Raw genomic sequence first — 51,482 nt, 5'->3', positions numbered from 1 at the left:
TCAAGGGTAAAAAATTTCTACCTACAATCGAAAAGTACTGTCGCTAGGCCACCAGTCAAAGATTGGAATCACAAGTCAATTTCTGCCGGTCAATACTTTGATCGCGGTTGCAGATTTTCCTACAGCTCGTACCTACGTGGCACCTGTCTACTTCGCTATAGAACTCATTGATCAGAGAAATTGTGTTAGCTAACCATCAAGGAACCCTAGAGTAGCGAACGATGCGTCATCCTGACGTTTGCTGGGTTAGCAAAATGATTTCCGGGACATCACGTGCCTCCAGCGTGACAAGAGGATGTGAAGTGATATTATACAACAGTCAAGTCAGTATCATCATGATAGGCGAAACATTTAACCGGGACCACTTCTTCTCTTTGAGTAAAAGGAAACCACAATGCCACGCGAGAATCTGGTGAGCTCTAATTAAAATATAAAGGGTTTGTTACTGTAGGAATTCAATTGTAGTCTTTGTAGACGGTCCCTATGACTTTAAAAATGTAGATACCTCTATCTAGTATGTGTCTTCTGGGTTGGTTCACTAATGCACAGACACTGGATAAAATCTGGTTAAATTGCTTGTGCAATTATCAATGTCATGCCTCACCTACCCCAGGCTAGTCTCGCGGCGCCCGACCCTAAAAAGAGGGTCTGGTGAAACTGTGTACAAAAAGTTTGAGCTCTGGAATGTTTATTGGATGACGTTTACCTGTTACGTAGGTGCACTGTTTACGTCACAACATCCATTCAACCAGATCCGCTTACAGCATCACCAAACTAATAGCGTTATTTTATTTATTCAACATTAAAACGAACCCAACAGAATTGTATGGCTGTTTTCTCAATTAGTTTAAGCGGCAGAGTCACCGGATGTAATTAACCGTAAGCCACGAATCTTTTGAAATGTACGCATTACATAATCAATTTGAAATGGATCGATCTGATTGGAGCTTCCAACATTCCGGTAGCGCCAAACTTTTTGTACACAGTTTCACCAGACCCTCTTTTTAGGGTCGGGCGCCGCGAGACTAACCCCAGGCCGGACAGCGGGTGGGGGTTTGTAGGGGATTCGTCACCCAAACTCGTCCCCAGGCTAGGGGCATTTGCAAAATGAATAGCCATGCTTGGCAGTGATTCCTGGGATAAATAATACAAAATAGCAGGGGATTTGTAACTTGGAAGTTGTCCCCAGGGGTGGGAAATTTGTCATCTAGCATTTGCAAATCCCCACCTCTGGGATAGGTGGGGCTTGACATTGACGTAGGTGCATTAGGTGTTTGACCGAAATGTAATCAAAGCAGTGACACAGTGTCCCATCAAAGCACGAAGATGAAGCCTAAGTGCTGGGCTGGTATGATTATTAACTCTAATAATAATAACAACAGTCACTTGGTTGCTAGGAAATAATATACATTCTTACAACCCAAAGGAGTGACCACAAATATGTAATTGCAACAAACTCTCTGGTGTACTAAACCACGCAACAGATATACCAGGGCTTGTGACATTACGTTCTGCTGCGATGTTTGCTATAGTGGACATCATAGCATCTATCTTGCACATGTCTAGTTAATACAACCAGTTGATATTTAAGCTATATGTGACTGTCTCAGCAAAAAGCCATCTAGTTTGTACAAGCATGTGTTTTAAGAAAAACCAAATTAAAAAAAGATGAAATTACATGTTTTGCAAAAAAAATTTACGCCAGTTTTAATTGAGCCATTACTCAGGTACGGAAGTTTTATCGATTAAACCTATACAGCATCTTATATGCCTACTCATGGGGAGTTCGAAAATCTTTTGTTTCATTTCTGTAGCCTTCATTTGTTTATGATGCAGTAGACGTAAACAAAATTGTTACCATTTTTTCTGCCTTCATACACCTGTGCACAAGTGACTGTGGGGCTAAAACTATACCTTGGTCGATTTGTCAATCCATGATGAGCATTAAAAGCCAAATCTCAACTCTGTGCACTAATCCAAACGGAAGTTATGGCTGCGAATGTAAGTGCCTGTAGCCTATTTTAGTGTAGTCATGCACTTGTACAAATCAATTTCCTTACTCTCCCTGCTTTCTAGCACTGTAATTCCAAAACTAATCACCATAATTTACTGAAACTTTGGCGAACAATTCCTTGGATGGTGCAGATAATGCTAGTAAAATAAAAAGAAACTAGGAAGTTGTGCAAACTAGACGGGTTTTCGCTGAGATGGTCACATATAGAATGGACAAGATATCAGAGCATGTAGTTGTTAATTATTGTCACATTAGGGATAGAGCCACTGTATTATTCTAAATTATTGCAGTGTAAGCAAAGTTTGACCATATAGGTATATCATACCAATTAGACACGGGAAAGGCTTCTTTATGAATCTAGCTTTCTTCTACAGTATTGTATCCTTGTAACAGAATTCTTTCCATAAAAACCCTTTCATATAACCAGTAGCTACCCTTCATAATGCTGTACTATGAGCAGTTAAGTAGTAAGTAATCAGCTCTACAGTACTTCAAGGGCCCTAAGTTTGAAATGCACATTGGCAAAAACACAGGAAAGGAGAAACAAAATTTATAATGTGTTACATGCATTGTACGCAATCTCACTTAGCAATGTGGTTATAAGTACGAGTGGGTGCTACTAGTGCACTCCAGTTCTTTTCAACTTCAGCCGATATGGATGTAAATGAGATGAACACACATGAGCTTTGCTCTTTCCTGCAAGAAGCAGGAATACATGAAGACGTCGTCAAGAGCTTTTCAGAGAACAGGATTAATGGTCTAGGCTTTTTCAGTCTTACAGAAGATGAATTTAAGGAGTTGATTCCGATGATTGGGGATAGGGTAACCGTAAGAAGGTTAACACAGAAGCTCGAGACGGCAGCGGTACAACAATCCAATCAAACTATGGTATCAGTATATGTTTGTAACAGTTTGCTAACTACATACCTACACAGTACAGCGGTTTAAGTACTTCTTGCAATTTTTGTACAAAAGGCGTATAATACTATAGTGCATAGCTAGTGCATGTGATTGCGCATGCGTGTGTACTATTATCGGCTGCATGCTCTTGGAGTGAAAAAAACTTTTTCTATCATCCCTGCCAATGAAACTTGTCGTGTATGCAACCGTCTGAGGCTTGATCAGTACTGAATACCGTTGTGTTGCCAAGAAATCGTTTATAATGTGACGCATGCGTAACTATATACACAACCACTTGTATGAATTGCATGCAAGAAGTGCTTAAACCGCTGTATAGCTCCTTTCACTAGTTATATTATTTCAATTTTATGTAGAGCTCTTCTATGAACGATTCTGGGGTATCAGTTGGTGCAGACCTCGATGTAAACAATGATCATGATCACCAGCTGGCTAAATTAAGTCAACAACCTCAGGGTGGGGGAAACTGGCATCTTTCTTTCAAAATTCCAGGAAAAGAATTCTTCTCTAGAACGGTTAACCAAGCTATCTCCACCAGAGTAGTACCATCAAAAGCAAGACGTGAAATAGTTCAGGTTTTACGTACGTTGATGATGATCCACACTGTTTATCCAACTTCGGAACAGTATATCACCATATGTAAAGGACTGATAGAGAAATATCCAAATCTGGCTGATAAAGTGGGGACTAATGGCTTTGTAAGTGTGTGTATATATATATCATGATATTAGTACAGTGTTTTATGTACAGGGCTCCTGGAGATTGCAGTTGAGGTCGTCCTTTAAGAATTTTAGAAGAGATTATCCTCGCAATGATGCAACTGATAAGCAGTCTTCCAAGAAACGAAGAGTTGGTCATACCCCAGATGACGCAGTTGACGTTGAGGCAGCAGCAGATGAGAATGCAGATGAAGAATATGAAGAGGCCATCAAAGATATGCAAGCAGAGTATGCAAAGGGCAAGAAGGGTGGGAGGAACCATTCTCTGATAAAGGAGCTTATGGAGAAGAAAACACATGCTACTAGACAAAAATGGATTCAGCTAAATAATCCTGCAATTGCTGATGTGATTGATTTATTTCCTGCATTGTCAACCACCAAAGGAGTAAGTCATGCAGTATACGTATTATAGCTATAGCTATATTTGCTACATGTATAATCATGCATCATTGCCATGCAGTATAAACCCTTTAGAAGCTATAGCTATTATAGCCATGTACAATCAGTGGCAATAACTTTAATATGCAGGTGCATCGTGAGTTCTACTTTTTTCTTGGTGCTGACCAAGTAGTCAACTCATTAATGGACCGTTGGCCAGAATGGAAAGAAAAACTGATTTCGTTGTCAAAACTGGAATCAAAATCTCGCCCTACAATAAAGAAAGCCCTTGATAAGCTAGAAAATGAAAATTATGAGGAATCTGAAGTCAAGTTGATCTGCAAAATACGTATTGTTATGATTATACCCGATATAAATTTTACAGACTACTACTGTGTGGATCTGCTCCTTAAGTTACTTTTTCCACGTTCTTGTAAAAACAAAGAAGTTTTTTTGAAGCATTACAAGGTAAGCATATACAGTATGTTTAGTTTATTAGACATATACAAGCATTATTGATTCTATATATGCAGTGATTATTATGCCCTTTAAAGTTAATATATGTTCATCTACCTATAGAGTAGTGATGTTGATCTGGATGATGAGATATCAGAAATGCAGTCAGCTCCATTTATAGCAGTGACAGGGCTGCACGATGATAGTGATGATAGGCATCACCTGTATCATTTGTAGGAACAGCATCACTGATAATATAGGTATCACTTATATCATTTGTAACACTATTATCACACATATTATAGGTATCACCTGTATCATTGGTAGTGATGCTTTTTTTTTTGCACTTACAATGACTAAATGTGTTAACTTTCACTTACATTGACTGACTGTGTTTTATTCAACAGACTTGACCAAAGAAAATAGATTTCGTGCTGTAACTTATGTTAATTCTCCTAAAGGTACACAGATTATGATCATGATTTTTAAATGGAGTGAATTAAAGAAAGATACAAGTGATAGGCAAGCTTTACAAAGATACAGCCACTACCAAGGAAAAATGCTACAATGTGACATTGTATGCTAGAGTGTGTAGGATGAGACAGGGACAGCTGATGGTAACAATAGTGCAAGTAATGATAACGGAAGTAACAGGGGAACACCATCTCTGGGGATTTCTATAGATCTTTCCAGTCTTTTAAGACCACCCACCAGGCCAGCTAATCCACCTTTGCCATTTGGCTGGGGATCCATTTACACAGTCTGTGGGTCCAAAAAACCCTTACCTCCTGAAGCTAGGACTATAGGTTTCATTGAACAAATTTTTTGACGATTCTCTTCATCTCATTGTGTATGAGACCAACCTGTATACACTGCAAAAAGGTAAGTATGCTAAAACTAGGTATGATCGGATGGTCCCAGAACTTAAGGCCTTTTTAGGGGCATGTATTTTAATAGGAACAATGAGAATGCCTCGAGCTACCCAATACTGACTCAAGAGTGACATATGTTTCCTGTCATAACTGATGCTTTTGCTTGCGATTGTTTCATGGATATCTTGTGGACCTTACATTTCAATAATAATGAAAAGGCTGCACCTAGAGGGTCCTATGTATACGATGAGTTAATCCTTTAGTAGACAAGCTTTCTAAAAACTTCTTGGCATTGTATAATTCGCACAGGGAAAATTCCATTGATAAGGCTATGGTGATATATAAGGGTCAATCCTCACTTAAACAATACATACTCAAGAAGCCTATTAAAAGAGGTTTTAGAAATTCTAAACCTAGGTGGTACATGCGCTTGTTCTGGTTCTTTTATGATGTAGCTATTCAAAATTCCTACATTTTGTTTTGTGAGACTCCAAACCATGATTTGCCTCGAACTATCTCTGGACAATCAAACATATCCACTTAGACTATAAGAGAGACCTAGCAAAACAGCCCATTACAACTTTCACATCTACGAAGCACCTAGGTAGGCCAAGAAAACGTCCATCTAGATATTCTGTGCATTACCCCCAAAAAGTTTGATTATGCAAGAGATTGTGTGCACTGTGGTAGAACTGAGCAGCGTGTGCATCCTTCAACTGGTAAGACCTGTAACCTCCATATGTGTATAGATGGTTTCAAACCCTACAATATTAAGCATAAGCTAACATACTATGTATATACGTAGCAATACAGTTTATCCACATAATTAATTTTAGCCTTGCAGATGAGATATGTTCCGCTATTCGTCAACGTCAACTATATGAACACATATTATATATATGTATGTGTGTGATAACAGCTAGAGATTGAGCTGAAACTCATGGGTTTTTCCTCATGAAATGCATAAGGTTTTTTCCATGGAGATGTGGCCCTAGCCATCTCCTAAATGAGGAGAAACTATTTTATTGCTGTCCCCAGCTCGTACTGTATTGTTTTGTAATTTTATTGAATTTTACAAAATATTATTTTTATAATACATTTTTTTAAATTCATTACAAGAATTGATAAGGTTTTGTGTTCTAGTAGATGTCACACAATGGAAGTATGTCTCTCTGCGAGTTCCATTTCCAACTTTGATGTTGATAGCTCCTTGTATGTGGAAGACATGGCTGCCTAGAGCGAGGAGTGTACGTGTCTTCTGTAATAAAGGATACATGGTTAACACTGATTCGCTATACTTGGCTTACCTTGTAAGGCCGTCACTGATCGAAAATTGACATTCGTTTCAGATGGTCCAATGTAAAGAGTTGCACTGAGTGCGGACGGAACCTTGACATACTACAAATCCAGGTTTATTGGGAAAAAGAAACATGAGTAATCACCTTTGTAGCTTGACAGAGGACAGTAGTGTTACAACATCTGCTGATAAACAGAAGTTAAAAGGCTACATTTTGAAGTGGCGAAATGGGAAATGCTTCTGGCAAGTGCATTATTTGCTGAAGCCAGTTGCCATTCTTAGCAAAAGTCTCCAGCTACACTCCATACCCTTAACCCATTCACCGTCAGGGATCCCGAAAAAAAGAAACTATGTTGGATTTGGTATTATAGAAAGTTAGATATAATACAAAACACATAGCAACCATACATCAAAATACTGCTCATGAACTGCATAAAATAGTTCTTATGTCAGTTATCCCATAACTCTTACCAGGTTGAATGAAACTAAGCCCATCGTGGAAGATTTCATGTAAGAAAGACATCGCTGAGTACCTAAAAGAGTTTTGTTGTATCTGACATCGTATTGTCGCCATTAGACAACGGAAACTTCAACCAGATGCCATGCCAGTTTTAGCCAACTATCTTCTCGGAAAGAAAGGTGTGTTATACTGTCCTGCTTTGTTTACCACTGTGATATTATTATTATTAGTTCATTACATAACGTGGTACATAATTAGACTGAAAGGATGCCAGCAATAGGTTTGCTAATGCTCTGATTTTGAATAATTTATCTGGTGTTGTAGGTGTTGCCTGCTCAGCATTGTTTGCCACATGAAGAAAGTGGAAGATTTGCTCAAAACGAGTTTTTCTCAATATACTAGATATGCCTGGTGTGGAAACATATTTGTGTAACTCTGATGTACTCCAATACATCTCAAGACGTGGCAGTTGTATTCCCATCAAGATAAGTACTCCAATAAATGCCTTCATCTCATCGATGTCAACATCATCATAAACCCGAGCATTGGGTTTGGTGGATGTATGATTGTGAGCATATCTATTAGTCTCCGTCACTAGTAGGTCCCATACTTCATCAGTGAAGAACCTACAAAATATATCTAGTGAAGATGTACCATCTGGAATTGGCACAGTGGAGCCTGGAGTCTTATTGTATACGTAAGTACAAGAATCAGGCTCTCTTTTGTGCCAGTTATCAGACACTGCCTCTAGGTAATTTGTTGACCCTGGAGTTGTTGTTGATCCTGGAGTTGCTGTTGTTCCTCGTCCTCTACCACGGCCTCTAGTGCTGCGGCTACGACTTCTGGCCGTGCTTCTAGATCTGCTGCGACCTCTAGATCTTCCTCGTCCACGTACAGGTAATGCTGCTTGTTCATCGTCACTGTTTTCACCCCCCCCCCCCCCCCTTGTAGCTGTAACTCCACGTCCCCTGACTGCTGGTATCGATTCTTCATCATTATCAACTGTATCTCCACCTCCTCTAACTCTTTGTCCTCATCCAGCACTGGTATCCACGTGATCATCCGTAGGTGTATGCCTTGTAGTGTAGTCACGCCGTGGCATATGGCATTGAGCTCTGGTTACTCAAGCTCGCCTTGGCCATTTTGGAGCACTTGGATGTGTATCATCATCACTGTTATCACTACTACTACTACCCTGAAATATAGTTATTGTTTTGTAAACAATGTAATAAATAATAAATAAATGTGTACAATATAATTACATTAGTGTCATTTGTTATTACCTGTAATTAGATAGTGTTGGGTACCTATGCAGTTCATTTGTAATACATAATTGTTCAGATTTTCATGTTATCTATTGTATTTACGCTAATTATAGTTTTATTCTTACCGTGTACACTGCCAAAACCTCTCTGTCAGATAAATCATTTTCAATAGCGCTTGTGTCAGGGTTAGCATTGCTTGAGCCTGTCGTGCTAGCTACTAATGGTGTGCTACTGACTTCTTCATGTTCTTGATCACCTCCAGCTATGCTAAGGCAGCCAGCCATCAGATCAGCACGATCAAATTGGTCCTCCTGTTCTTCTTGATCCTCGCCTTCGTCCTCAACAAGGTTTGCCGCCATCAGGTCTGCTCGCCGTACTGTCAGAGTGCCCAAGAAGGCATAGATTTCGTTGTCTTCATCATTGTCACTTTCATCTTGTTCAGAAAGCCCATCAAAAACGGCTTGAATCAAATCCTCTTCTAAAATCCGTGTAGACGCCATTACATCACCTTCGCGCAAAATGAATCGACTTTGCGGGAGGGATCCTTTTATCATAGTTACGAGGGGTCTGTGGGCGTGACCTTTTGCGACATCGTGCGTCGGCAGGAAACTTGTCAAACTGACGTTGGATGAATTCCCAGACGACTATTGTACGTTACTTAGAAACAAAACGTCCATATGGCACCAATGACGGTTAATGGGTTAACTAATAATGAAATGATTTGAAAGATAATACAACTTCTAGCTAGTACCTGTGCTAAGTCGCTACAATCTATTTTGGTACTGAAGCATGCCTCTAATAAATTCAGTCACTGACCACCAGTAGGCTAGCTAGCTTTTGTTAAGTTGGGATTGTAGCGATTGTGTAATTAGGAATGCTTAGATGAAATTTTGGCTGAGAGAGATGTTTTTCAAATAAATGATTTAATACATATTCCAATTAACGATCACTCTCATTTTAATTCGTGTTGTACCCTGCAGATTTGTTACAAGTAAGAATAATAGAAATATTGTAGAGAATATTAGCAGACAAATTTTGTTCATTCCACTGTGTAGTCTTTATAATATGGCACAGGGGTGTAGCTAAGGGGGGGGGGGGATTTCCCCCCCATCACTAAATGATTTTTTTTTAAACCTTCTTCACAAGTTTACCAGTATTAAACTGACACGCAAATGACTGTAAATCATGTACACTACAACACGGTATCACCAGAGGTTGCTAGTGAATGCGCACACACAACAATCAACTCACTCGTGAATCCATCTAACGAAAATATTAGAGACATACTTCTATATTTAGCCTAGATTACTCGCGTGATAGAACATTTTTGAATCTAAAAAGAGTGACCTACTTCTCCGCGACAGGAGTCACAACTCACAAGTGACAAAGGAGACCAGATGACGCTACGAACCTAAGATGATAAAGTGTTAGCTAAATAAATGTACCAAGTTTATTTTATCGAGTCGATCACACTGGACCTTTGTACGTACGGCAGTGCAGTCTGTTTTTACTTTGTCAGTCAGTCAGGTGGATCAGTCAAGCTTACAAGTTCTGCTAGCAAGACGGGTGGGATTATGAATTTCGCCGGGTGAAGTGAGTGAATATGTCATCCTATCAGCAGTGTGCTAGGACTGCAGCACAGGTTGTGGCTAACGTAAAGTAATTTGTATTTGCACTAAAGTATTAGCTCTACCGGACTGTGGATGAATTTGTTGGAGTACGGTTGTGGCACGTGCGATGATGCTCGACAAATATACCTCGATTGGAAGCAATCAGTACTGAAATAGTTACGTAGCTAGTTATTTAAGCTGTAATAATACAACACCGTATGTTGGCTAGCCCACCATTGGGCCATTAGCCTTTTTTGCAATCCTGAATGATTTTGAGTTTTTCGTGGGGCATCCTGCCCCTCCATCACCTTCTGGCTAGCTACGCCCCTGATATGGCATGTTAGTGCTTGCACATGATTCCAATCGCAAAAAAAAAAAAACACCGTTTCGACTGATCCGGGTTGTTCTGGTGTTCCGGATTTTCCATACTCCCCTAGGGAACCAAAATAACACACTAAGAAACATCTGTAGTCTATCTCAGTAAGCACAAGAATGAATACATGGGGGCTGTCATAGATTACTTAAAGAGCCATGTAAAACTACAACATGTTAATTTACTTACAGATATCTTTGCTGTTCTTGCCACTTATGGGAGGTCTAGAACAGAATATGATTTTACAAATGCCTCACTACAGAATGTTGTAGATCATTTTGCAGTGCCACTGATGAAAGCAGATGTAGACTTAATGGTCCTAGAAGAAGAGTGGCTTGACATGGTTTACTATGCCAAAACTTACCTTAACCTGGTTCAGGGATGAATAGATCACATAATGAAATACATGTAATTTATAGTACTAATAATAGTAAATACGATACAGCAAAACTATATGTCCAAACAAAAAGTGATTTGTCTGAACAACTTTATTTTTGTTAGGAAATTTGTCCTAGCACTTAAAATTTCTTATCATGAGCCCTGTGTGCATGACGTGTGTGGTGTATGCATGGGGTGTGTGTGTGTGTTTCTGTGTGACGTGTCTGTCTGTGTGATTTGTCTGGAGCAACTTCATTTTGTTAGGGCATGCGTGGGTGCTCTTTTCTAGTGGTGCATGGTAGCTGAGATACATGTATATTCTGATAAGTACATGCATGCATACATCATGTCCTATAGTTTGTTATAATTCCTTGACTTCAGGAGGTATGTACACTGTCATGCAATCATAGAGAAGTGTTAAAGTCCACATTTGAGACTGTCTTTTTGGGAGGATTTCTCCATTAATATTTATGGTTTTTCTTGATAGAAAATGTGTGTATAATGTATGGTGTAGTGCAACTTAGTTTGCAATACATGCATACAAATACAGCATTTTATATGGTTGCAACACAACAGCACATCAGACCTTCTCTAGGGCATGACTTAAGGGGTGATAGTGTAAATTTCCGTTTACTTACTTTTGCACACATGGCATCTAGTGGGTCTGGCTCAGCAGGTATATATTAGACTCTCAGAATGCTTCTGGTGCAGTCTCTGAGAATGTGACATGCCACTACAGAATTGTTTGCAGTTTACACTCTCATAGTTTGCTTGTGGCGCATTCTCAGGTACCTGAGAATGTGATTGGCCACTAGTGTTGCACCGATATCCAAATTAGTCGATTATTCCGATAACCGATATTAAGCAACAGAATTAGCCGATACCGATAACCGATCCGATATACACTAATAACACTAACACTCATCCTCATCATTATTAAATGGCTCATATTAGTGACATAACAAATGATATACAGCTCATTCTAGGCTAAAATGTAAAGTTAGATGCATACCACAAGTAAAATTTACTCATGGTAAACAGGTTTTAAGTACATTTTACTACTGCTATACAGTTGAGACAAGTGGCTGGTACTACATAGAAACCTAAAAACCTCAGTTTGTTTATTGTTGGGCATGGCCTAAACCCTGACAGTTATTTTTGGGCATGGCTTGTAGTCACCGCTAAACCATTAACACATTACTTGATTAATATGCCAAATAGCTTATGTCTAGCCTCCCCCACATCATTATACTACACAGCGCAGTGGAGATTAACATCGGCCTTGATTTAATCAAAACCGATTAATCGGCTAGTAGCCAATATCGGCCCGATACCGATTATTGAACTGATTATCGGTGCACCACTATTGGCCACTCTGAACAACTTCCAAATTATCTACTGTGTCCCAAAGAATGGGTTACCAAAGTTTTAGCCTATTGTGGTATAGTAGTTTACTTATTGATCTAACTATTTGATGCTACCAGCCACCTGCTAATGAAAATTTATTATCATACTGTACATACAAAACCCCTCCCCCCCCCCCCAAAAAAAAAAAAGTAGTGCACATTATACTTCTAGTACTACATTACAGATAATCCAAGATCTTACTGCAAATTATGTGGAGAATACAATTGATCAATTCCTAAAAATACAGAAAAAGTAATTCAATGGAATACAGTACACAGTGTTGTTGTCTTCAAGCTTTCACAGGGTTTTTACGTGGCTTGTTATTTAGCCGTCTGTTTTTTTAATCAATAGCTATTTTGCACTCTTTCCACAATTGTTCATCATCACTATTCTTCTCATTCTCTTCACGCGGCCAGTGTTGAAAACAAATAGATCTGATATAATCAACCAGAACGGGATTTAATTTTAACTTAGGCTTAGTTCCAGAACAATCAGACCTTTTTCTAGTCTCCTCATCGAATAGCTCTTCATTTAAATTAGCGGCGAAGTTTTTTCTGAAGCAACTATTCTTTTTGATATTTGCAATTATTTTTGAATTTAATATCCCTGGTGTCTCCTCTACAGCTTCCACAATTTCATAATTTACTGGAATATCATGTTCCATGTATACAGGACTAAGTGATAAAAGGCTATGATTGAAGCTAATAGATTCATCAGCTTGACCAGTAGCAGAAGCTTGATCAGCGGCTTGATTTGTGGCAGTAGTTTCATGGGTAGCTTGATGGGTGGCTGTAGTTGGATGTGTAACTGTAGCTTGATTGGTAGTAGTTACATGGGTGGCCGTAGTTGGAAGAGTGACTGTAGTTTGAAGGGCTTGATTCATGGCTTGTTGGGTAGTTACATAGGTGGCCGTAGTTGGAAGAGTGACTGTAGCTTGAAGGGCTTGATTCATGGCTTGTTGGGTAGTTACATGGGTGGCCGTAGTTGGAAGAGTGACTGTAGCTTGAAGGGCTTGATTCATGGCTTGTTGGGTAGTTACATGGATGGCCGTAGTTGGAAGAGTGACTGCAGCTTGTTGGGTATGATTCATGGCTTGTTGGGTAGTTACATGGGTGGCCGTAGTTGAAGGAAGGGTGACAGTAGCTTGATGGATTTGATCAGTGATTTGATGGGTTGCTGTAGTTGGATGGGTGGTATGACTACTGGGTGGCATTTCAGGAGCTCTAAACCCATCAGCCTGGAATTTCGTGGGACATATTAACTTGGCCAGTATCAGAGATAGTGTCTTGTTAGATTCACTGAGTTTAGATTGAACTACTGTGATTTCTTCTCTGAGTTCATCGCACACTTTGTTCTACAAAACGGAACATTACACACTGTAAACTACTGGGTACAAAATATGTAATAGCACCATTTACACACAATAATTTTATGTGTTTTATTTGTACATGACATTAGAGAGAGCTGAAAATTGGTTTTGGGGGCCAGCTGTGCAGGTAAGGAAACAACAGAAGTTTTAGTTTACTATTAAATATAAGAAATTCTTGAATAAGAAAGATCATCTTTGCTTGCAGCTACAGTGTATACTAGTGAACATTCCTACTTCAACTCATGCAGCCAGTGAATAGTATAAAGCCAATAGTACCGTATACCATATAGAACAACATTTTGATGGGGTATTTTGACGATTTGCATTGCAATTTGTCAAATTATTCCATCACAAAATTTAACCATTAATGTATTCTTCAATACAGTAATGAAACATTTCGTCAAAATTTTCTCATAAAAATGCTCAGTCGTCTGATTTGTCAAAATTGCACGTCTTTAACGACAGTGAAATCTGTCTTAAGGACATCTTGAGACCGACCAAGTATCCTCATCCTGATTTCCTAGGTCTTTCATGTAAATGGGTACTTTTGAGACCATTAGATTATACAGGTGTCCTCATTTTCAAGTGTTCTGATTAACAAGTTTCACTGTATACAGTAAGTCAGTCAGTCCAGAGACTTGTATGTAGATGACCTCATTGCTATTCACTATCCTTCTTGCTCCAATTTCTCGACTGTATGTATCCATGCTATTAAAAATTTAAAGAACAAGCAGAAGGAAAATTAAGAATTGAAACCCTGTAGGCCCCTTAGAAAAACTAAGGTTGGCACAAGTAACACTTGACTTTTATTGGTTCTAGTGTGCATTCATCTTTTTCTGACTGTTAAGCAGGAAGTGATTTAATGTGTCTAGTTTTATCCACACTTTATTTTAGGCACTGTTATACAGTATTTAGCAGTAGAAACCAAATAACTTGTGTAGCCTGCTATAGTAACTTGGATTGCATTGCATTACAATGACCCCATAGAAAAGAAATATTATTTACCATGTACTAATTCTTACATCCACTCCACACTATCTTACAAGTAAGTTACCTTGGCCCCGCCAGTGTAGTGGATGGGTTGACGAACTTCAGTTTCAGTGGCGTTCTGAAACAAAATCAAGTACTTCTATGACTTACTGCAGTACAGTACCTACCTGGCCTGCTCTTCCAGATTCTTTTTCTACAGTCTCACAGCATCTCATGAACTGTTATATAAATTATAGGCCCTCAACATACTGCGCATAGTTGCTTACCTGATCAGTTTCGTCATCACTATGAAAAAGCTCTATATCCTGTCCAGCATACGGTACAAGATTCTATATGGAATGAATGAAAGGAATACCATTTGTATAGTGTGTAGGTTACTATTCCATAGATGTGTGTACAAATAAATTGACAGTAGAAGTTCAGTCGATACTACTGTATATTGCTTAGCCTTTGCCTACAGGATCAGCATACAGTATTGTGCTGTGCTATCCTCAGGCTGACTGCTGTAAAAGATCAACTGGTCACATATGATGACTCTAATAAGAGGGTTATTTTAGTACTAAGAACATTAGATAACATTTATGATTTTATCCATAAACTACAAGTGAAGAATGGTAGAGCTACTAATAGTTACTGTAGCATAGATACTAGAGCTGAGTGATACTGCCATTTTAGTATCACGATCGATACTAAAGCCACTATTCATGATACTGAATAGTTCACGATACTTACAAATGTGTCAATCATAGCTGGTGCTACATAGTGTATTCCTCAGTATTCCTGCAGGAAGTCTTTAAAAGTAGCATCAAACTAGCCACTGTCAACCTTGTTTACAGTAACAGTTATTGTAACACATGCTTTGAAGTTATGTTATGGTGTTCACACCTCTCTGCAGGGGTAACCAGGTTATGACTTACAAGGATTCTTGAGCCTAGTACAGCATAACAAATGGATTTTTAATGACAATAATGTACAAGCATGGTATCATGATAGTTAATAACAAAATATCGCGATATATCACTAAAACGGTAGTATCGCTCAGCCCTAATAGATACAGTGGAAACTCCCTTATCTGGACCTCTATTATCCAAGCACCTCCATTGTCTTGACAGCCCAAATTATAGTCACACGGTTTGTAGTCTATTGACAATAATAAAGTTAGGGTTAGATGAAAGCACAAGTGAGAAGCTAAAGGTTGCTGTTTACCTGTTAGGTGGCTTGTTTCTTCTACTAATAATAATTACCACTTGGTTGCTAGGTGATAAAACATTTTTACATCACAGGTGAATGCTCTGTAGTGACTTCCCCCTTTGCCCACTAAACTGCATAACATGATAGCAATAATAATAATAATGTCTGCATTTAAAACAGTTACTTCAGCATATCAGCATGCATTTCTTAGTTTTGAACATTTCTGAGATACAGACATTAGTATGTACCAGACTGCCCAGATAAGAGAGGTCCCACTGTATTTTTCAAGTCTTTAACATAGAACACAGATATACTACATATTAATACCACTTTTATACCAGCTACTGAAAATACATCAACAGCTGATGATACTGTAATCACACCAATACTAGTACATATCTACAGGTATTGCACAACTATGAAGTCTTGCCTTTCTAATCTCATCTTCAGTAGAATTTATAACCTATGACCAAGAAGGACAACATCCATGAGTAACCAATATCATTTAGTATGGCAATCTTTGTAGTACTCTATATAAGTAGAGCGGCTAAGCTAAAAAAATGTTTACTTGCACCAAAGTTGGTACAACATTTGATTAATCCATACCTTTTTGCCATTAAAATTATCATCAATCTTATCACACACAAAGAAACCGACAAGTGCAACCAGTATGGAAAGCAATAAAAGTATCCAATAAAGAATAGCCTGAAGCTTAAAAGCAAGCAAAATATTGTCAGAAAAGCAGATCAAGAGAGTAAAGTATAGAATTACGCTACTAACATACACACTCTCAGGAGAGATTATGCACACCCATATGCAAAATTTCTCCTATATAATACAGGAGTATATACATTTAAATAGCATATCCCTACGCCAAGAGTTAATAATAGTGGAGGGAGAGTGTCTAACACTGCATAGGCCTGTAAAAAATGATCCTGAGAAATTCAAAGGGATTCTTTCTGTAAAACTCTGTAATTTGTAGTATTCTCCATAGGTGAAGATTGTTTCAATCATCACATTTCTTTGTTCTCTCAGTGTGCAATCATCACATTACCTTGTTCTGCCTGTGCGAACATTTTACACATCTGAAGGAATCCCTTTGAATTTCTCAGGATCATTTTTTACAGGCCTATGCAGTGTTAGACACTCTCCCTCCACTATTATTAACTCTTGCCTACGCTATGGTGTTTTCCCATAATATATAGGAATAACTTTGCATACCCCATGCAAATTACTCTCATATAATATAGGAGTAATTTCATGCAATATCCTATCCAAATGTGTTATCAGTTTGGTACTTTATCAAACAGGCTTTGCAGCAAAAGTGCTGGAGGTCTGAAGGATGTACACTCTGAACACCTGGTTCTACAGTTTGTTTCAAGTTGTTATATGAAGTATGTTTGAAAAGGTGGAGAAAGGAGAAAAACCCATGACTTGACCTCAAACCTGCAGCTGTCCAAGTAACGCTCAAACGCTTACAGGAGTCTGCAAGGCCATCAGGATGTTTTCTCCTTGTCAATTTAATGTATATGTGTCCATAGGAACTCTAGAGAGTGACTTATTATCTCAAATTACCCAATGTGGAACCAAATGGATATTAGTTTATTTATTAAGGTTTTACAGCACAGGTCAACTTCTTTGTGTCCCATTCATCTTTGCTGACAGAAACGGTGTTGAGTTTGCGGTAGCGTATGATGGCTTTGCTTCATGGAAATTATCCATATTTTTCATAGTGGCAACTTTGATTGCAGAGGTGCTTTTCAAATAGTTCTTTATTCGTAATGCTGTGTAACGGGTTGAACATAGCTGACAATGAAGGCATCACTTTTCAGGCGATAATTGACAGTTGGGGCCAGCAGCGCAATTTTTTTTCTTTTGATGTGGTATGCGCCAGTCATAATAATTTTATTTTACAAAAAAGTAAACAAAAAAATTATGCAAAATAATTAGAATTTTCAACTAGAGTAGAGACCATAGCACATCAACAAAAAGTAAACAAGCAGTAGTGCACGATGTTAAACCAATTTGCGTGTCACATGCATTTGTTTACGATGTAGTATATGTAAAACAAAACCATGGCCATTTCTTTAGCAAAGACACCTTCAGCAAGTGACTGCAGGGCTAAAACTATATCTTGGTTAATCTGCCAATGCATGGTAAACATTGTAAGCCAAACTCCAACTTTGTAGACTAATCCACACGGAAGTTATGGCTGTGAATGTAAGTGCCTGTAGTTTATTTTCATAATCACTGTACAAATCGATTTTCCTTGTTCTTCCTAATTTCCTTGTTGTTCCTAATTTTTATAGTTAGAGTTGGAGACCTTCCAACTCTAACTATAAAAACTTCTTCATCTTTTTTACTCTTGCTAGTCTTCTTCTTACTATTAATCTCCTTGTTCTTGTTCTTCTTACTACTACAAGTACTTGCCTTGTTCTTCTTACTACTAGTCTCCTTGTTGGCTATCCCGAGCTGTTCTTTCTACATGTCTTACAGTATTTCAATTTTAATATCATTTTAATATATGAATTCCGTAAGCTCTTTTGGGGGTTAAACCTAAAGCTAGTTATTTATGAAATGATGTACAGTAGCACAGTACGGGAGTCCAGAAATCACAGAGTACGGAATAGCAGATCATCGAATAAGCGAAACCTTAATTCTAAACAATTAAACTAATATTTTACTCTCAATGTGTTTATGCAGCTAGTGCTCACCTTGTAGCAGCTCCATTGAGAACGCAACCGTGATGGTTGAATGCTAAGGTGCCAAGCTTTAAATAGAATGTGCACTTAACTGTCCACTCTAGAACAATCTAACTAAGCTAAACTACTTTTTAATACACTTCACTACATAATCGTTACAAAACTACATATTCTTTCTACTATACTTGCTTACAATAGGGTGGCCTTTAAAAAGACTAAGCGCTATCACTCTAAAGTCTACCCTAGAATATCTATACTTCTTTCTATTCCATAACTCACTTAAGGTTACGGGATACCGTATAACATCTGCACACACGCGTGAGCATTTACAGGTATTTTTCTACTGTACAGCAATGTATCACCTTATCGCTTCAATTATAGTTTTATACTGTATTCACCTTCGTGAGAAGCCATTAACCCAAAGCATTTGCCGTAGAGAATCCAGTAGGGCGTGTCACAAATAATGAAAATCTTCTAGTCCAGAAACGGCGTACTCGAATTCCATTTCAATTATTTAAAGAGCTTTACTAATCCATGATAATAACTGTGAGGGACTGACGAGAGCTTTTTCAAATCATCTACACTATCGCTCCCACCCAAGCTATAACGGCAGCTTCCGAAGCCAATCTATTCTTTATAAAATTTACACTCGACCACTCGAAGGTGACATTCAAAAATCGGCTCGTCTGTCCCTAGCCGTGAACTTATTTTAGTGGTCTCTACCTCTAAAATAAGAATAGCTACATCGACAATCGAAATTTTTGGCTAGAAAACTCACTGTGCAAGCCCAACCATTTTTACGCATGCGTTCCATTAATCTGGCGCGACAAGTAACCGCATCAGATGTTAATATTATTCATTAGCTATCATTGTGAGCTCTTCTTGTACGCGAACGATTTTCAGCTGTAGATTACTGGTGCTTTTACAGGTAAGACACAGTATTGCATGCAGCTATGTAATATTACAATCCATACACAATTTATATGATGCAATAATAGATGATGCTAGCTACATGGGCTGCAAAAAGAATGCCAGTACTCATGTATCCAGAGGCAAATTTAAGAAGAGAAGGCCTCCAGTAAAGCCATCACAAGTGGTCCCTATCAATCCAATGCCACCATTAAATGGTAGCAGAATAATCAATCTGGAACACCTTCAGGACCACCTACAAGTCATCACTAGCCATGCTGCTTCTTGCCATTCACCCTCCAGCTGCAGTTTTTCCAGTGAACCTGTCACAGTTAGAGAAGAACGTCGTGATGGACACTTATTACTCACTGTCATAACTGTAGTGAAGACTGGATGACGTCGGACGTCATCCAAAGTGAAGGGTCTAACTGTCAAACCTCACTGGGAAGCCAACGTAGCAGCTGTGTGGGGTCAGATGTCTACTGGTGGTGGTCATTCAACACTTGTGGAAACTATGGCGGTGCTTGGTGTACCTGTTATGAACAAACGTAGTTTCATATCTACAGAAAGAAGAATTGGGGAATGGTGGGGTGCACTTCTGGAGGAATCAATGAAATTAGCTGGTCAAGAGGAGCGGGAGCTTGCTATAGCTAGGGGCACTACATGCCTGGGGGATCCAGCCATCACTGTCATACTGGATGGAGGTTGGAGCAAACGCACCCATAAGCACTCTTACAATGCCAAGTCTGGTGTGGCCATCATTATTGGGTATGAAACTGGGAAAATTTTGTTTATGGGAGTCCGAAATAAGTATTGCAGTGTATGTGCCCTAGCCACCAATGGTAAACCACCTGAACATACCTGCTTCAAAAACTGGGACGGCTCCTCATCAGCAATGGAGACAGATATCATTGTAGAGGGCTTCAAAATGTGTGTTCAACAACATGGTGTGAAGTACAGTAAATTTATTGGAGATGGTGATAGCTCCGTTCCGCATGCTCTAGTCAGCAGTATTCCTTGGGGCTTTGCCACTGAGAAGATTGAGTGTGCCAATCATGCTGTCAAGTGCTTTCGTACACATCTTGAGACAGTAGTAGTTGACAATCCACGCTACAAAGGAAGGGGAAAGTTAACAGAAGCTATGCGTAAACGACTTAGCAAGGCAGCTCGCTGTGCTATAGCGATGAGAAGCAAGGAATCAGATAGATCGTCAGCTATTGCCAAGTTGCAAAAGGATTTGATGAATGCCCCTTATCACTGTTTTGGTGACCATTCTAAATGTAGCACAGACTTTTGCAAAACAGCTCAAAAGAGTAAGTCAACATCAAGTAGCTTCAGCGAGTCAATTGTCTCCAGTGTATCAGTTGTTTCCAGCCTGTCGAGTGTCTCCAGTGTATCAGTTGTTTCCAGCCTGTCGAGTGTCTCCAGCGTGTCAGTTGTTTCCAGCCTGTCGAGTGTCTCCAGTGTATCAGTTGTTTCCAGCCTGTCGAGTGTCTCCAGCATGTCAGTTGTTTCCAGCCTGTCGAGTGTCTCCAGTGTATCAGTTGTTTCCAGCCTATCGAGTGTCTCCAGCATGTCAGTTGTTTCCAGCCTGTCGAGTGTCTCCAGCGTGTCAGTTGTTTCCAGCCTGTCGAGTGTCTCCAGCGTGTCAGTTGTTTCCAGCCTGTCGAGTGTCTCCAGCCCATTGAGTCTTTTCTCCAGTCCATCCAGTATCTCCAGCCCATTGAGTCTTGTCTCCAGTCCATCCAGTGTCTCCACTCCATCAAGCCTGTTGAGTGTCTCCAGCCTATCAAGTTTCTCAGGTTGCTCCAGTCCATCAAGTGGCACCAATTCACCCCAAACACCAAGTGTTCCTAGGCCAACAGCATACAGTGATAGAACACCCATCAATAACCCCACCACATCTAGTACCTGTTCTGTTCCTCCTCCATCAAACTCCGTCTGTGATATAAGTCCACAAGATCTCTGTGAGCTGACTATAGAGCATGAATAGCACTGGGTAGATGCCACAAATGATGAATGCCTTGAAGAAGTACGTGATATTCCAGCAGCCAAGGAGAGTGATATCCAACGAGCCCTCAGTAGGTTGGTAGGAAAAGCTCCAGAACTAATCGGTAAGGTAAATAGAATACAAACCATTATTTTACAACAGCTACGTATATTATAGGTAATTTCACAACTAACCTTGCAGAGAGTTGGATGCACATCCGTTCCAAGTTTGACAGTGGAAAACAGATTAACCGGATCCAAAGTGGTTCATGGTAGGGTCGTTGTGCTGGTGCCGGTCTCCGATGTAACATGGGACCATCTTGGGGACCAGAGGCATGGCAGGAGGCTGTAGGAGTTCCACCATCCAAGGTGTTCCAAACTGCTGCGTCGAAGATGAAACAACAAGTGGAGCAGGATCGAAAACGGAAGGCAACCGATAAATCTAAACAGCAGAGGAAGCAAGCTAAATACAATGCTGTTGACAACAGTCTAAGTTCAAGAAGAGCGTATGCCAGGTAATACACACACCACATACATACAAACTACACATGTACACCGTACCATATAAACACATTCTACATACAAGCACACACTAATTACAACTTACTAAAATGTTCTTTTTAGGCATGATGGTGGAGTTGATGTAGATGATGTTCCAAACAACCTTCCTTCTTCTCATCTTCAGGACCTTGTGCTAAGGTTCTATAGAACCACCGTTGTTATCAGTAGCACCAAAATGAAGGAGATTGAGCTGCTTACTTCCAAGCACAGTGATGATGACCATGCTTCAGTGATCTGGAAGTCTGAAAGGAGACTAAGAATCACCTCAACCAGTGTGAAGGCCATTTGTCAGCGACGTGCAACCACACCAGCTGCACCTCTAGTAAAGCAGATGTTGTACAACAGTTTTAAAGGTAACGCAGCAACTAGATACGGATTGACACAAGAAAAGGCTAGCTCAATTAAGTACCTTGAATGGCTACAGACTCACTGTGGATCAGTAGGAGCCTCAGTAAACCAGAACTGTGGGCTCATTGTTTCATCCACTTATTCCTGGTTAGCTGCCACACCTGATGGACTAGTGATTGATCCATCAGCTTCACCTCTACCACCAGAAGGCCTAGTAGAATTTAAAAATCCATACAGCTACAGGGATAGCCTGTTACAAAATGCGATTGACAACAAGAAATGCTGTTGTTTGACCGATGTTGAAGGGCGTTTTTCGTTGAAACACAGCTACGAGTACTACCATCAAGTACAGTTTGCAATGCTTTGTACTGGTCGAACCTGGTGTGATTTCTTTATCTCTGCCAAGGACAGTTTCGGGGAGAGAATCAGGTACGATGAAGAGTTTTGCTTGTCACTACTCCCCAAATTGAAACGCTTCTACTTTTGTGCCATTCTGCCAGAGCTGACCGTTCCTCGTCAGCTAATACGCGAACCCAAGGAGTGGATAACTGACGAAACATTGTGGATGCAGCAAGTGGAATCCTCGTCTTCCCCTTGAACTTCTCTATGATGTACTGTAAATCTTGAAAAGAAAGTGTAGCGATCGTTTTTCACACTTTTGTTCCTTGAAGATAGACTAAATACCGTTATTACTTGTACACTAATAATATCACTGTTGTAACTACTATTATATCCTTCTTTCTTGTTCTGTCTTCCTCAATAACAATCGAGATAACAATAACCGCGAGGTAGCATATTACTCACTACACACGCAAAATTACGTAAGAAATTTTTTCAGTCAGGTTATTAATTACATCCGGTAGCGATGGGTATCCCGTAACCTTAATCATCCTTCTCCCAGCATGTTCATAATAAATTCGAAGGTCAAATGCTAGTTTCATCTCCTATCACTTAGTACAGCATGATTCTAATAATTTTGGGCACTTATTCGCTTAATGTATACAAGTATGGCAAAAAGAACTTGTAGTTTTGTAGCGATTGTGTAGTAAAGTGTAATAGACAGTAGTTTAGCTTAGTTACGTAGATTGTTCTAGAGTGGATAGTCATACTCTATTAAAAGCTTGCCACCTTAGATTCAACCATCGTGATTGGGTACTTGACAGAGTTGCTACAAAGTGATCAGTGTCTATAAAAGGTTATAATATTTAGATAAACGTTTATAATTTAAAAATATATATATTCTACTATTCCGCTATTCCGTATTTTCTACAGCCCCATATAGTACAAGACAAACACTATAATTCTACAATGAGTTTACATGTATATTGTACATGAAGTGAAAGCTTGTTTGATGTACTACAATAATACTTTAAACAATACCCCAATCAAACATGTCTTTGAGGTATCTTTCAAGAATTATCCAAGCTCCTGTTTTCTTGAAAGAATTGTGCAAGTAGCTTGCATGATAATATCTTAATCTTGTGCAGGAAAGATATATCTGGCAAGTAGCTTGCATGATAATATCTTGCCTTGAGCAGGGAAAGATATATCTGGCAAGTAACTTGCATGATAATATCTTGCCTTTAGCAGGGAAAGATATATCTGGCAAGTAGCTTGCATGATAATATCTTGCCTTGAGCAGGGAAAGATATATCTGGCAAGTAGCTTGCATGATAATATCTTGCCTTGAGCAGGGAAAGATATATCTGGCAAGTAGCTTGCATGATAATATCTTGTCTTGAGCAGGGAAAGATATATCTGGCAAGTAGCTTGCATGATAATATCTTGCCTTGAGCATTTTGGCCATGCATGCACACATGCAGCTATATAGCTATATATATAGCTACTGTTTCTTTAATTAACTGCAATCAGTGACTCAAATTCAATCATTTTTGCATAAGTCTTGAATTGGTTGCATCAGACCAGGGGTGGTGGAGCAAGGAGCCAACTTTGACAATGAAAGTACAACAGTAGAGTTTGAACCATACAGCAGACATGGATACCTTTCATGAAGGTCTTGGGGCTTGCCCCCAGGAAAAATTTATATTCTAGAAGTTCTGAAGTAGCACTTTAGATGATTTTCACACCTTTTTACAAATAAACTAAGTAGCTGCTTAACAGCTTTTGTAAAAGAGTGGTTGACTGCTCTATTAGAGTATCTCGATCTTAATTCCAATATAAATTTAGTTTGTGATATCAACTAGGGAAAAATCTGTTTCATGACTAGTATTATATTTTACCACTGCAATCAGGGGCGGATTTAGGATTTCTAAAGGGAGGAGGGGGGGGGGGGGGGGGGGGGGGGGGGGGGGGTGGGGGGGCTGCAGTCTGTTAAAAGTATATGGAGTTATGGCTAGATGTGTGAAGCACACTGCAAAAGCATGCTGAAGCTAGAGGGGATCTGGGGGCATGCCCCCCCCAGGAAAATTTTGAAAAAATAGATGCCAAAATGAGGTAATTTGGTGACATTTTAACATAAAAAAAATGCTTACTGCCTGTTATTTTATAGGATTTCACCATCATTATACTGACCTTTTACCTATTATGGTGAAACTGTGGACCATTAAATAGGGTACATATAATTGAACCTACCCAATCTGTAGAGCTACAGAAAGTTTACAGCACAAAAATTGCTTCAGATTACATAGTTAGTTGATCCAGTAATGCTTCTTGTTAAAACACACTATAATACAATAAAATAACTAATTTGGCTAGCTACACAAACTTAATTGAAGAAAGAAAAATTATGAAGTGTTTTAAAACTAACTACTCACTACTAAAATGATTTAATAATGTCATGCGTCGTGGCTGACTAATAGCAAATCCCCTACTACCTCTTCTGGGGTAAGTGTTTCAAAGCTGCCTTGATGGCTGTGAAGCAGAGCTAAACCATTCAGTCTATCCTGTCCCATGCTGCTGCGTAGTGATGACTTGACTATTCTCAATACGCTAATGGATCGTTCACACTCACAGCTATTTACAGGCAGAGTTGCCATTATCCTAAGTAGAACGTTGATGTTAGGGTAGAAGTCTTTGTCTGCATGACGTAATGCCTTTTCAGGTGTATTCAGTTGAGAAGCCAAATCTGGGTGAGCTATCCAATGCTGCTGCCACAGATCAAGTTCTGCATTAAAAGATAATGAAGCTAGTAGCTATAGGTCATCTTCATACAGTTGTAAAATAGCTGGAAAACTTTCCCTATCTATTACAATGTGTGACCTACTAATGGTTACAGGCAACAAACTAAGAAACTCAAAAACATTTTGTGATGCATTTTCATCAAATCTTAACTCAATTTCATTAATCAAATGATCTAACAGAGATTAAGACGATAATAGTCAGTTGGGTTTTGAGCCGGAATATTTTGTCGGTGTTGCTGTCTACTCGCCAAGTGAGGAGTGCACTCTTCAACGCCAACACTTTGTCATGGTTTGCTTGTGGATGCGGGAATGAAAACAATTCACATCCCGGCGAAGCCTTTTAAGAGATGATTTCAAAGTGTTAATTTCATGATGAGCTCGAGCAATATCCACATAAGAGCCTTGTAGTTTAACACTCAAGCCCATCGTAAACATTCTGAGTGGCTACCAATGTTATAATAAAGGAAAATTGTGACATTGATAACAGAAAAGACTGCGTCTGATCTGGTTTCTCTATTCCATTCTGTACATGAACTGCCAGCAATGCATTCCAGACAACAAAGTATTGGTAAGAATAAATCGCAAAATGATGTTCTACCCATCTGGTTTTGCACATTTCCTTAAATTTCTTCGTTTTTCACCAGCAAAAAGATCTTCCATCCACTTTTCTAGTTCAGTCTGTCTCTGGTGAATTCTTTAAAAAGCGTGCAATAGAGTCTGCAGTTGTCATCATATTGTTAACTTCACATATGTTGCAACATTTTACAACACATACGTAGATTAAGCCTATGAGAGGCACAGTGTGTATAGATTGCTTTAGATCTAATACATGCAGCTGCACCTTTTGATTTTCCAGCCATAGCACCAGCACCATCATATACCTGTCCTCGTATAAGATTTGGATCTAGCTCCCATTTTGCCAAATTTTCAAGGATGTTTGATGCAATAGCTTCGCCAGTGACTCCACTTTCGCATGAATGAAAGCAAAGAAATTTGTAGCAACTCGAGTGTTTACCTGTAAATCAATTGAAACAGTTCTATTCATCATTGCACTTGGTACAGCCAGCTGATGAAACTTATGCCCTTTATTACCAAAATGCTCATTCAAAACATTTAGGGCTTTTTTAAAATTAGTAAGTGGTCGATTAACTAGTGTACCTAATTGTTAGCCTTTTACGTCACCCTGCGCAAAAAGTACGCAGACCTTACAGTACCCACCATCCGCACTTTTAGAGTAAACTAAACCATTGTATTTACTCAACCAGCTACCCTGAAAGCGCCTTAACTGCTTACCAAAATTGCCAAGTGGAAATTGGTATGTAGAGCAAGCACAGGAAGCACAGGAAACAGGTGGTTGTTCAGTAAATAAAACTTCTCATAGTCAATAAGCCCCCTATTAGCTTTAAGCTGAACAACTTGATGCAAGTCTCCTGAATTCACCACTGGGTCTAATTCTACACTGCCAGCTTGGCAATGCTCATTTGTTGACTGACCTTATTTCAGAATCTAAAGCCAGCACTTCATCATCCACAATTTTATGGTTATCGAGTGTCGTACCATCAGAGGACATTGATGGACTGGTTTGGTGACCGGGGTAAGCCGTTAAATCTGAGGACACTGATGAACTGGTTTGGTGACTGAGCTCAGCTGTTAAATCTGAGGACAGTGATGAACTGGTTTGGTGACTGAGCTCAGCTGTTAAATCTGAGGACAGTGATGAACTGGTTTGGTGACTGAGCTCAGCTGTTAAATCAGAGGACATTGATGGACTGGTTTGGTGATCAGGGTAATTAAGCCGTTAAATCTGAGTCAATGAATTGGTTTGGTGACTGGGGTGAGCCGTTAAAGCAGAGGATGCTGATGAGCTGGTTTGGCCAACTAGATATATCGGTAGAGACCAATGTGATTGATTGTCGCTGACTGTCAGCTGCTGAACTGCTGGATGTGCTATACAAGCAACAAGCATAATATTATATGAAATATAGTCTTGTACAAATGACCTTGTAAGCATTGCTAAAATCCAATAGGCATAATAGCTAGGTGTTAGTATAGTAAACAGTATTAAGTTATATAGCAAAACTACAGTGTAATACACAGACATATGCATATTACAAACAAAAAATTATTACCTGCCACTAGCTTTGTAGAACTGAAGTATACTTACCCCCACAAGAATTACCTCTTTTAGCCATAGCAATAAAGTCATAGAAAACCCAAACCCACAATGCATTTGTACAAATTGCAAAACCCACAATTATAATTTTTACAGAATAAATATGGAAGTTCTAAGGTGGGTTGATGTGTATTTGTATTATTAGTGATGATTTAATTATGCTAAGACAAAAAAGTTCATTGTACTCTTTAGTGTATTGATCAAATAGTGAGGGGGGGCTTCAGCTCAGCCCCCATAGCCGTGCACCCCCCCTAAATCCGCCCCTGGCAATTGCCAAACAGCTAACAAGATATACTATTTCTAGCAAAATTATAACAATTTTAAGGTACACTCCCGTATACCCTCAACTCGAGCTCTGCTTGTATATGATAATTATCTTAATTACCTTCTTCAGGGTAATTAAGATATATCTGGCAAGTAGCATGGTTTTTACCTTGTGTATGGTATAAAGATACCTCTTGCAAGTAGTCCGCTAGCTGGTAAATTGCCAGTATAGTGTAGAAGCTAATGGTAATGTTTCTTCTATGTATAGTATATGCATGCATGGAAATCAACCTAATTTGGCTATATCTTATACATTCACAGTTTTAATTTAATGCTGCTGTATATCTGTGTGTCTTGAACATTTGTTACTTTCTTGATACAGTGACGTGGACCTAGCTTTTGAAATACCATATCACCTGTATCACCTTCACTGCCCTAGCTATCACGCCTGAATATTTGCCAGCCACTGCAGCGCCACTTAATTACTACAGTCTTCCCCAACAAAACTCTGTACAATTAAGGTTCATAAATATTATATTCTCGTATAGTTTCCTTTTCTTGAGAAATCTAGTACGCCACCAGCGGTGAGTTCTTTCACAACAAACTTGATGCTAATTAGTCGCAATTAACCTCCCCAGATTATAATCGCGCTCAGCTTTTCAAAGTTATACTACATCTTCTAACAGTCTCCAATCATCAAATTTCTCTCTATTTCCTCGTGTCCATTAAGCCGTAGCCACGGTTAGCGAGTTGGTTCGCTCCAGCGCGATTCTTGGAAACGTACATGATGGTTGGCTGCTTTCAGAAATCTTAATGACAGCACAACTATTAACGTTTAGTCGGGATTGTCATATCGGCTAAATCTCGATTAGGCAGTCTACAAATGCTCATCCTCTACCTGGCATTCGACGTGTGCGATATACGGAAACTTCCTGTACCATATACTATATGTAAAGACCTTTCAGCTTCCGTTAGAACACTTGCTGATTGCGGACATCACGTGATACGAATAATTATTGGCGTGTCATGTGGTGCACGTAATACGCAAGTGTTCAAACGGAAGCTGAAAAGTCTATACGGAAATGAAATCGTTTTAGGCCTTACTTGCATGCATGGCTTCAATTGCGCAACCCTGCACTATAAAACCTCAGTGTTCATTGCACACGTGTCTAGAGGTTCTTTTCAGTGTAACTAGATAGCTAGCTATTCCCGTCCGTTTCGGCTTAGTAGCTATGTATTCTGAAAGTGATTCAGCGTCAGCGAGCGAAGGCGAAACCAGTTACATGGAAAGCGTGACAGTCGAAGCCCAGAAAAGCCGGCCGAAAAGAGACGTCAGGCCTTCCCGTAAAGTTCGGGAGCAGGAGCAGAGAAACGAACCAGGTGGTATCCAGGCAGCCGCGACTGATGGAAAACATGACAGTAAGTTGAGGCTATATGTTTCCGATCTAGGCGCTATAGAGTATAGCTACGTATATATAGTGACTAGCTGTCACTAGCTGAGCTTTGACTTTGAAATACATGCATGCAGAATATAATCCTATAGCTATATTGTTAGGATGTATCTATATTAGCTGTGACATTGCTCGATCTTTCCTCTTTTTCTAGAATTCCTAGTAAAGTGTGAGCAAACTGGAGTATTCTATACAGCCACTCAATCAGACCTCTTTGTCAATAATGAAACTTTAGATCAAGTAAAGAGAAAGGATTTGGTGAAAGGTGCCAGCCTTGTGATGGAGCAGGGTGACAAGATGTATACAGTCATGTTCATCAGAGGTAAATACATACAGCACTGACTCTTTTCTATATGCTAATGTCCGTAATTGTTACATTATATGTATACGGTAGTTATATAACGTATATATTGTTACTCAGTAGCTACGTAGCTAATTTCAAGTTAGTGCATCAACTATAATCGTCATAATTATATCATCTAATGTCAATGTGGCCTACTGCGAAGGCCACCTTAATTCTGGTGGCTTTGAGTGATGCTGGTAGTTCCAGCTGTCCAGCACTTTGACAGCTGGGCCAGGGTAGTGGCAAGGGCAGTGCATGTAGTTATATATAGTCGTACTGTGTAGCTATCTGTGTGTTTTCATATATAGAAAAGCCTGAAAAGGATGCAATTACCTCTAAGAAGAGAGGAAATAGTGATAACCCTCCAAAGGTAAGGCTGTGTGCTTGTTCCTATTTTATGGAGTTATATGCTTATGACTAGTTAGTCGACATAGCATGCCGTTCATACACTATATAGTTACATTGTGTTGTGGTTTCACATCCTCATTTTTTAATTTATCGCCGCAACTAGCTATACTGGTATAAAAAATCCATGTGACCCTAATATTTTAATGCTTTTAGTTGGAGGATAGAGTTTAAAGCTACCACCTGATTAAATATATTGATCTTATGTTGTACGTATATCATTAATAGTGATGCAATGGTGTACAGTTAAATTATAATGTATTTTTTGCCTTTCAGGATCCCAAGAAGCAAAAACCATGGCCGTTCAAATTTGATCAAATGGTAAAGTGAAGTGCACAGTCATTGTATAGTGATAACACAGGAAAATTTTCATAATTCCCGTGATGGGAATTATAAAGGGAATGCTACTATTCCCATCACTGATTCCCATTATGGGGAAAGTGGAACAATTCCCATCATGGGAAAGTTTTAAATTCCCATCATGTGTATAAGCAATTCCCATAATGGGAATACTAATTATTCCATTGTGGGAATCCTTATTCCCATCATGGGTACATTGAAATTCCATAGCATTATATCTATTCCCAACATGGGAATGGTGAAGTTCCCATTGCATAAATTCTATTCCCATCATGGGTATATTGAAGTTCCCGTTACATTAATTTAAATTCTATTCCCTTCGTGGGAATCGTAAAATTCCCATTTCATTAAATTGTATTCCCATCATGGGTATATTAAAATTCCCATCATGTAAAGTCTATTCCCATAATGGGTATATTGAAATTCCCATAATGTATATTCTATTCCCATTATGGTAATGCTGAAACTCCCATTGCATAAATCCTGTTCCCATCATGGGTATATTAAAATTCCCCTTATGTATAGTCTATTCCCATAATGTGTATATTGAAATTCCCATTTCGTAAGTTCTATTCCCATCATGGGTATATTAAAATTCTCCTTATGTAAAATCTATTCCCATAATGTGTATATTGAAATTCCCATTTCGTATGTTCTATTCCCATCATGGGTATATTAAAATTCCCGTTGTGTAAAGTCTATTCCCATAATGGGTATATTGATATTCTCCTTATGTAAAATCTATTCCCATAATGTGTATATTGAAATTCCCATTTCGTATGTTCTATTCCCATCATGGGTATATTAAAATTCCCGTTGTGTAAAGTCTATTCCCATAATGGGTATATTAAAATTCTCCTTATGTAAAATCTATTCCCATAATGTGTATATTGAAATTTCCATTTCGTATGTTCTATTCACATCATGGGTATATTAAAATTCCCGTTGTGTAAAGTCTATTCCCATAATGGGTATATTGAAATTCCCATTACATAAATTCTATTCCCACCATAGGTATGTTTTATGGACGTTTTGTCTTGTGATATTGTTGTCATATGATGTGGAGTTAAATCCTGGACCTGTGCGTTATCCATGCTCGGTATGTTACAAGCCTGTTCGTGTTAACCAGCGGGCTTTACAGTGTGATGTTTGTGCCTACTGGTGCCATTGTGTTTGTTGTGGCGTGGATGCTCGATCTTATAAAGTTTTACAGAATACTAAGACTTTTAATTGGACTTGTCCAAAGTGTATTGCTGATGCTTTACCGTTTCATGACTGTTCGGTGCTGAGCTCTTCTTTTACTAGTGATGTATCTGAAATTGCTGACAACAGCAGCTTTGTTGAGTTACCCTTATCTTCGCCTGCTGGGCTGAGAATAGCCAATTTGAATTGTCGCAGTTTGTTGTCAGTCGCTGATGAAGTGTTTGATCTTTTAACTCAAAATCATATTGATATATTTGCCGTGACTGAAACATGGCTGGACTCTTGTATTGGTGATTGTGAGATCTTTCCTTACTCTTCAGGTATTAGTATTGTTCGTAGAGACAGGAATCGTCATGGTGGAGGAGTCGCCTTTCTTCTTTCACCTAGAGTTAAATTTGTTGTGAGAGATGAATTATCTGATGGTCAAATTGAGTCGGTTTGGTTGGAACTTTTCCCTGGAACTAAAAGGAACATGCTGATCTGTTGTGTATATCGTCCTCCATCCCAACATGCTTTTTTCGATAAGTTTTTATCTGAGTGTGAGGCAGCTCAAATGCATTGTCCTCGGCTGTCAGTACTTGGTGATGTTAATGTTGATCTCTTGAAGTCGTCTTGTTCACTGACTAAATTGTTCTTGTCCATCATGAAACAGCTACAACTTACTGATCTTGTGTATGTGCCAACTAGAGTTACCATTAACAGTTCTTCACAGATTGATGTTCTTCTCACTACTGATGTACATTGTTTTGATGCTACAAGGGTATATCCTTTTAGTGGCAGCGATCATTGTTTGATTGTTAGTCACTTTTATTCCAGGGGGTTTCGTGCTGACTCTCCATCTCACCGGATTATTTCTGTTAGAAACTATCAAAAGCTTGATAAAGATAAGTTAGATGAAATTTTTATGTGTGATGATATCTGGGATGATGTCTTATCGAAGTTTGACAATCTCTCTGACTGTTTGGAATGTTTCAATTTAATTATTAATGGGTTGCTATATAAACTGGTACCTCTTAAGAATTTGAGAGTTCGTCAGCGGGATTGCCCTTGGCTATCGAATGCTTCTCTTACTAAGGCGCGTCGTCTGCGTGATATTGCTCATAGAAAAGCCTTGAAATCTGGCTCTCTGTCGGACTGGTCATCATATAAATCTCTTCGTAATAGGGTGAATTCCATGCTGCGGTCTGCCAAGGTTAAATATTTTGAAAATCTATCATCTTCACTTAAGAGTACTCCTACCAAGTTTTGGAGACATTTTCGATCATTGTCAAGGAGCTGCAAGCCTTCAAATGGTATACAACTTTCTGTTTCTGCAGATGTGTTCAATGAGTACTTTCTTTCAATTCCACACAAAACAATTGCTAACGTGACTGGTAGTGTGCCAGCTTGTGAGTTTCTAGAAAAATTTCTGGAGAATAAGTCTGTGCCTCAGATGCGGTTCTCTTGTGTTGATGTTGGGACGGTGTCATCTGTTGTTACTAACCTAAATGTTCATAAAGCTACTGGAGCTGATGGGGTCTCTGCTCGGTTTGTTAAAGCTTCTCCTTTTATGGTGAGGGTGATTACTGTGTTGATTAATCGATGTATTGAAAGCTCCACTGTTCCCAATCAGTGGAAGCAGGCTATTGTGACCCCAGTGCCTAAGGTGAAGCACTGTACTAGTATGTCTCACTTTCGTCCAATTTCTGTGTTGCCTACTTTATCTAAGATACTTGAGCGTATCCTGTATGATCAAATGGTTTCACATCTGAACAAGTACAATCTACTGACACCTCATCAGTCAGGATTTCGTTCTGGTTATTCCACTCATGATGTGCTGCTGTATGTAACAGATAAATGGATTAGGGCTATTGATAGAGGTGAATACACTGGAGCTGTGTTTTTGGATCTGGCTAAGGCCTTTGATACTGTTGATCATGCGATTCTGTGCTCTAAGTTGCAGTGTTATGGTTTTCACGGAGCGTCTTATGCCCTGTTATGTGACTATCTGTTAAATCGACAACAACGTCTGGTGTTTAATGGTAACACATCAGACTGGGGCACTGTTACAATTGGTGTGCCCCAAGGATCTGTTTTAGGTCCATTGCTTTTTGCTTTATACATCAATGATTTGCCATCTGTCGTTGATTACTCTACTATGGACCTGTACGCTGATGATGCTGAGTTACATTATAGCCATTCAGACTTGGGTGTTGTGGAAGCACAAGTTCAATCTGATTTGGACAAGGTAGCTCGGTGGATCAGTAGTTCTCATTTATGTCTTAATGTTGTGAAGTCAACTGCCATGCTCATTGGAAGTCGGCAAAGAATTTCGGGCAAAAGTTTTAATGTCTCAATTGGGGGTATGGCTTTAAGCCAAGTTGACTCTGTTCGATATTTGGGTGTTATAATTGATCCCACATTATCGTGGTCCTTACATATCACTAATATAGCCTCTAGAGCTAGATCAAGACTCTCATCAATCTTTCGGTATGGAACTTTGACACCTGCAGTGCTATGTTTGCTTTATTCAGCTTTTGTCCTACCATTGTTTGATTACTGTGATGTTGTGTGGTGCCCCACCACCGCTAAGTTTACTGCACTGATTGAAAGAACTCACTCTAAGTTTATGAAAAAATTGCCAGCATTGTACCAGAGCAAGTTTTCCTTTACTTTGGTGGAACGTCGTAAGTTTCATACAGCTATACAGATCTTTAAATCTATTCACCAGAAGCTACCTTCGTATCTCCACAATATATTTCACTATTCCAGAGATATCACAGGTCATATTGGTCGAAACATTAATAGACTCTTTGTTCCTAGAGTAAACAACAATTATGGGAAAAGAAGTTTTTATTACAGGGGAGCTATGATATGGAACAGTTTACCATCAACTGTTACTGAAGCAACCAACTTATCTAAATTTGTACGGTTATATCATGATAAATTTAGTTGATTGTATCTGTGTAGTTTTGTGTACTGTTCTTTGTATACCCTTTTGTGTTGTATGTTTATGTATGTATGTATGTATGTATGTATGTATATATGTATTTGTGTATGTATGTATGTATGCTTGTTTCGCAGGGCTCCACTGAAAATCAGTGTTTTTCACTGAGTGGAATCCCTGTTTAAATATTACAATTACAATTACAATTACAATAGGTAGGTTTCACTGTACACGAAATAGCAGATACGGAAGATAACTGTATAATATTATCATACATGTATATGTGAAGAGTACAATCATAGATTAGAATGATACGCATGTAATCAAACGTACAGCTAGTCTCTGAGTCAAAAAGATTCTATTTCCTTTAGTACATCCTCTCTACTTAGGTTATTAATATCGGCTTCATCTTTAACACTGACAACACCCTCTCTCAAGAGTAGGGAATCAAGCGGAATTATTAGATCTTTTTTGTCACATTTAGAAAGGTTTTTCTTTTCCTCGCTGGTACAGTACAGTCTGGCAGCAGAATACAGTTGGGATCGTGACACATTCCTTATGTTGTTTATACTAAATGCACAGAAAATGACAGCTGTGGCACTCTGCTTAGTCAACTCTATAATTCAGAGAAAAACACAAAACAGACAGGATAATTTTTTGGTAAGTAATTGTTAATTATAATGTACATGATTATATCAAGTATTGTTATAATAATTGCTTAAAATAACTATATGTTCTTTTTTGGATATATGTAACACAATTTTAGGTTTGCTGAATTGAGTTGGTTTTGGGACTTGCGTCAACAGTGGATGCTCCCATTTAGATGCACTTCTTGCAAGCATGTTATCAGTACTGATCACATCACCAAGAGTCTAGGCCAAGAAGGTTTTCATGGGCAAGCAATATCTCTGCTGTGTCCCCACTGCTGCAGTCGAGTTGAACATACACTTCATTATGCCACTGGTGACCCTCGTAATATAGCACTTATTGCAAACTGGGATGGCTGGCAGCCATTTTCTACATCACTGAAGCATAGCTGCGGTATGAATTCTACTAGTTCAAGTGACAATATTTTGCAACCATAAAAATATTGTTTTTTTAGGATCTTTTGAAGTGCAAGTAGCTACAATGACTAAATTGGAGAGGTGCAAGGTTGACGAAGTGTATGTTTGTGGGTTTGTGCCGAGCTATGCTTTGCCCAATCGAGCACCATGGTCATTAGACCCATTTTTGGACCCACTCATTACAGAATTGGAAGATGCTTTTATTGATGGTATATATAATTATTATTAATAAAGGACATACATATTGTATATATACCAATTATTACACGTATAGGTATTTCAGTCAACTATTCTGCAACGATTGGGGGCATTGAAGTTGGACCTGCTGTAATTCGATGTATTTTACTATGTTGGACTGGTGACCATCCTGCCCAGTGTGAGGTTGGAAAGTTTTTAGGAACAGGTGGTGCACATCCTTGCAGACGTGATAAAGTAGAAGGTACTTAGTTTCACCTTATTATATCATCTTATTTAAGTAATGTAAGTATAGGAGCTCGATCCAGCAGTGGGAGCAACCAGTTGTACTACGGAAATTACCGTTTCCATTACCGTCATCAGTGGCTGCCAAGAACATTGGATGAGTCGCTGCCAGACATGGAAGAGGTTGATCAGGAAGATAGGGTAACTGTGAGACGTCAAAAGGCTAGCGAGAGTGGCTTCACAGGAACATCCATTTTGCACCGCCTCCATGTACTATACAATTTTAATATCTTGGAGGATTTTGTATTCGATGCAATGCACACTATCCTTTTGAGAAATATTAAAAGGCATCTGGATTATTACAAGGAGAATGGTTTTTTTAAATGATAATGTTGAAAATGGTTTAGGCAATATTCCATGGACTGCAGGTACTTATAGAACTTTGATACATTAGAGAATAGTGGTGATGCACAGATATAAAATTGTTTATAGATATTTCTATCAACAGATAAAATAATATTTAATGGCCATACAAAAAATTAGATTGGTTACTTTTATCAGTTGATGTCATTTAGTAAAATGAAAGCATCACTAGAGTATCTCAACTTTGGCTGACAAGTTTCTGTGTGCATGGATTTTTATCATCTAATTCAAAACTACACGTTTACTTAAACTATATGGCCTGTAGCTGTTTGTATATATTTTTTTAGAATTGAAGGATGGACGTATACCAGAAGGTATCACACGAAGAATGGGGTTCTGGAAGGCTGAGGAATACTTAAAGTTCACATATCCAGCCTCAGAGTATATTCTTGGTGCAGTGCTGCCTGAACAACATTACAACACCTGGATTTTGATGGTCAGGATAGTTGAGCTTGTGTTTGGATGCTGCAGGAATGGGTGGACCCCAGAATTAGTGGAACTGTTGAAACAATTAATTTGGCGACATAATATTCTAACGGAGGAAGTCGAAGGGTTAGCTAATTGTACTATTTCCTTGCACAACCTCACCCATTTGCCTGATGATATTGTACGACATTCTAGCCCTGACAATTACTGGTGCTTTGTGTTTGAGCGAGCAGTACACAGGTATGTTGAGAAATCATCAAATAATAAAAATCTCGAGTATACATTTGCCAAGGCCGAATGTAGGAGGGAATTGTTAAAATTTTGCCAGTCTAGGTCATCTGAGGCAATTGAACAGCATCAACCTGGGAAGGTAATCAATTTTTCTTATATTTATAGTTATATTTACATGTATTATGTATATTCCATTCAATTAGGTCAGGTAAACTTGATAACTTATCTCATTTCCCACAAAATTGTTTTGGGATTCACATTCGGTCTAGGGCATTTTTCATTGTTCATTATTGAAGAAAGACTCCACAACACTACAACAAGAAGCTAACTGTTGCTATAAAGTACTCTAAATGTTAGTACCTCCATTTTAGCACCTTTGTTGAACTGCAGGGACATTTCATGTGCTGTAAAAATTAACGATAGTTAGCTCGAGCCAGCTTTCTTTATGTGCGCATTTAATATTAGCAATTTGAGGTGGTAGGGAGTGGGGATGAGAATAAGTAATCAAGTAAGTGAGTAAATGCACATGTAAAAATATTTATCACTTAAAACACATTGTATTTACATATGCATATACAATTATGTAGCTCTTTCATGCAAAATCTCTGGCTGAGGCAAGAAACAGGTATAAAACTGTCACTTTGCCAATATTACTTGGTGGGAAGAGGCAAATTTTAGTCAAGCCTTCTGACATTTTATCAGTTGGTGAAATCAGCTTTGTTGATAGTGATCAGAATATGATTGCCACATCTTGTCGAAGCATGTTGATGAATGCTCATGGGGTTAATGGAACCTTATACAGAACTGGAGAGCATATATTATTGAAGAATGATGGTGAAGACTCTGTTGTCAAGGCAATTGAATACTTTGCCATTTACAATTCTGGACAGCATTACACATTAGTTAAAGGGAATGTATACCAACTTGATGGCCATGTACATAGTTACAGTGGCAGTTCAATTGTGCTGCCAACTACAATAAACGAAGTGTTCCCTGCATCTAGTGTACTAAGAAAGGTCATGCTTTATCCCAATTCTGTAGATACTCCAGAATCATTTGTACTAATAGACCACTTAAGACCAACGCCTCCAATATGTGTAGATGATGTAATCGTTCCGGTATATCCAGAGGAAGGAGACATGCTTAACGTCAGAGGTGAAACTGATGAGATATGGTTTGCCCATGTATTGTCTAGTGATGAGAGAGTTAATTAAAACAAGCAAGGTACATTTTTATGTTGAAGACCCTCGTGTATCTAACAAATACATTCGAGAGAGCATTGGAAGAATGTCAGTAGAGACAATACATTGGGATTCCATTATTCAGATTGCAGGCATGGTACATCTTGGCTTAAACTATAGAGTGATGATATGTACAATCTGAAGCTTATTTTTGTATGGTAATTAGCAATACCGTGACATGTAATCAAGTGCTTATACTCTATCTTATTGCTACAGTTAAATTCTTATAATTATTAATTTGTATATGCACATATATATATATAGCATTAATAAATAAACTAAGCATTAATAAATAAACTAGTGTCCATTTGATTCTACTTGGGGTACTTATATTAGAGATAATGAGTTACTCTCTAGAATTCCTATGGATATAATTACATGAAATAACAAGGAGAAAACATCCTGACCACCTGGTAGGCTCCTGTAAGCGTTTGAGCGCAAATCGGATGGTTGCAGGTTCGAGGCCACCTAGGTCCAGTCATCGATTTTTTCTCCTTTCTCCAACTTTTCAAACACACCTTCTGTAGCTAAAGTCTTTGAGCAGGCTGTAGGACCATTTGTCCTACAGACCTTTAGCACCTGTGCTGTAAAGCTTAATAAAAAAATATATATATAATATATATTAATACCATACCTGTTTCACTGCCCATACAAAAGTCTCAATAGTAGCAGTGAAATTTATCCCGTATTTCACTGGTAGCAGTGAAAAAGTTGTAATTGCAATTTCATTGGCTAGAATTTATGTTAACAATTAGTGTTGACACATGTTTAGTACATAGTGACAAATTGCGTACATAGCAACGCTAATGCACGGCATGCGCATATGCAGCGAGTATGGTATTAACTGGGAATGGCATGGGTAGCAGTGAAATTTGGGATAAATACCACTCTTGTTGTATTGGAAATGGTAAATTTCCAATACAACACTCGTGATATTTATCCCAAATTTCACTGCTACCCATGCTATTACTAGTACATATATATATAATATGTGTAGCTGAGAAACAAGACAATTTAATATAATTCACATCAAATTTAAACTATAACAACTTTCATAATATCAAACCTGTAACATTCACTGTCATGGTTCTGAGGATTCCCATGATGGATATAGAACCAGTAATATATATTTCCTCTTCATGGGTTTCAGAATTCACATGGTGGGAACAGAACCTGCATTATTTCCCCTTCATGGGCTTGAGGATTTCCCTAGAATCTGTATTATTTCTCCATTACGGGTTTGAGAATTCCCATGATGGGAATAGAGCCTGTAATATTTCCCCTTCATGGGCTTAAGAATTCCCATGACGGCAATAGAACCTGTATTGTTTCCCTTCATGGGTTTGAGCATTCCCATGACGGGAATAGAACCTGTATTGTTTTCCCTTCACGGGTTGTAGAATTCCCATGATGGGAATATAATATGTATTGTTTTCCCTTCATGGGTTTCAGAATTCTCATGGTGGGAACAGAACCTTCATTATTTCCCCTTCATGGGTTTGAGAATTTCCCTTGATGGGAATAGAATCTGTATTATTTCCCCATCACCTGTAATATTTCCCTTTCATGGGTTTCATAATTCACATGGTGGGAACAGAACCTGCTTCATGGGTTTCAGGATTTCCTTAGAATCTGTATTATTTCCCCATTACGGGTTTGAGAATTCCCATGATGGGAATAGAACCTGTAATATTTCCCCTTCATGGGCTTAAGAATTCCCATGACAGGAATAGAACCGATATTGATTCCCTTCATGGGTTTGAGCATTCCCATGACGGGAATAGAACCTGTATTGTTTTCCCTTCATGGGTTGTAGAATTCCCATGAAGGGAGTATAATCTGTATTGTTTTCCCTTCATGGGTTTCAGAATTCTCATAGTGGGAACAGAACCTGCATTATTTCCCCTTAATGGGTTTGAGAATTTCCCTTGATGGGAACAGAATCTGTATTATTTCCCCATCATGGGATTGAGAATTCCCTTGATGGGAATAGAACCTGTAATATTTCCCATTCATGGGTTTCATAATTCCCATGACGGGAATAGAATCTGTATTGTTTCCCCTTCATGGATTTCAGAATTCACATGGTGGGAACAGAACTGCTGCATTATTTTCCCTTCATGGGTTTGAGGATTTCCCTAGAATCTGAATTATTTCCCCATTACGGGTTTGAGAATTCCCATGATGGGAATAGAACCTGTAATATTTCCCCTTCATAGGCTTAAGAATTCCCATGACGGGAATAGAACCTGTATTGTTTTCCCTTCACGGGTTGTAGAATTCCCATGATGGGAATAAAACCTGTAATAATTCCCCTTCATGGGACTGAGGATTCCCATGAAGGGATTACTTTACTCCCTTCATGTGTATTCTCTATTCCCATTATGGGATTTTGTTGCCATGATGGGAATTAATAAATTCACACCCTAATGTGATATATATTCCCATGATGGGAAGTATTTTATCATGGGAATATTGTAAATCCATTGGTGGGAATTTAAGATTTTTTCCTGTGTAAGTGGCTCAGCTTATGTGCTCTTTAAATTGAGGACACATATATTGCATCCACTTATAGTACATGGACTTTTATATTGTTGCAGACCAAGCACGACAAATCGAAGACTTTGCAGACCAAGCATGACAAATCGAAGACTAAATCAGCCACCAAAGATGCAAGCAAGACTTTCAAAAGCAAGCTTTTGAAAGCCAAGGTTAAATTAATTGTTATACGTGACAATAGCTATAAAGCACAATGTAATATATATCTAAGGATTTCATACCACTTTGTTCTTCCTATATACAATCTGTTTGCTGACATGTAACCCGGGCATGTTAGTTCATGCAGGTCAGTACATGATCCAGTGCTTGGGCATGCATGATCATGTACACTGAATATAATTATATAAGCAGAGAGAACAAAGCCTTGACTTAATTAGTTAACACCAATCAACCATTGTATCACCAGTGTGTTTTATGAATCTTTGGCTATCATGGGGAGTAGGACAGGCACATGAAATAATATTGTACAAGGACTGGAATATTTCACATGAGCTGAATGGTCTCTGTACAAAAAATAGAGGATGGAGTATGATACATATTTCAGTTTTATTTATAGTTCGTTGTTTGCAATGTTATGATTCACAATAGGGAAAATGCTGCCAGTTATGAAGTAATTAGACCTACCATAATGATGCATGGCAGTCTCGACTTTCATGTTAACAGCAAATTGTAATATGATTGTTTTTTATTCAACAGGTAGTATGACTATTTAATAAAAATACTTTTGTTAGCACTTCGTAGTGCACATGGTATTGTCCTACACCCCTGCTTTTGTTGCTATGAAATTGGACACTTAGAGAACTCTTCTTTATTACATCTGCAACAAACTATATCTATAACTGCACTGAGTTATATGGACTATACTCTTAAAAGAAGGCTCCTAGCTATAGCATAATAATCATATTAATTGCATGGCTATAAAAGCGGGCCATGACATTTTGTATGAACAAGCCTAAGCTTATTGGTATTATAGCAGCAATATCGGCAATGCATTTTGTATTGCTTACACAGTTTTCATATTTCTATTACATTATCAGTAGATATATGATGTATACATACCTCTGTGTCTTAGAATCATGGTTACCTTAATTAACCCAGACAAGCTAATTTGTATTTTGTTTCAAAGTTGGTTTTAAAATGTAGATGTTTAGAGTAAAGTTGTTATCATTATGTTTTTGAATCGCTCTTTTTAGGCTGCAGCACTTGAAGTTGACAAAGATTCGGTAACAGAAAATGTATTTGCCAAAGAGGTGGTAATTGTAAGTCATGTAAAAACTTGACTAATTGTTTGCCTATAGCTATGTTGTTTTCTTAATGCATATGACAAATTTGTTCATTCAGTTTTATCCAGTACTATATATCACCTGTGTTCTTCTACTCAACTTTTAAGGTTGAAACTTTGCCAAAATTTCCTGTAAATAGATATATAACAAGAAGGAATAAAACGAATTTTGAAATTGACATTGATAATTTTCTAATATCAGGTCCAATAAGTAAGGTGATAATGGTTAATTCCCAATAAATTTGCTTGACATATCCTTCACATGCATGCATGCATGTTTTATAGATACATTTTGTAACAAGTTTCATTTCTAGGCTGCTAAGTTTTCTTCTGTAGATGAAACTAAGGTATACATATGCATTTGTTATGTGTTCTTGTGCATGTAGGTGCCCAGTGATTCTACTTCCTCCAAGGATGGAACATCGTACGCGTCTTTCAAAGATGGGAGTAATTCTCATGCATCGTCTTCCAAAGATGAAAGAAACTCTTATGCGTCTATTTCTAATGATGGAGACGAGGTACATGAACTGCACTGCATGTAGAATACATAGTACTGTTTGCCACATACAAATTCTGTAATAAGTTTGGTCTCAATTGCAAAGTCTGCATGCCATTACTTCGTCCCTGTAGATATAGCTAGCAATGAACAAATTTTGAATTGTATAGGCATTGATGGTTTTCCAAAATTGGGTGCAATAAGTGAAGTAATTCCCAAATGACATCCTTCACACGCATGTTTTATAGATAGCATTGTATATTTTTGTAACAATAAGTTTCATTTCTAGGCTGCTGAACTTTCTTCTGTAGATGAAATTAAGGTACACATGCATTTGATATTCCTACGGCTTATGTGTTCTTGTGCATGTAGGTGCCCAGTGATTCTCCTTCCTCCAAGGATGGAATCGAGGTATACGTGTACTATAGACTGTTTGTTACATATATACATACAGGCTCTGCAGTTTGTTCTTATTTACAAAATGCAGATAAATAAAGTTAGAAGTCCGACCTATAGCGTGCCTTCAGAGCTACCCGAACGCTTTTGACGAGTTTCTACGGAATTTTAAAAAAATTATTTGACCGAATTTTCTACTAACTGACTGCATGCCTGACTGATGCCTTCAGCCAAGCATAACTCGACAATGGTCAATGCTACGGACTTGATTTCTTCACTATTCGACGTCACTTGGGCCCGAGACGTGCCTTTTCACCTACCGCAGTAGCTATAGTGCATACATATGGACTTACTTTTGTCCTCCTTTGTGTCCCATTTCTTTTCCACTATATAAGCGTGTAGGTGTTGATTCGTGGGTAGCGCGTCAATGGCTCATATCACGTAGGAATGAAAGCCAACACTTGCATTACATGCTCACAACGAATTTTCTTGGCTAGGAACTGCAGTGAGTGGTCTCCTTAAATTTGTAGCTACTAATCACTTTTTGTTTTGTTTTCTGTATGTATGTGTGTTTGTCAGTTTTGTTTTTGTATTTAGCTTGCCGTGCCCACACAGATCTTTTACTACGATCTGATTGTGGTCGCACGAGACCGAGGCCGCACACACTGTAAGCTAACTCTACTTATTGTGTTATCTCATTTATAATAATGATAGTTCTCTCTCTCGGAATTGTCCGTAATTTTACACCACGCCTCCTACGATTGAAGTGAGTGGATTGCAGACACGCTTCTCTGTATTTACCGCTGTGTAACGGACAGAACATAACTGAAAACGAAGCGAAATCGCCACTTCGCTAACCAGTAATTAAAGGTTCGGGCGCGCGCATAGTCGAGGTCCAGACGTCTGGCGCCATACTTTCCTTTGATGAGGGTTAAAATAATGAATTATGTTGCATAAAAAGTTAACAAACAAGTGTAAGGAAAAATTAGGAATTTTAAATATCATAGCAATAAAAAGCACTGAAAATACTAGTATTTAAAATTCCTAATTTTTCCTTACACTTGTATTTATTAATGTAAAGAATAACACAAAGGATTTAAAGATTTTGCACATATACTATTATCAGAGGTTGATGTGCAAGCTGAAAGCAAGTGACGCGTTTCATTTAAACATTTGCACTTGACATCTACTTGCATTCATAATCATAGTCAAGCATATCTCTAGGTAGTAAATGTTTTGTGTTTGCTTATAACCAATTTACTTTTGCTTAAAACAGCCAGCCTGAAATAGTTGCAGTCATATTTCTTAAATCTCCAACTACAGTGAAACTTATCCGTTAATGGTAATCTGACCTGGTAATCCCAGCATTACTGCCCTGTGACTACTTCCTTATCACATTCTTTATACAGAGATAGTTTGCTTTAAGTGGTTACCTCTAGAGTATAGCCATCTTTTGCAGTCCCAAACAGCACTTACTTTATGCAAAAATAGCCCTTATTGCACTGAAAATGTTAAATCAAATCTGAACTACACTTACTCACGAGTACTCGCATAACCTCATGTCAAGTGAACAAAGTTTGCTAGCGAGTATGACGAGTATATCCACTCTAGTCTCGCGTGGCCAGACCTTTTTCCCGCCCACACACACAAAAGAAAAAATGGTCTCGGGCACATGAGGCTACTTACTATAGAGCACTAGTACTCGAGTGCTCTCGAGCGAGCGTGACTGCTCGGACTCGCTCGCAAATGCGACGTTGACTTATATCTGTACTGTAGTTACCCACAATTTTGGCAGCTATATTATTTACAATCAGTATCAGTGTGCAGTGGAGCTATATAGTGTGCAAGGGACCCATTTATTCTGTTCTATATAGTTTGATTCAGAATGTGACTGCGACAAGTGCAGGAACTACAATAGAAGATTCAGAACACTTGCATACAAAATACAATATACACTTAATTCTCTATATTTCTTGGCCATGGAAATTATCCACACACTATGTGTATATTACGTATCTCTTTTATTATTACTTTGTAGCAAAATATGCTGCCTACTGATCCTGATGAGGTAATTTACAGTCTTGTTTGTACAGTAGCTGTATACATTCTGTAACTGGTTGCAAAGTTTATATCCATATGCATCGCCCTGCAGCGATTTGAGTTTCTTCTGAAAAAAGTCATTTCAATGGATGAAAAGCTGTACTGGATTAAAAATCTATGAAGAGAGATCGTAGTGATGGACCTGAAATGACCATCAAGGGAGTGAACGTGCAGCGGATGCGATCAGAAGATGGATACGCATATGGACTCCAATTAATGGATGTTTTTTTTTCCAAAGAGGAACAGCATGCTTCATTGCTGGTGAGCTCATCCGGGAATAAGAGTGAAAAACCTCCACTCAACAAAGAGAAGGTTGAGAAAATCTTCAAACTTATTGAAGAAAAATACAAAAACGATAAAGATCATCAAAAGAATTGGGACCCGAAGAAGTTTATCGCTAAGGCCAACCAAAAGTGCCAAGATGCACTTAGGCTTCCAAAAAAAGAAAAAGTGACAGTTATGGACGAGCAATAAAATGACTATAAAATGACTATTAATTTTACTGTTGGTTGCTGTTGTGTTGTTTTTTTTGTGTGTGTTTAATTTTAAAGTAGCTACTCACTATTTATATCAACTGTTCAAGGTACTGCACAATCTTCGCCTATAAGGGGGAAAATTTCAAACCCACAATCACAAAAAAAATCAATAAGTTTATCGATACTGATCAGTTAATGATATAAGCACACCTGATCAATGATATAATTCCAATCCCATGCGTTGCTTTAACCGTTTTTCCAATAGCACTTGCACCTATGTCTGTTGGTGATCTAACCATAGCTGTTCTTCACCAGGCTGCTGCATGCTTTAAGCAAAACAACTCTTTGTCCATAGCTGTATCTTTTATTTTTGTTTCCTTATGACAAAACGGACACTTGATTTCCAATACCCCCTTACAGTGACACTTGCATTTAATAACACCATCTGGAGATGCTCCAATATATGGCCAATGACTGTTAATGACAAGTCCACTGTCCGTCACTGATGGTGGCCTTTGAGAGCGTTAGTATAAATATCCCTAGCTTGTTGCTCATGTTGATAGCCCCAACTTGTTGCCTTACTGGTAACTGAATGCTTTGGGATAACAAATGCTCTTAATAAGTGACTGAGCTGGCTCTCCAGCATCTGTATGACAAACTGCTTTCATTCTAGAGGCTGTAATTCGTCCAGCTCTGTACTTGAACCACAACCTCGATTTACTTTGATCTCCAGTAGCTTCTTCTACAGAGTCAGCCATCTTCTGGGTAACGTTCACTGAAACTGCTTACATGGTACTCCATTTCTACAAACTTTGCAAGGGGGTACTAGTACGTACATGTCACGTAGGCACGCGCTGTAGGTAGATCTGCAACCGCGGTCAAAGCCCTGACCGGGCAAATTTCACCTTGACCTGTGACTAGTAGCGTTCATCAGTGTTTGACCTGTGACTTGAGCGTTTCTTCTCGAAGTTTTGACCGGTGTTTATTTCTCCATTTTCCTATGTGCGCCTGCGCTTGTAACATAGTATAATAATTTCTTGGTGCGTGCTACCAACAGCTATGAAAGAAACATCATTACAATCACAGCGAAATGTCTGCAGGAGCTTTGAAACATCTTCTTGGAGATCCATACGTCTTGTGAGTTACGTCTAATTCCGTAAACTTGATTTAAACTACGTACAGTTTTCGATTGTGGGTTTGGAACTCTTCGTCTCGTCACCCACTGTAGAGCTATTTTGTGGCCTTGACCGTTGACTTAGTGTTTGACCGCGGTCGCAGATCGACCTACTGCAAGAGCCTGAGTAACACCCCCTTGCTTTGTCTCCTTTAATGATATCAAAGGTAGTGGAAATCCTTACTAAAAGATTTCGGCGAACCACGGATAACACACCAGGCTTAGTGTCTCCAACACTTTAACTGTTAAATAATCAGATTCTGTTGACCGTGTTCCGACCTTCACAGACCTTTCCATATCACTAGCCATTTAATTCTCTGGGCTATATTTTCTCCTTGTATCGAGCCTTGGCTTCCTTTCCCAATTTCTCAGTGTAAGAGGAAAGGTGCGACGACATGGACTTTGGAATCAGCACACTGAGTGACTACATGCGTACCGATATGGCAGACACGTAGGCGAAACTTGGCATTGCGTAATTTAGATCACGCGATGAAGAAGCTCTATAAAGGATTGCTAATCAGTACTGCTGCTGTTACTGCTAGCTGCATGCTGAACTTCGCTCCAGACTTACGCTTCACTCACCAGGACCGGCGGAGACATGTACAAAGCCCTTCTTGTTGCCGTTACTCTCTTTGCAGGTTGGTTTCATAGATTAGCGGCTTAGTGCTTTTCTTGCAAGTGCTATGCAATTTTTCGCGCGGGCGCTTATAATCTCCAATCGATAGCGCCCTGTGCGAAAATAGAGGTCTGGCCACGCGAGATTAATGTTGAGCGTGAAAGTGAGTTAGAAAAATAATTTTATAGTCTTCATTGCTATGAATAATGTTTAATTGATTCACTTTTTGTGAATGTGTTGTTATTTTGCAATTTCATTTGTTTATTTTTGTTTTTATAGTTTTGACTGATTCTATAAGCTTAATTCTTTGACAGCCTGGGATTGTGGCTATATACTTATGAATAATGTAACTATACAAGAGGGGGTGCAGTTGTAGCCGCTCGGTTGTAGCTATACACAAATGGGGAACACACGGCTAATTTTCACTGCATGGTAATATATAGTTATTGCATGGCCTATTAAATAAATTAAGTTTCAAGTTGTACTCTTAGTCGTTATAGCACCAACCTGATGCCTAAGCAGCATGCATTGGTCATGGTCTTTCCAACTTCTGTTTATGTCCTCTGTAAGGTTCACGGGAACATGTCAAGTTACTAGAGTTGTCAAAGGAGTCGCACTGTATAGTATATGACTAACTGATTCACGTTTAGCATTGCGTGGCTGCATGCCATGCAGTGAGCTATAATACAGTGAAACCTCCATTAGTGCTTGGCCTCTATACCACTTTATAGTGGCCATTTTTATAGATCTATAATAGGTCCCAGGTACAACAAAGATGTACTTCATGACCTCAGTGAAGCCATGCACATTCTTTACCTTATTCTATATTTTGCAACTGGCACTGGTCAATCAACAGGCAGATTTTTTTCATTTATAATTGACATGTAATAATAGCAGTGTTTGTAAACGAGATGGTTTTGAGAGGTCATGCACAAGTTTTCTTATCATATGTATTATGTATATAGCTAGCTATGTAGGTAGTAATTAATGAATGCTATATCTTTTTATAGCTACAGGTCAACCAGAGGTGTATGACACCCACCCACCCCACCACAGCCACACTGTGAAAACGACTTAGTGACCGTCACTACTTTTTGTGGCAAATTCTAGTGGTCAGTAACGTTCACTGGAATTTGCCACAAAAAGTAGTGACGGAATTTGCCACAAAAAGCAGTGATGGTCACTAAGTCATTTTTATAGTGCAGCTGGGGTGTGGGAATAGATGATACACTAACTTTTCATGATGGGCTTAACAATTGGCTGCTTCTGTGCCAATGGGTGTGTAAAAAACTACTGGGATCACAGTCTGGTGTGTTTTTTACTTTGTAGGTGGATATTGGCTGCAGAAACTTATCGAGTGACCAGGCAGGCCAGCAAGGACTATATAGTTAGAAGCTGACAACAATTTTGTGTTTGTTTCTACAAATTTATCAAACTGGCTGCCGTGAAAAAACGACAATGTTTGTTAGCTAGATAATACAGCAGTGTAGATTAGATTACAAAAATCGAGTAGCTAGCCTTAGATTTACAATTGATTGGGTCTGCATGGGGTCGCGGGCGCCGCGAAACTAGTTTGAACCTTGTTTTAATATTCAATAATGGACGGCGTGTGGCGATTATTAACAGGCCTAAGAAGTTTAGGGCTTCGCCAATCAGCAGCAATCAACAATCACCCTGACTGCAGTGAAACGCTACACGCCGTCGTACAAAATTGCCCGCCTCAGCAGTATAGTCGCCGAGTCGATGATGGATACGTCAATCTCAGAGGATACGTCAATCTCAGAGCCCGCTTTTCTAATGATGTCAGCCCCTACTTTCCAACAGCAAAGCTTTACAGTGCTAAGTTGTCGCAGTCTATCCGTACCATTGTTGGGTGGATGCCCCATTACCTTCAGGCTGGCTACGCCACTGCATCAGCCTCCGAGTCCGGCTCTTACTCCATTGCATTCTCCGGCATCAGATCATGGATCCCCAGTATGCAGTGAAGATGAGTCCCAAGAAAACCGTGACGAATCGTATGCTCCCCACAGCAGTTATATACTAAAGAGTACTTTCAATATAAAGCAATGAATTTTCAAAGAGTTTTATAACAAATCATCTTTTTTGGATGTGTTTTGGGTTGGGCTACTGTAGATTAAACCCCACCGATACTAGATTGGTGGTTCCTAGCATTATATTGTTTGTTTAATTTAACTTACAGTAATTAGTTTTCTTTTCCGTCCTCTTCTATCTTGTCCGTCACGATCAGGTTGTTGAGGGTCAGTTGGTACATGTACATCATTTTCCTTATCTTCCTCATCATCAGTTTCCTTTTCAGCTCCATGTTCCTGTTCCATGTTTTCTTCTTCATATAACCTGTCGTCTTCTTCTTCACAGATACGTTCAGTTCCTAAAAATGTACACAGTTCACGTATATAGATCCCTTATTAGTTACAAAACTCTCAAGATCAATATAGCATGTAGTCTTGACAGATATAGGGCACATATACTGTATACACCCTCTCCAGTGACATGTGCACACAATGAACACAAAGTATGTATGTATATATATATATATATATATATATATGACTGGATCTGAAAAGAGGAAAATCTCGTGCAGCTAAAAATGGTACAAGCTAGAGTTAGTACATTTTTTTGTGTTGAATATGTGAATTGTCAGCCAGAAAAAGAAATCTGACTCAGAGGAGGGCTTTAATTAGCCTTATGTTTACTGCTTTTACCATTTAATGGTTTGCTCATGTGGGTACATATGGACAAACATATATATGTGAGACTGGTTTCTGGTCAATATTTTATGAGTGTGTCATTGATCACTACTCTGTACAATATACATCATGTAAGCAGCTTCCGTTATATAGGTTGTTTTGTATAAAGGAACAAAGCAAAATTACAAGCTGTATGCCTATGACTGTTTATTTCCGATTCACAACCTCTCTTTCAATATAATTAGACAGATGCTCAATCTCATTGTGAGCTACAGCTGTGTTACACAAATGAGCTTTATCCCATAGTGGCATCACACAATACATTTTATGATGTGTATTGTGCTTGAATATGACTATACAGTACTCTGCACAGGTACAGTAAATAAAGAATCCTGGTGAATTTTATGGCTGCATCAAAGCCTTTAACATCTTAGATGCCAATTGGTGATGACAGCCTATTTAAAACAAATTGTTCATACTTCTCTGTGTTCATTGTCGCTTTGATCTTGCTTTCTTCTGGTAAGCAGCATCTCTGTGCTGCTGAGACTGCTGCCATTAACTTCTTGTCAAAGCCATCCCTTGGTATCAGTCTGTTATTGAAACTATCTCAATGGTTTTAGCATGTGGGGATGCAGTAAAACCCAGATACGGTATAACCGAAAATTAAATTCTTAACATTTTACTATTTATACCCTCAATAGCATTTATGCAGTACAATACTCACCTCGTAGCAATTCCGCCAAAACTGTAATTGCAATGGCAGACAACACTAAGGCAATCCTCAGGGTGATCTTTAAATAGAATGAGCGCAACATATACTGCTCTAGAATAACCTAACTAAGCTAAAACTTTTTCTAATACACTTTACTACACAATCTATAACGCTATAAGTTCATTCTGCTACACTTTGCTTATACCAGCTTCCACACATGAGTAACTGCCCAGATTTTTTAGTCACAAAACACACCATCCACAAGAAATCTACTCAGAAATAATCTACTTTAACTAACTTTCCTAAACTTGTTAGTTATTCATCACCAAACAAGTTAAATATAAAATTGAAGGGTTAAGTGCTGTGTTTAGCTCTCATCATTTTATGCAGCATGATTCTAATAAATTCGGGCAGCTACTTGTATGTGATGGCTATTACAAGCAAGTGCAGTAGAAAAAAACTTAGTTTTGTAGTGATTGTGTAGTAAAGTGTATTAGAACGTAGTTTGGGTTATTCTAGAGTGGTTAGGTTTGTGCTCATTCTATTTAAAGATCGCCCTGATGATTACGATGGAATTGCTACGAGGTGAGTATTGTATAAATGCTGTAGAGGGTATAAATAATAGTAAAATATCAAGAATGTAATTTTCGCTTATTCCGTATTCCACTGTTCCAAGTTTTATGTACT

At 38.7% G+C, this 51,482-nt stretch overlaps 2 protein-coding genes and 1 long non-coding RNA gene across 3 annotated transcripts; all 3 read right to left on the bottom strand.

Annotated features, from left to right (window-relative positions):
* Nucleotides 1-14,499: 14,499 nt before the first annotated feature.
* LOC136244747 (uncharacterized) lies at nt 14,500-51,058 on the bottom strand. The gene is made up of 6 exons (XM_066036309.1): nt 50,808-51,058; nt 49,574-49,764; nt 16,128-16,160; nt 14,773-14,835; nt 14,674-14,724; nt 14,500-14,624 (listed from the first exon to the last, which is right to left on the bottom strand). The coding sequence occupies exons 1-6, from the start codon at nt 50,896-50,898 to the stop codon at nt 14,556-14,558; spliced, it is 498 nt and encodes a 165-aa protein (XP_065892381.1). The 5' UTR covers nt 50,899-51,058; the 3' UTR covers nt 14,500-14,555.
* Nucleotides 19,746-21,515, bottom strand: LOC136244769 (uncharacterized). The gene is made up of 4 exons (XM_066036327.1): nt 21,493-21,515; nt 21,220-21,415; nt 20,170-21,161; nt 19,746-19,841 (listed from the first exon to the last, which is right to left on the bottom strand). Exons 1-3 carry the CDS (start codon nt 21,513-21,515, stop codon nt 20,643-20,645), a joined length of 738 nt encoding a protein of 245 aa, XP_065892399.1. The 3' UTR covers nt 19,746-19,841; nt 20,170-20,642.
* Nucleotides 21,544-23,004, bottom strand: LOC136244694 (uncharacterized). The gene is made up of 3 exons (XR_010695527.1): nt 22,289-23,004; nt 21,905-22,223; nt 21,544-21,739 (listed from the first exon to the last, which is right to left on the bottom strand). It is a non-coding gene; the product is annotated as an uncharacterized lncRNA (long non-coding RNA).
* Nucleotides 51,059-51,482: the final 424 nt, after the last annotated feature.

Source organism: Dysidea avara, chromosome 14 (genome assembly GCF_963678975.1).
Source record: "Dysidea avara chromosome 14, odDysAvar1.4, whole genome shotgun sequence".
In the NCBI taxonomy this organism is placed as follows: Eukaryota; Metazoa; Porifera; class Demospongiae; order Dictyoceratida; family Dysideidae; genus Dysidea; species Dysidea avara.
The sequence above is the reverse complement of the archived record's forward strand: the minus strand, read 5'-3'. Positions and strand labels throughout refer to the sequence as shown.

Coding starts and splice junctions, on each gene's coding strand:
- LOC136244747 (XM_066036309.1), bottom strand. CDS start 50,898: ATGTTGCGCTCATTCTATTTAAAGATCACCCTGAGGATTGCCTTAGTG. Junction 14,725..14,772: donor GTGATGACGAAACTGATCAG/GTAAGCAACTAT, acceptor TTTATATAACAG/TTCATGAGATGCTGTGAGAC. Junction 14,625..14,673: donor AATCTGGAAGAGCAGGCCAG/GTAGGTACTGTA, acceptor ATTTTGTTTCAG/AACGCCACTGAAACTGAAGT.
- LOC136244769 (XM_066036327.1), bottom strand. CDS start 21,515: ATGTGCATCCAACTCTCTGCAAG. Junction 21,416..21,492: donor TGCATCCAACTCTCTGCAAG/GTTAGTTGTGAA, acceptor CTTACCGATTAG/TTCTGGAGCTTTTCCTACCA. Junction 21,162..21,219: donor ATGGAGGAGGAACAGAACAG/GTACTAGATGTG, acceptor CTGTTGGCCTAG/GAACACTTGGTGTTTGGGGT.